Source organism: Diceros bicornis, chromosome 3 (assembly GCF_020826845.1).
Source record: "Diceros bicornis minor isolate mBicDic1 chromosome 3, mDicBic1.mat.cur, whole genome shotgun sequence".
NCBI lineage: Eukaryota > Metazoa > Chordata > Mammalia > Perissodactyla > Rhinocerotidae > Diceros > Diceros bicornis.
Window position 1 is genome coordinate 69,002,395 of NC_080742.1, and position 72,089 is coordinate 69,074,483.

The window sequence follows — 72,089 nt, forward strand, 5'->3', positions numbered from 1 at the left end:
TGTCTTGGAAAATGGAAACTAATTTCTATACTTGGATATTGATACCTGGATGCATTTGAATGAACCTTCCCTGGGAGACTTAGGCCCTTTAGATTCAGAGAATCCTGTTGAACCATGAAAATTATGGCAGCTTCTCCTAAAACTGAAGTGGAGACATAAATTTCATTGGAGATTTTCATTATTTTGTCAAATTCATGACTTAAGTAGCTGATCTTGGTAGTGGAAATCGAAGGTAAATAGTCCCCCACTGCTCCGGGAAAAGATGACATAAGAACTTTCATAGCCTGACACAGGCAGCTCAGTAGGACATAGGTCTCGGGAGACCATCTGGGAACAAAGAAAGGAGACTGATCCCTTCTTGAAATACTATTTCAGTCTGATGGCTTAAACTGGTTCCTATTAGCACTTCTTGGATTTGTACCCTAAGTGTCCCACCCTAGTTCCAGCCCTGATTTCCTGGCAAGAACAACAACGGGATCAAAAGGGAATCTAACATAAAGGTCTCGGTGATGATTTGGGCCCCACACAAAGTTCTGACTGAATTGGGAGAATGCTTTGGAAACAATGGCTTAGCTCTTCAGTGTGAACTAAAAGAGCTCTACTCTCAGAGTTCAAGTGTGGTTCACTACTAAAGATCAGCACTTATGAATAATTTAGCCTTTGGCTATTAATTTGAATTGTCATAATGATCAAGTCCTAATTTTCATACATATGTGGGTATGTTTCTAGACTTTGTATTCTATTCTATTCATTTGTCTGTTTTGCTGTCAGTAAAACAACATTTAATTAGCTGAAATTTATAAATCTCTCAATCTTTTTTCAAAATTTTTCTTAATATCATCATAACAATATACCAGAATAGCAACACAAATAATTCTAATTTTTAAAATCTTGATATTTTGATTTGGTTTATAGGAAATTGCTAGAATAGTAAGAGAAAAGTTCACATATTTTAGATGTATTTTTTTTTTAATTTTATTTATTTTTATTTTTTCCCCAAAGCCCCAGTAGATAGTTGTATGTCATAGCTGCACATCCTTCTAGTTGCTATATGTGGGACGCGGCCTCAGCATGGCTGGAGAAGCGGTGTGTTGGTGCGTGCCCAGGATCCGAACCAGGCTGCCAGTAGCGGAGCACGCGCACTTAACCGCTAAGCCACGGGGCCAGCCCTAGATAAGTCTTCTTGTTCAAGAACATGGAGCACCTCTCCACTCCAAAGATTTTTCTAAGATTCCTTAGTAAAGCACATATCTATCTATCTATCCATCTATCTATCTATCTACCTACCTACCTAAAGTGTGTTGATTAAAACGAGATCTACACACCTATTAGAACAGCCAAAATCCAGAACACTAACACCAAATGCTGGTGAGGATGTGGAGCAATTGAACTCTCATTCGTTGCTGGTGGGAATGCAAAAACGGTATAGCCACTTTGGAAGATAGTTTGGCAGCTTCTCACAAAACTAATCATAAGCTTACCATCCTAGCCAGCAGTCACACTGCTTGCTATGTACCCAAAACAATTGGAAATTTATGTTCACACAAAAAACCTGCACGTGGATGTGTTTAGCAGCTTTATTCATGATTGCCAAAACTTGGAAGCAACCAAGATGTCCTTCAGTAGGTGAATGGATAAACTGTGGTACATCCAGACAATAGAATACTATTCAGCACCAAAAAGAAATGCATTGTCAAGCCATGACAAGACATGGAGGAACCTTAAATGCATATTACTAAGTGAAAGAAGCCAATCTAAAAAGGCTACATACCGTATGATTCCAGCTACACAATATTCTGGAAAAGGCCAAACTATGGAGATAGTAAAAAGATCAGTGGTTGAGGGGAGGGTGGCATGAATAGGCAGGACACAGAGGACTTTTAGTGCAATAAAACTATTCTATATGATACTGTAATGGTGGACACACGTCATTATACATTTGTCCAAACCCACAAAATGTACAAGAACAAGAGTGAACCATAAGGTAAACTATGTACCTTGGGTGATTATGATGTGTCAATGTAGGTTCATCCTTAGTAACAAATGTACCATTTTGGCTAGGGATGTTGATAATAGGGGAGGCTATGCATGTGTCGGGACAGGAGTATATGGGACATCTCTGTACTTTCTGCTCAATTTAGCTGTTAACCCAAAACTGCTCTAAAACATAAGGTTTATTTTAAAAAGTATGATCTTATCAAAAGTATTTTTAGTTCAAAAGTTGGTATATTATGGGAGTTTTTTCTCTCATTACAAACTTTTCTATAATATGCTAATATTTGATAATTAAAAATGTGTATACTAAAAAAGGAAATAATGGTGGATATACTTTCTATTACTATTTGAATTTAGTTAAATCACTTTAAAATTGTCAATAAAGTGCCCTATAATGGAGAATTATGAAAGGATCAGGATCCAGCTAAAAGGGATATTTTTTTTTTCTTTTTGCTGTTAAAAATTTGATTTATGAAAAACTGACAGGCACACTGGCATTGGATCCTATGTGAACCCACTATTTTAAGCGCTACCATGTCCCAGATAGTAAGGAGCCTTAGAAGGGAAAAAAATGCCTCCTAGGGTATACAAAGTCCAGCTCCACGCCTCTCCCAGAATCTGTCCCCACCTCTTTCCAGCCGCCATCCGCGGCCTCCTGCCAGGCTGTCCCTATGACGCGTTCTTACTGACCCTGGTGAGGCTGTGGCTCCCCATGAAACGCCTGCAGTGCGCTTTCGCCACGTTCCCCACGCCGCACGCCCAGGGAGTCCTCGAGCCGCAGCCAAGGCCCGCACTACTCTCACGCCCCCGCCCCCGCGCCCGCCCCTTCTCCTCTGGCCGGAGGCGGACCCGGAGCGCCACTCGCCCTTCCCTCCACGGAAGAACATAGCCTATTTCATGCCCTGGGGAGGGGGCTGAGAATCGCCAGGAGGAGTCCAGATGCTCCCCAACTTTGCTCCCTGTGTTTCTCTGCCACCTGATCCCCCACGAGCGCTAGGTCACAGGAGCAGGTCTCACAGTGGCCACAATCCCCCAAAGCTCTGCTGCGTGTAAACTCGCCTTTCCAGGAAGGCAACGGAGCTAGACCCTGGGACGCTAAACCCCACACCCAGGCGGCAGCTCTGGTCACGCGCACACATCCATTAGCCACAGGGACCCAGTGCTCATGCGCAGAGTCGGGCGCCTGCTGCAGCCTCGAGAAATCTCTGAGCGGCTTCGACTTCTGCGAGGTTCGCAGGGAGTTGGGCAGCTGTTGGGTTGGTGTTCCAGGGGAGACTTGGTGCGCGCGGACAAGCTGCCTTGCGCAATACCAAGGCTGTGCAACCTGGGCCTCCAGGACCGGGAAAGCCTCGTCCCCCAGGAAAATTCCCCAGGAATCTTGCACTTTGCAAAAAAAAAATAAGAATTGCCCTTATCCGACTTTAGCAGTAGAAACTTCTTTCCTGGAATTTACTACCCTCCCACAGAAGCTAGTGGAGAATATAATTCAGCAGCCCATGCAGCAACCCGTGTGCCTGCCATGGTTTCAGAGTGTGGCAGCACGTCTCCCCAAGGGGAAACCTAGGAGAAGGAAGGGAAGTACCCTGTCCAGATGAAAAGAAAAAAGGCAGTTCGCAGATTCCCTCCTCCTCTCGTCTTCCGACTCTGTCTCACGCGATAAAACCATACTGTTAGACTTGATTCCTAATGCCCAAGGAGTTGAATGAAGTCAGTCACAGAGATAACGCTGACAAGATTTGAAGAAATTGCTCCTCATACAACTTGAGAGAGTTGTTAACATTATCAATCCTCTACTTTTGTCAGCAGCTTAATTACATGCAAAATGGTTTTGTGTTAAGGGCTTCCATTTTAAAATTTATATTCAAAATAAATCTATGTAAATTTATTTCATATGTTTCTCCCTTCCACCCCCTCCCCCCCATTAAAAAATGTATGTAATGAGACGCTGGAAATTAGCTTCAGTTACTTATGGTTTCTGGTCTTTAATGGTTTTCAATGCAGTCGCCTTTTTTTTTTCTTTTTTCTTTTTTTTGCAGTCTACTTTTGATTTAAGGGGCTCTTTAAAACATAAAAGACTGGAAAAATATTTAGTAGTGTATTTTAAGAAACGTAAATATTTTCGTACATTGTAAACTAGTAATCTCAGTCCTAGCACTGTCTCCAATGGAAATAATTCCAAAGAAGGGAACATGGATAGGAAGATAAGCTTTAATAGTGGAAAAATGAAAACAACATGGTACCCCAAAGTAGAGAATGTCTGAGTGAATTAGAGTATCATGTAGCCAATCAATACAATTGATATCCAAGATACATGACTCTAAGGACGCGGAAGCAGCATAAGCCCAGGGTAAAGGAGAAAAGGGTCTGCCTCCTGAGGCCAATCCTGGGAAGTGATTAGTGTATCCTTTATATTCCATCGAAGGAACTGGGGCTATGGTTAAGCAGTGTGAACATTCTTCTGCTTCTAAGTGGCTGGGTACGAATTGGAGTCTACTACTTCTTTTCCGCTCTGCTACTAAGACATCAATGGAAATAGTAAATATATTCAGGCAGAAGTTGGCAAATATTTCTCTTTATTGTTTGTAGAGGGCAGAATAATAACTTAAAAACCTTAGTAATAACTTTCATTGATTAAGTACTCACATTTTCTCAAGATTTGAAACTCAGAAGTCAGAAGGAGGTAAGGACGTGAATATTAGAATATGTGTGAGAGAGTGAATATGCAAATAGACAATAGCCAGACCATATATGAAAACAGAACTCTGACCGAAAATCTCTGCAGCAGTTGGCCCAGAATGGTCAAAATCTGGTCAATGACTGCCAATTTCCCAATATTTCACCCCTCCCTCCTACTGTTTCAAACTCAGCACCAACCAGAGAAGGCCAAATATGCTCTTCAAACTAGTCATGTAAGTCTCACCACTTCTAATTAGCCAATCTCCAGGTTGCACATGCCAACAACCTCCAATCAGAGCATACATGAGTCTTCCCTCTTTTTTTAATCAGAGCATACCTGAGTCTTCCCTTTTTTTAAACTATTAAAGCTTTCCTACTTTCCTGCTTGTCTTTGAGTCTCTGTCAAATATAAGTGATGATGGCTGAGTCCCTTGCTATAGAATCTCTGCGTGAATAGCCTCTGTTTAGTCTCATTTGGGTTATCTTTAGTTCAACGGTTCTTAGACAACCAGCAAGATTTGATTACATTGCCTATAACTGCAGACCCCAATTTCAACCAGGTGTGGTTCCCACAGAGACTTCTTGTGCCTTGCTTTTAGGGGCTGGTTGAGTTCTTGCTGACACAGTAAATCATCGCTGGGTCTGAACTCTCCTATCTTTGTGTTGAGCTCCTAGGTTATTTATTCTTAGTTTGGAATCTGGGTTTTGTCACTGATTCCCATTTGTTTGGCATCCTTGGTGGAATCAGGCCATTCTTTGTCATCCATTCTTCCTCTCTTTTGTACCTTCATTTTGTGTTGCACTATCAAAAAGTGTTGTTTGTCGTAGAAGGAGAATCACAAAGTAGAACACAGGCACAGGTCCTATAAGCCTGTTGTTCAAGCTGGCAACATTGACTAGTGAATTCACCAGATTGGTATCCATTTGGACAAACTTTGCTGAGGGTCACCAGTAAAACTGATTGAGGTCTCAATTTTTTGTCCTGAAAGCTTGGCTTTGAGTGTTCTCTCTGGTTTTCCACCTGGCAGAGGACTGAGAGAGGGGTGCGGATTGTAGGATCTGTATTTGGAGGTAGTCAACCATCAGGTGGGGGCCCAGCACACGAACTGCCCAAGCATCACTTTCAACTGACTGTTGGCAGCTCTCATGGGGTCATCTAAATCCAAGTCTTCTCCTTCTCCAGGAAAAACTACTGCTTCTTATATGTACTCTTTTACACACTAGTGAAAAAAAGCACTCATGGTACAAAAATGAAGCTAAATGCCTTCCAGGCAGAGAGAACACCATGTGTGAGAGCCCTGAGGTTACAAATGGTTTGGCTCGTTTGAGGAACTGAAAGCCATTTAGTGTGGCAGAAGCACAGTGAGTGGGGGCAGAATGCCTTAAAGATATACTTAGAACATAGATCATGGAGAAGCTTAAAGGACTTGCTAAGGATTTTCAATTTTGCTCCATGAGGAAACAATGTGGAGTTTTAAGCAAGGAGAGTGACACAACTTGATTTATGTTTTGAAAGAAATATCTACGTAAGAATTGTTTGAAAGGTTTCTTCTCTCAGATAGCCAGAGCCTGGTTCTATAAGATGAGCAGACATCAAGAGCTCAATGACTTATTTGAAAACTACCCCAATCTAGCTCTATCTCCTCTGTCTTCTCTTGGGGACATGTATTACATGGCTTGGGGTAGCTGGTCCATGTCACAACAGGCTAAGCATTAAGACTTTGACTTGTAGGCTGTGTAGATCTATTGGCGAGTGTTCATCAGTTTTTACAAAGTTAACGCTGGCAGCAGTGTGGAGGATGGATGAGAGTGAGTGGTGAAAGTTGAGGCTCAGTGATCATTTAGAAACCTGTTGTAATCATTTAAGGAAGAAACAAAAGCCTGAACTAAGGCAATAGAAGTGGCAGACAAGGATATAAACAGAAGAGATGGCGGCAACTCATTAGAGGTGGAAGGTAATAACCTTTCTATATGTTTGTATACCTCTCAGACAAATGTAGAACTCCTAGGCTCTGATGAGTGGTCCCACAGGACAGAGGTCATCTCTCCAAAGAGGAGGGGACAGAATCCTGATGGAAGTGAGTTCAAGGTAGAATGTGAGAAGAAACACTGGAGACAATCATTCTGCACAACTCTGTCAAGCAATTTTGTGCTAAGAGAAAGGGAGATGTAGGCAGTAGCTGCAGGTTTCGTTTGTTGTTTTTAGCATTGGAAAATTACAGTTCATATTGAGTAAAGGAAAAAAAAAGATTGTGTTGGAGTCAGAGAGGGGAGACTTGATGGAGCAATATCCTTAAGAAGTCTAGAGGTAATGATCTGTTTCTTAAGTGGAGAGACTGACCTACTCAGGAGCAGGGACATTTCATCCACAGTAACAGGAAAGAAGGAAAATGATGGGCAAGGTGCAGGGAAGTGGGTCAGTGTGGTCCTCAAGCCTGTGCAAGTTCCTTCCTGGTTGCCTTTCTCTTCAGTGAAATACAACGCAAGGTCATCAGAGTAGGAGTCAGGTAAATAGAGAAGTTCCTTCCTGGTTGCCTTTCTCTTCAGTGAAATACAACGCAAGGTCATCAGAGTAGGAGTCAGGTAAATAGAGAAGGTAGGAAATAGTGATCCACAGGGGGAGGAGTGTAAATGGACCGGTGAACTATCATTATAACCAAATATCATTTAAGCTCAGCAGAGGAAATTTTTCATGAAATGCATGTACATCAGGCATTTCCAGTGACTAAACTAGCACTTACTAATCATTATTGTAAATGAAACTTTGAAAGATCATCTAGTACACAATTGCCATTATTCAGAAATGCTTTACTTTAAAGAGAAAGAGGGAAACCTTTAAATGGCATTTAGTACTAATATTTTAATTTTACTTTTTTCAACCTACACAGACCAGAAGTATCCAGGAAGTGTCCTGAGAGATGAAAGTGAATGTCCCAATAGAGTTCAAGTCACTTCTGATGGATGGATGGATGAATGAAAGAATTAATAGATAAATGCACTTGGAGAAGTCACTATTTTAAAAGGAAACTTATAAAGAAAAGTAATAATTTTGATGTTGGAATATCATCTTGTAATTTTGCTATTATTAGTTTTTAATGTTCACAATTAGGACCTAATTCTAGTCTTTTTAAAATTTATAGGACATAGTAAAATATATTCCTTAATTTGGAAAAGGAATGATCTATTTTCAATTAATTCAAAGAAACTATTCTAACAAGAGAGATATGATCTTTAGGTTAGTGAGATTTCTATTCCTGTACTTCCCAAGGATAGTTTCCTTATACTAAACTTTTATGAGAATTTTGCATACAAATATTAATGTTAATTGAAGAAAGAGGAAAACTGATGAGGAAAGAGGAAAGGAAAATATTCACCATAAACAAATGTGAAAATTTAACCACTTATAACTTTAAGCACACAAACTTTCCTGTCACATTCAGAGGGGTTTTTTTTCCTTCGTAAATTTTGCTTGTATACTCTCACAGTTGATGTTAATTTCTATTTATAAATTTCTATTTTCTGTTTTCATTTCTGAGAATAGGAATATTATGAAGAGTATTGAAAACAAGCCCTGATTTGTAGTTCTTGCCAATTTCCGTCATGAAAATACTCCCATTTCTGATTTCAAGCCTCCAACAGTTTCAGAATATCTAGTAACGGGTCCCTAGGTATGACATGAGTCAAGTCCAGCCTACTGCTATTTTAATGGTGTTTAAAGTGAAGGCACAGTGACTATTTAGAAAGCCATAGTAGTAATCTAGGCAAGAGATAGACTAAATTAAGGTAGTAGAAAGAGGAGAGACAGGTTCCAAACAGAAGAGATAGGAGGGAGCTCATGAGTAAATAACCCTTTCACATGTCTTTATATCCCTCATATGGATGTTGGATTACTGTGTTCTGTTGGCTTGTTCTGTTGGGTAAAAGGGATACTTCCCTAAATGGAGTGGATATTTCCTTTCTCAGTCATCCAAATGAAGAATACATCTTGGAATACAAAATGGAGAATTGAGTTGCGGGTCTTTATTAAGAGGTAGAGGCAATTCAGTGGTCTCTTGGACTTGGACTCAGGAGCCTTCAGACATGCACTAGGGAAATATTCTCTCAATTAAGTTGTTGAGATTGGCAAAACAAAATAAAACAAAACATCTCTATATGTGTATTTTATTAATTGACATACTAAATATACGTGTGCATGTGTCAGTATACTAATATATGATGTCTATTATAGAATATACAGACATATACAATCTTTTTCAAAGGAAGATATACTAATAGGTGCAAAGAAGTTCTGATACTTTCTTTCCCATCCAGTGGATTATTTTTTGTATGCCTTGAGTGTTATGCACTGTTCTTTGGAGATCTCTGTTCTTAGGAACACTCTGAAGGTAGACTAGGGATTGGCAATGCCACATGGTGACCTCCTCATGGCCAGGAAGCTGCCTTGTGAAGGCATCTATGGAGATGGACTGAGGTCTGTGATTTTGGAAAACAGTCACATTTGGTGGGCGAATTTCCTGCTAAATTTTGTATTATCATTCCCATCTGCCACCCTCAAGTTTCTCATTAAACATTACAGCCTAGTTTTTTACTTCTGGTCCATGGAATTAAGGAAAAGTTCTGTGTTCAAAATTGCATTTAAGTATTCAAAATGTAGATAGAAGCAGAGGTTATTACTCGTATATTTATCCATTAATTTGACAAACATTTACTGAGCACTTAACATGCCAAGTCCTGTTCTGGGAATTGAGAATTAGCCTAGAACAAAGCATTGAAAAATGGCTGCCTTCTCAGAGCTTACATTATGGTGAGAGGAAGAGCACTCCAGAAAAGGGAATCAACAAGGTCAGAGGCTATGAGACAGGAACGTGCTGGGGAACAACAAAGAAACCACTCTAGCTGGAGCAATGTGAGTTTGAGTGAGAGGAAGGACTTGAGGTCAGAGAAGTAAAGGGTGAGGGTGTGGGGGAGTGGGTCACAGATTGTATAGGGCCATATGGTCATTATAAGAAATTTAGCTTTTACTTTGAGGGACTTAGGAAATCATTGGAGAATTTTTAGCAGACAAGTGACGTCATCTGAAGGCACTTTGACTGGATCAGTCAGGCTGCTGGGTTCAGAATAGATTGGAGCAAGGGTGGTGTACAAGCGCAGAAGCATGAAGACCAGTCAGGATTCTACTATAATATGTTAAAGTAAAATAATGCAAATAAGAGAGATGATGTGTGCCTGGACTACACTTATAGCAGTGGTCAAATTCTGTATGTATTTTGGAAGTAGTGCACTTGGGTTTTGCTAACTAATTAGATGGGCTTTTGAGAAAGAGGGAAATCAAGGATGCTGCTCAGACTTTTGACCTGAGCAACATGAAGAATGGAGTTACCTGTTCTTAAGTGAAAAAGACAGTGACAGAGTGGAATATCAGGAGGTCACTTTAGACACGTTAAGGGTGAGATGCCTGTAAAGTGTATAGGCAACTGGATATACCAGTCTGGACTTCAGGACAAGGGACCAGACTGGAACTCCCAATTTTGGAATTGATAGCAGATAGATGGTATTTCAAGTCATAGGACTGAATGAGATCACCCATAAGGGAATATGGATAGGGAAGAAATCAAATAGTGTCTGGATATATTTTATAGTTAGAGTTGACAGGATTTGTTGGCAGTTTAAATGTAAGTGTAAAAGATAAGATTGAAGGATGACTACAAGGATTTTGGGGAAAAAAAATGAAGCTATTGTTGGACTGATCCTGGGGCTCTCCAGTCTTGGAGATACACAGGAATCAGCAAACTAGACTGAGAAGGAATGGTTAGAAAAGAAGGAATCAAACCAGGGAAGTGTACTGTCTTAGAAGCCAAGTGAAGACAGTGTTCCAAGGAGCAAGCAATGGTCCTTGAAACCTGTGTCAAATGCTATTGGACTAATATGAAAACTAAAAAATGACAATTGGATTTCACATGATGGAGATCATGGTCAATTGTACTTAAAGTTGTGACAACTGCGAGACATGGGAACGAAAGGGTAATGATGGGAATTGCTTTAAGTGAGAACAGAAGAAGAAAAATTGTACAGAGAGATTATAAGATCACAGACAATTCTAAGGAGTTTTGCTGTAAAGGAGAGAAATGAGGCAATGGTGGCAGGGCGAAATGTGGTCAATTTTTTTTTGTTATTTGTTTTTAGGATGGACAAATACTGGCATGTATTTATGCTAACGAGAATTAGTCAACAGAGAGGGAAATTTTAAAGACACATGAGAGAGCAGGGGAGAGGGAAGTGCTGAAGCAATGTCCATGGGTAGGCTACAGAGGATGGGTTCTAGTACACAAGAGAAGTGCTGGCCTTTGATACAACATGGATATATCGATATGAACTGCAGAGAAGGTAAAATATTTTTTGTCAAGGTAGGTAGGTGGGTAAATGTTCTGGGAGCCTGTAGAATTTCTTTTCTTATTAATTCTCTTTTCTCAATGGATCAGGAAACCAGGTCATTGGCCAAAAATGAGTTTGAAGAGAGAGAAAATACAAATGGGCAAGGAAAGGGTGAGTGTGAATGGATGAGGGAAATATCTAAGGATTACTGGGAAGTATACCAATCCACTTCCAGTGGGTTTTCATGAACTGAAAGTGACGCAGGATAGCATGTCTTTGTTTTTTCCGTTAGTCACATACAGTGGCTCAGGGCAGACAAGTTTAGATGGGAGTTTTAGATTTAACTAGGGCTGTGGTTTAGGCAGACAAGTAAGAAAAGGAGTGGGGGCAAATGTATTGAAGGTGTCTGCATGAGAATGATGATAGTGATTAACCGTGGAATTCAATCTAGTGAAGTGGGGGAGTGACGACACAGAGTGAGGGGGTCAAGGTCAGTGAAACATGGCAGACCTAATGGACTGTAGGAGCCATGAGGTGGAAGGAGTTTTGGAGTTTTGTGATGAGAGAAAGTGAGCTGGAATACGAGAGGTGGTATTCAAAAGTATGTTTGAAATTGAGATTATGGCGTGACCTCAGTTATTGTTAAAGATGGGGTGTATCGTGTGAACCAGATTGGTGAGAGGCTGAGGGTAGGCTGGAGGGCAAGATCACTGGAGGAGATCCATCCCCACCACGAGGAAGGTAAATCTCAGTGTGCAAGAGTTTAAGCCATTAGGTCTATCTCTGAAGGAGAAGGGGTTATTTGTAAGAAAGTTGGTAGGTTTATACCCCAAGGCTCTGATCTGGTAGGAAGACTGAGAGTGTGGCTGTCAGTCTAAGATCTTAAGTGAGACTCTAGGTCTGGGCGCCCCCAGGTCTGGGTCCCAGTGCAGCTACAGGAGGCCTTGGGCGTTGCCACGCAACCCAAGTCGGTGTGTAGCTCCAGGCAAGAGGCCAAGTTTCTGGTCTTTGGCCCACTTCCTGTCTCTGACCCACTTCCTGTCTCTGGCCGGCTTTGACTCCAGGACTGGGGTGAGGACCTGGCCAGAGGGGCTTATGAACCAGGGGACCAGGACTGAGGAATAGGTGGGGTGCTTAGGAGCCCCAGGGACATCCTAGTCTGAGGGAAGGATTGCCTTCTGTGTCATCATGAAAAAGCTCTGCACCTTCTATAGAAGGAAGGATGAGTCCCACAGCCCCTTCTCAAAGCGTCGGTCAGCCGGGCCGGTACTGTCCGCCCACCGGGCTGGGCTACGACCTTCGAGATAATGATTTAAAGAAACTTCACAAAGCTGCCTCAGTTGGGGATTTAGAGAAGGTGAAGGAGTACCTTCAGCTCAAGAAACATGATGTGAATGTGCAAGACAGAGAATACAGGTGACCAGAGTGAGGAAGGGCAGTGTGGAGGGGAAGCTGGGACCATTGGATCCTCTAACCAGAAACAGGACTTGTTTGGGCTGCCCTGCTGGTTGTCACTCAGGGTTCCCATAGCAGAGGGGTCTGGTAACCATTGGCCTTTATTTTTAAAAATAGGCACAAGGATACTTGAGGGCATTTGTGTCCTCCCTGATCCCCTCTCCTCCTCCCACTGCCTTCATCACTGGACACTCCACCCTTTCCCCATCTTGCTGTTTTTTTTCTTTGATATATATTGTCCCCAGCCACCTAAGATGTGCCATATTACTAATGTACTAATAGGAAAAGAGTAAAAGCGACCTCCCAGAGCAGTGGTTATTCAGATCTTAAAACTTTGACATAGCAAAACAATTAACTTTTTACTGTGGATCTCCTATGAAAATTTGTTTCAATTGCAGAGTATTTTCAAAAAGCCCATCAGCAACCACTTACTGCAAAAACATTAATTTTATATATTAAGAAATAAAGAAGCTATGTATTTGGCATTAATAACAGAAAATATGTACTATGTGTGCCTACCTTAAAATCTTTGGGGGTGTCATAGGGTACAAAAAGCATCATCTTTCATCATAATTGGGTAACTGGAAACTATGGTTAGAAAGACTGTTTGTGTCAGCTTGCTAATAGTTTTACCTCCTCTTTTAACGAAAACAAAGTTGTCATATCTGACTTTTATCCTACACCACGCCATTGAATTACAGACAACCTCAGCATGATGTTGTTCACTGGGTCAATTCTCAGTGTCACCTGGCTGGTGGCATCTTAGCCAAGTGTCTTACTTGTCCTAATGGTAGTATTTGAAATATTGTCTTGTCTTTCAGGACACTTGGTTCACCTGGCATTTCTCCTACTTCTGTGGACACTTCTTTTCAGACTCCTTTGCTGATTTCTCCTCTTCTTCCTGACTGGTAAATATTTGAGGGTTCAGACCTTGAATGATTCTCTCTTTTAATCTTCACTCCCCTGGTGAAGAGAGATGGATTTAAATATCCAAATTCCAATGCCTTCCAGCTTTTTATCTCCAGCTAGACCTGTCTCCTGACCTCTAGACTCATATAGATATAAATGACTTACACTTCCACTTGAATATCTAATAGGCTGTGCTGTGCTGGTAAATGTTTAATAACAGGCTCTTGGACAGGGGGAGAGGAGGAAAGCAAAGGGAGAAGCTCTGCTTTCAAGCTACCAATGTGATGTCAGTGGGCTTGAATAATTCTTAAACACTTAACAATTGTCTTGTGAGAGCCACTGGCTCCATCACGTCGCTGCTTAGGCACCTCAGACATCCCCAAACTGCGGTCCTGTTATTCCTCCTCTCTGCTCTTTCTGTAAATGCCGCATCCCTTAAGTGTTTAGACCAGAAACCCTAAAGTTATTCTTGACTCCTCTAATTCTTTCACATCCTCCATCTGATTTGACAGAAATATTGTTGGCTCTACTGTCAAAATATTTCTAAAATCCAACCATTTCTTGACACTCTCACAGTTACCACCCTAGTCAAAGCCACCATCATGTCTTAACTAGAATTACTGCAGTGGGCTCCTGAGTAGTTTTCCATCTTTTAACCTTTTCGGTTTATTCTCAATAAATCATCTAAAATGTGTCTCAAATGATGTCATTCCTTGCCTTAATAACTTCCACTGGCTTTTCATCTCTTTAGGGGTAAAAGGCAAAGTCCTTCCAGTAGCTCATACAGCCCTACATGACCTTCACTGCCTCTGTGTTATCTCTGTGATCTTACCTCCTGCAGCTCTCCCTTTCATTCATCTCCAGCCACCCTGGCCTCCTTAGTGTTCCACAGAAATGCCAGAAATGTATTTAGGGCCTTTGGACTTGCTGTTCTCTTTGCCTGGAGTGCTTTTCCCCCAAATATCCACATGGTTTGCTCTCTCACTTCCTTCAGGTGTTTATTTAATTGTCACCTCATCAGCGAGAGCTTCCCTGGCTACTCTACCTACAATTGTACCCCTTCTCCTTGCTGACATTTCCTATCCTTCTTCCCTGTCTGATTTTTCTCTTTAGCACTTCACTGTCTGGCGTACTTTGTATTTTAAGGTTTTTGTTTACCTCTTTCGCTAGCATGTATGATCCATAAAAGCAAGTATTTTTGTCTATTTTGTTTGCTGCTATATCCTCATCACCTAGAACTCTGCCTAGCCATAGTAAGTGCTTAATAAATATTTTTTGATAAATGAATGCATACATACATAACTAACTATGATAATTTAAAGATACTATTCAGCAATAAAAGGATATCTTTTATTAATGGAAGGAATGAATTACTGATAGATGCAACAACATAGATGAATCTCGAAGCATCATGGTAAGTGAAAGAAGCCAGATACAAAAGGCTATCTATTGAATGACTCCATTTATATGAAATTCTAGAAAAAGCAAAAGTATGGCAATAGAAAACAAAGTAGTTACCAGGAGGTTCAGATAGGGAGGGAGAAAAGGGGATTGATTGTAAAGGGGCATGAGGAAACATTTGGGAAAATGTTCTTTATCATGATTATAGTGGTTATGTGATTGTATATTGGTCAAAACTCCTAAAATTGTACACTTAAATTTTTTGTATATAAATTATACTTCAATAAAGTTGAATAAGAAATCTCAAACTGCGTATTTGAGTATCTGTGTGTGTGTAGAGAAAGAGAGAGATAAATCTGAAAGGATACATACTAAACCTAAAATCACTATTTCTGAGAACATGAGATTTGGGCAGGGGGCAAAGGTGGAGTGAGAATAGTCATGGGAGACTTCTGCTTTGTGTTGTTTGAATTTTTTAAAAGGTGAATTATAATGTATAGAATGTTCAATAAACTCATTTTAGAAGCATTGTATTAAAGGTCTCTGATACCTCATGTAAATACATGTACATATTAATAATGGCTTTATGGAAATAATATTCTAAATATGTTTTCTAGTGAAAAAATGATACTGAACGTGGAAATTTCTGGTTAGGAGAGAATGAGGGAAACACCATGACAGTTAATGAGCAGGTTGTTCTGGAGGCCATAGTGGCCCAGTAGGAAGAACATTGTTTTGGGAATAAAGATCTAAATTTGAGGTCTGCTCTGCATTTGTATGACGTTGACCCTAACTCTCCTCATCTGTCAAATCAGAGCTATTACTAGATTAGTGTTTTTTACACCAAGATCTGCAAAGCCCTATTGCAGGCTACTTTTTATTAAACAGAGTAGCTCCCTGTTAATGTGCTTTGCTTATTTGGCTTCTATTTATGTTTTTATTTCAAGAGCACTGTGACTAATAAGTTTGAAAATGAATAGGAGATGTTTAATATTTCTTCCAGCTATAAAATTAAATTAGTTCTATGGTTTTTAATAAAAAGTCCTTCAGATCTATATATAGCCTGGTAGGTGAAGGCTCAATTCCAAACTACTACTTTTAGCCACACTACTCAAACCTAGATTAGATCTAAAGTGCCCAGCCTAGAGGTGAGAATAATTAATGATCTAGGGTGAGATAGCTTCGTTGGTGACTTCTTCACCAACCCTGAATTCTGAGTTATCAAGACCCCAACAAAATCGGTTAATACAAAGGGTATTCTCATGATGAGACGTAATGGAAGATTGCAGCTGTGTTCTGGTCCCTGTCTAGCAGAGGACACTTTTCATCTCAGCTTCCATAGTAATGACCAACTCTTGCATCCATCCAAGTCATGCCTTTTGCTAAAGTTCAGTTAGAGATTTCTGGAATCTGACAGTCCTTCACCTGTCCACAATCTATGCTGACAATTCTTTGGTATATGAGAGACTGAGAGACTGGGAGAAATCAGAACTTGAATGAAATAAAATGACACCAGCACTAGGCCTCACAGAGATTTAGAGTTCTTATAAGATAAGTACTATGAGTTAAAAAGTAACAATATAAACTAAAGTCTTAGACTGGGAATATAATACATTGATAAAATAAATGTTATGGATTTTTGAGAAATGGAGTAATATTCTTGGTTTTAAAGTGTTTCTCTAAGATATTTGTAAAGTACATTTTGCATTCAACAGTTCAAAAAATAGAATGGTTTTTGTTTTTGACATTAGGTGAAAAGACATTCATATTGGCCTTGAAGCATTTAAATTATACATGTAAACATTTGCTAAATGGCCATAACAAAGACATCATTCGCTACATACTCCAATTGTGAGTTCCGGAGTTTAAGAACAGTTAAATCTAAAACTTAAAATGAAATCAAGGCAAACGTAAAATCTGTATGTTCTTAAGACATTTTGTCTTTTTAAACTAGAGTTTTTAAATCATTTAAAAGGATGCCAAAAATATTCCAAGTAAAATCTTTATAAGACTGTCTTGAAGGTTTGAGTGATATTGTAAACTTTGTAATGCTTCATGCCTGCTGAAGATAGTTTAGTCCTGTTTTCAGATTTTGTGTAGAAGAACACAGAATCATATTGCTCAATACTTTCTTAGAAAGCTGAAGCTTTCATAGCTATTTTATTTTATTGAATTTGTGACTGATTTCCCATGTTCCTTGGGACATACATACAGATGGGTTCTGAGATTTTTATAAAATATTTCATTGTCACAGTGGGGTTTAGACTTCAACTGTAACAGTGAAATTATCCAGCAGGCATGTAGCAGCCACTTTTGGAAGACCTACTGGGAATTACCCAAATGCCATTTACTTTCCTCAGAGAGAGCAGGGTTTTCTTTGAGGAAGATTTGCCCTGTGCTAACATCTGTTGCCAATCTTCCTCTTTTTCTTTTTTCTTCCCAAAGCCCCAGTATACAGTTGTGTATCATAGTTGTAGAGTTGTAGCTCTTCTATGTGGGATGCCACCTCAGCATGGCTTGATGAGTAGGTCTGCGCCCAGGATCCGAACTGGCGAACCCCAGGCTGGCCGTCAAAGTGGCTTGTGTGAACTTAACCGCTATGCCACTGGGCTGGCCCCCCACTTTTTTTTAATAAATGAAAAAAGAGAACTGGAGTTGAAGGAGAGGTGAATCTAAAGATTGAGTAAAAGCCACTTAAATTCCTTGGATCTAGATTCTTGAGATATGTATAATAATGGATGAAGGAGATAGATCAAAATGTTTGCCAGGATTTGCTAAGCTACTGCAAGCAGTTATTTTAGGTAAGCTTAAAGCCATTTGGCGCTGTGTGTTGGCTTGAGGACTGGAGAAACTTCCTATTACATAAGGAAGTTTATCCTTAAGCCAAATTAATAGATATTAATAAAAAGGCTAATCAGCGCTTTTCCTGTATAAGGATCTCTGAGAAACAAAATTAATTACCAGAAGTTCGCTTGGTAAGGACGGAATCACAGCAAAATAAGGTAGATAATTTTGAGAGATATTTTATCTAGACCATGATGCTTGATGAATCATTTTTGTTCTACAACAAAGTATTCCTTTCCAATGACTGGGAAGTATAGGTTCTTTAAATTGAGGTTTTCTTTTTGATGCAGGATGTTAATTCATCACGGATAACTTTTGGTTCCATTCTATCACCCAAGCTGACCATCATCTTTCTGATTCTAGTCTTTCTTCAGACAGAGAATAATGTAATTGGCTAGGTTTCTGCTTTTTGTATTGTCTTCATATTACAGTCTTGCCTTCCAGAGATTACGTTCAGGAAACCAGATTAGAATTTTCATATTTCCAAATTGTTCAAAACTATTTTTATATTTTCTTGATGTACTCCCATAAATGGTAAGTTATATCATTGTGTATGGATTTTGTTAGTCTAGCTCTTTGAAAGTTAGCTTATTTTCAAGTCCTTGTCGGCCACATTTTTGCTGCTCTTAGTGTCAATAACAGATCTGTTTACATACCCATAAAGTACTTCCAAGGACCTAAAATGAGGTGAGGAAATGGCATCTAAAGTCTCTTGTTTGGGACCTGGACTATCTATACACTCTGTACTGTAAAATTATCTAAAAACAAGGATATAATGATATCATCTTAATAAATAAATACAAGTTTATTGAGGGCCAGTCCAGGCTAAAAACTACAAAGTTTAAATGGAGCTAATTAGTACCTGTCATATTTCATGAATGTGTGCTTAGTTTCTGGGAGGCTACATGGAGTAGAGCTCTTTGAGAAGTGGACATCATTTTAATAACTTAAAATTAAGTTGAGATCTACAACTTAGAGAGTCCTTAGGCTTTCACCTTTGTGTTCATTTCTTTTTTGTTTTTTTTGGTGAAGAAGATTAGCTCTGAGCTAGCATCCGTTGCCAATCCTCCTCTTTTTGCTGAGGAAGACTGGCCCTGGGCTAACATCCATGCCCATCTTCCTCTACTTTATATGGGACGCCGCCACAGCATGACTTGACAAGCGGTGCCTCGGTCCTCCCCCAGGATCCGAAACTGTGAACCCTGGGCCGCCCAAGCAGAGTGCACAAACTTAACCACTATGCCACTGGGCCAGCCCCTGTGTTCATTTCTTAGATGCAAATGCCAACTTTAATAGCCTAGCAAAGAGAGAAACACACAAGTAAGGGTAGCATGCCATGGAATAGGGGCTCCAAATGTAGGCAATATCCCTTCCTCCTGTTAACTGTCATGTATATGTCAGGTTTGGGAGATCATTTCTAAATTTCATTGGATGTCTAATTTTGTCATCCTTTCCAAGGCTCAGACATGATTTTGGTGTTTGAAAAAACCTATTTTTTAACTCATAAATTTTCCTTGAAGTGAAACCAGTTAAATGTTTAATCGTCAAGGCATTTGTGCAGCCTTTTTAATTCAGTAAAAAGCAATCATAATTAATGTAAATTTTGTGTAAATATAAATAAGTACCTGAAGCAAATACCTTAACAATGTACGATCTGGCATGTTCTTGGGTATAGAAAGTAACTTTTCAAACTAAGACTTATCTCTAACTTTGTGTTTTGTTATGTTGATATAGAACACCTTTGCACCCTGCCTGTGCTAATGGATATTCAAATATTGTATCTCTCTTAATTGAGAAACAATGCAAATAAATGTCTGGGATAGTGAAAACAGATCTCCATTGACTAAGGTATGCTAATTTTTCCTTTTCAATTAGAATGTGTTTGAGGCCTTCTCCTAGTTATCTTTTGTTGGATTTCATCTTTTAAAACATGGTATTAGGGGCCGGCCCGGTGGCGCAAGCGGTTGGGTGTGCGCGCTCCGCTGCGGCGGCCCGGGGTTCGCTGGTTCAGATCCCGGGCGCGCACCGACGCACTGCTTGGCAAGCCATGCTGTGGCGGCGTCCCATATAAAGTGGAGGAAGATGGGCACAGATGTTAGCCCAGGGCCGTCTTCCTCAGCAAAAAAAGAGGAGGATTGGCGGATGTTAGCACAGGGCTGATCTCCTCACAAAAAAAACCCCCAAAAAACAAAAAAAAAACCATGGTATTAAACGTTAGTTTAATATATCATATCCTGAGTAGTAAATTGGTTGCATATCTATTCTTGTTGTATCCACAGGCAGTACAGTGTGAAAGGGAGAATTGTGCTACTATTCTTCTAGACCATGGTGCAGACCCAAATCTGGTGGATTTAGATGGCAGTACTGCTCTTCATTATGCTGTCTGTGGTCAAAGTGTCTCATTAGTCAAAAAATTGAACACAGAGCTAATCTTAAAGCTCAAAATAAGGTAGTCTTTTATTAAAAACAATACATTATATTTTAGAAAGCAATGGAAGAAGGTATTCATTGCAGCTAATTCATATCTATTGATATACGTTACATAAAGCATGAATTCCAAAATGAAATTGGGGAGAAAGAGAATGAGATTATCAAATACTGATGAAGTTTTCGTTTTTTAAAAGTCTTTCTGCATTTCATCTCAGATTATAATCCTGAGCTCCAAAGCAACATCATACTTAACGATGATAACTGTTCAAATGTCTATATCAAATGAGAAATATTTGATTTCCCTATAAATGGATATTGATTAAAAATTGTAAAGTTTACATCTTTTACTTTTTTCTATTTTATTTGTATACTCATGAATGATAAGAATAGGGTTGAATTAGAAAATCATTTGTTATACTAAAAGTAATCCAACTCTCCTATTGAGACATTATTGATAACTGATCAGTATTATTTTATTAAGCTTCTTGACACTTCTTAACACTTTAGTTCACTGATATTTTGTCTATTTTGACAGCCCAAAATAAGAGCTAGCCTTGGAGTTTAAATGAAATCTTATGAAACCCAATTGTAACAACATTTTGAAATGTGAACTGATAGTTTGCAATATTTATATTAAATGCTAGGCGCTCATCACTTAAATACTCCAGGGTGCTCTTGCCTACAATTTGAATTAAGCCTAATGTAGAAACTTTAATTTTATTTTTTGACTGACCCAAATCCAATTTATTTTCTTGATCTTTGAAATCATAATTATTTATGCATCAAAACCTTTTAAAAATTAAAGTGCATATTCAGAAGTTTCTTATAAGCACACTTATGTTTTAAATTAAACTTAAATCTAAAAGGCGTGTAATGTTGATAGAGGTTTTTAAATAATCATTTTGAAATAATTTTTTCAGGATGTGTGTACTCCACTTTTACTTGCCATTACTGAAAATAATGCAGAAATGGTAGAATTTCTTCTGAAGAGAGGGGTAGATGTGAATGCTTCAGATAAGAATCAAAAGTATAATTAATGCTAAATAGGAGTATATAACTACAGCTACCTAACAGAATGATAGATATATATTCGATATTGGGAAAAGATTTGGCTATATGATTTTGGACAAATTACCTAGATTCCCTAGGTGTGTTTTTCTATCTATAAAATCAAACAATTGGGCCAGGTTGGTAGGTTATTATAATAATTATTATTGTATTTATATATTATATTATTAACATATTATTATATTAATATATTATATTTATATATTTATATATTATATATATTAATAATAATTATTATTATTTTTGAGGGAGATTGGCTCTGTGCTAACATCTGTTGCCAATCTTCCTCTTTTTCTTCTTTTTTCTCCCCAAAACCCCAGTACACAGTTGTGTATCATAGTTGTAGACTTGTAGCTCTTCTATATGGGATGCCACCTCAGCATGGCTTGATGAGCGGTGAGCAGGTCCGTGCCCCGGACCTGAACCAGCGGACCTCGGGCCGCTGAAGTGGAAGGCGTGAACTTAACCGCTATGCCACTGGCCCAGCCCCCCTATTATTATTTTATAACATTAGAATCTTACACAGAAACTCAATCTCTAAATCCCAAATGCCATAGTTAAATGAAGATAGGGGTCCCAGAGCCCCAGACACACCCCTCCATAGAATTTTTGAGATATCTGGAAAACACTAGAGTTCCAGAAAATAGATATTAAAAAACACTGAGCTAGCTGCTTCCTGGAGACTCTTTATCTTTGGACTCCATGATATGCTCTGTGATTGGCACATCTTTTTGAGTAGATCTGCCCCACTTTTTACATTCTTGCCCTCTTTTACTGATAGAGATCCTACATTTGAACAGTAAATTTAGAAGAGCAACTTTTTGAAAAAATATAAGACATGTTTAAGATTCATAAATAGACATTTATTTTTCTTGCTCCAGAACAGCCCTTATGATTGCTCTCGGTGATGGACTAACAAGTTTAGTCAGTCTTCTTCTGCAAGAAGCAGACCTGTCTTGCCAAGATATTTATGGATTCACTGCTGAGGAATATGCTTCCTTAAATGGTTTTACTATGTAAGTGATGCTGCATGTGTTTTAACAATTGTCTGGGATTTGAGCATAAGGAAAGAAACATGAACCCCAAAATACAGAGCTGGAATAGGCTCACCAGTAGGGGTAACCACATTATGAACTCTGGACCCATGGATCCAGGGATACTTGATTTCCTCCATTTGTAGGGTCCAATTAATATAAGAACTGCAGGTAGGCCAAGTCTAGAGATTAACTCCCAGTGGCATGGGAATTTGAAATATGCCAGGATAGGGCTCCCAGTAACTAGTGACATGGCCATTAATAAAACATATGGGCAATAGGTGAGGCAAAAGATGATGAATTCACACACAAGCCTCTTTCATTGTTTTTACACATTAGTAATGTAAATATTTTATTGAAGTTTTGAATATTATTGTTAATGTTTCCTTAGCTAACTTTAGTTTGATAAGTTTTCAGGATTCTTAAGCATATTTTCATTACACCCCAAAGGCAAAACTTTTCATGTTTGAACATGCATTTCTGATTTTAATAGTCAATGAGAAAATAAGTTGCAATGAACAGAAATTTACTTTATAGCTAATGAAGTTAAACAACATACAGGATATTTTCTATATAATTTTAAAGGCAATTTTTAATTATGCAAAGGTATTTTTTTCTAGTTTATTGTTTTCTTATTCTTCTTCCACATACTTTCTTCACGTTTTAGTAACGCTTTTTAATCATTAATTCCATATGAAAATCACAGGTGAGAAGGATGGAAGGAATGAAATAATTTTCATATATATATTCAGATGTTTATTTTTTTTATTTTTGGCGAGGAAGATTGGCCCTGAGCTAATGTCTGTTGCCAATCTTCCTCTTTTTGCTTGCAGAATATTGTCGCTGAGCTAACATCTGTGCCAATCTTCCTCTATTTTTTGTATGTGGGATGCTGCCACAGCATGGCTTGATGAGTGGTGTGTAGGTCTGCACCCGGGATCTGAACCTGTGAAACCAGGGATGCCGAGGTGGAGCGCATGAACTTAACCACTACACCACCAGTGCAGCCCCTACATTCAGATGTTTATTTTTAAAGTCTTAATTGAACTTTAGAAACCAAGGAATTCATAACCTATTATGAATATATGAATATATGAACCATAATTGAAGACAATATTTCCTTCTTGGCAATATCAGACATGCGTACTTTGTTTTACCTTGTTTTAAGCAAGCCACATGTATAAAAATTTAAATGAAATAAAGAGATAAATTATTGGTGAATATCTATACTATAAAATGATTCTTCACTTTATATAAGCGAGGCCTAACTGTTCATTTTAAATACGGAATTTTCCTCATTTCATCACTTAAAGAGTTTGGATATATGAAGCTGGGAGACACAGATATCTGTTTAGCAATATATCCATTGGTTTGAAAACAGTACTTGTATATCTGAAACAACTCATTTACGTCTATAAATCTTGTGAAGCTATTATTGGGTAGTTAGATGGGAAGGAAATCTCACAGTCTTCTTTCATCTCCCCCAAGTGCTTTTTGGAACATTCTTTTTCGTAGGTTGCTCCATCATTAATTCAAGAATAAATAGAAGCATGTTGACCATGGAATTTTATCCTCTCAATATAACTTTAATATTTTAAATGTTGAAAATTCTAAGAGCATAACGTTACATTACTTCTTTTATTCAAAGAGGTAAAAAGGAAGAGAAGTAACTTCCTAATGACTAAGCAATTACCTTTAGGATATGAGAACTATCAGCATTTAATAAAAATTGCAAATAACTCTAAGCTGCAATCTAATTCCAGGTCTTCTTTTCTGTTTTTGCCTCTCTTTTGCAATGGGAACTAAGCTTCCTGAAATTGTGAGTTTTGCTGCTTGAGTAACTGTTGCCCATCTACCGTATTTAGCGCACGGCCTCTGCTTATTAGTACCATTCATTAGCTCTCTTCCTTGGTACATAGGTTCTGTGGCTTAGTAAGAGTGGAAGCATAGAAAATGTTTCTCATTGTAGTTTTTAAAAAATAAGTGAAACTGTCTCACATGAGGGAATTATATTCACATATTTATTTTACAGTGAGCTTTAACCTATACGTGGCCTCATTCCTTTCACTGAAATTCTGAAACAATATGCCTGTTAGTGAGTGACTAGAGTGGGATCTTTCTGGGCATGGAGAAAAGATTTATTCTTTGCTGGCTATGATTCAGTCCCAGACTGAGTTAATTGCCTTTACTTTGTCAATTTACTCTTAAGCCCAAGTGTAATAAGCTGAACTGTTGGCTTATCGTTTCCCCAATATTCATATGTTAAAGCCCTAACCTCCAGTACCTCAGAATTTGGATGACTGTATTTGGAGAGAGGGCCTTTAAAGAGGTGTTACGTTAAAATAACTGCGCATTAGTGTGGGCCCTAATCCAATCTGACTGGTGTCCTTATAAGAAGAGGAGATTAGAACATACAGAGACACACAAAAGGTGCTTGTGCACAGAGGGACAATTTATGTGAAAAGAAAGCAAGAGGACAGTCTTCTACTAGCCAAGGAGAGAGGCCTGGGACAGAAACAGATAGATCCTTTTTTTTTTTTTTTGGTGAGAAAGATTAGCCCTGAGCTAACATCCATTGCCAATCCTCCTATTTTTCCTGAGGAAGATTGGCCCTGAGCTAACACCTGTGCCCATCTTCCTCCACTTTTATATGTGGGGTGCCTGCCACAGCACGGCTTGATGAGTGGTGCATAGGTCTGCACCTGATCCGAACCAGTGAACCCTAGGCTGCCGAAGTGGAGTGCGCGAACTTAACCACTGCACCACCGGCTGGCCCCTATAGATAGATCCTTCCTGTATGGCCCTGAGAGGAAACCAACCCTGCTGACATCTAGATTGCAGACTTCCAGCCTCCAGAATTGTGAGAAAATAAATTTCTGTTGTTTAAGCCACCCAGTTGTGGTATTTTGTTATGGCAGCTCTAGCAAACTACTTCACCAAGTAAAACCTAAAGCCATTTTTTCTATCTTGCTAGTGGCTTGTGATAGCAGGAAGAAAAGAAGTGCCAGAGAATGGGAGTACGTGAAGTAACAATGGTGTCTGTTGATGGAGTTGGCTTGAGGTGAGTAGCGATTGTATGACATACATGGGAAGGCATTTGCGAATGTCTAAGATTTTGATTTGATGATTATGTATTATGGCTTGAATGTTTATGAATGCTGAAATTCATATATATTTTCTCTTAATGAATAGCTATCATCAATTATTTGCTAATTATGGAAAGGAAAAGAAAGTTAAACAGATGTCTAACTCTGAGGATACAACTTTGGGCACTACATTTGATACAGAAGAACCAAAGGAAGGTAAGAAGATACAAACTGAACAAGCAGTTTTTCTTATTGGTTTTTATTTCTTTGTTTTTTAGAAAGGGACAGAGCTTTTTCAAGTAATATTTAAATTTGCAATTGAACTTTTTCTCTTATTTTGACATGCTAAATATTTTTAAAAACTGGTCTTAAGAATATTTGTTATTAAAATATTCTGACTCTGTGTTGACTGAAAATGTAATGTAAAGATGTACTGAATGATTAAGGTCAGTTTTTTCCATAGTCTCTTGACTAGTTATAAAAAACAAAATAATTTTTTGCATGTGTATAGAGATTTTCATAGATATAAAACTACTAGTAAATTTTTCATTTTATTCTAAAAACACTTCAGATAAGTCCATTTGGTAATAGTCAATATAATATATACCTAATCATTACATAAGACTTAAAATTAAGTAACAGTATTTGTGAAGAATTCAAAATATCATGCATCTATTAAAACAATTTTTGGTGCTTATTTTAAAAAATATGTACAGTTACTTAGGTCTATAAAATACAGCTTTTTTATTGTTGAATATGTCTTACACTGGCATTTTTTTGTTGTTGGATGAAATAAAAATTTGTACAATTCTTCTCTGTTTTAATCAGCAACCACACTCCTACCCTACCATTCACCTATAGTGTAAACACGAAAAAAAAAAAATAGGACAGAGAGGGAACCTGATGGCAATAGGAGATCATATAAACGTCACAACTATTCAAACACTCTCTACCCCCTCAATTTTGTAGTCATGATACTTAGAACGATGCTCGGCCCTCTTGATTCTAGGTGATTAAATTTAAGAGAGAATAACCTAAGTGCCCATCAAGGGACGAATGGATAAAGAAGATGTGGTATATATACACAATGGAATACTACTCAGCCATAAGAAACGATGAAATCCAGCCATTTGTGACAACATGGATGGACATTGAGGGTATTATGCAAAGTGAAATAAGTCAGAGGGAGAAGGTCAAATACCGGATGATTTCCTTCATTAAGTAGTAGATAATAACAACAATAAACAAACACATAGAGACAGAGATTGGATTGGTGGTTACCAGAGGGGAAGGGGGGAGGGAGGAGGGCAAAAGGGATAATTCGGCACATGTGTGTGGTGATGGGTTGTAATTAGTATTTGGGTGGTGAACATGATGTAATCTATGTAGAAATAGAAGTATAATGATGTACACCTAAAATTTATACAATGTTATAAACCAATGTTACTGCAATAAACAAAAAATTAAAAAAAAAAAAGAGAGAGAATTTCCCTAAATACCCCTTTTATAACTTAATCTCACACACTCTTTCAAGAAATTTGGGTTTTTTGGACTCTTGAGCTACATCCTTATATCCTTCTCTCCTACCATCTCTGTCTCTCTCTCTCTCTTTGTTTTTTGCTTGAGGAAGATTAGCCCTGAGCTAACATCTGTGCCAATCTTCCTCTACTTTATATGTGGGTCGCTGCCACAGTGTGGCTGACGAGTGGTGTAGGTCCACTCCCAGCATCCAAACCTATGAACCCAGGCCAGCGAAGTGGAGTGTGCCGTACTTAACCACTATGCCATGGGGCTGCCCGCCCCCACTTTTTATTGTCCACACAGCTATAAGAAGTAAAGAATTTCCAGGATTCATACTTCATATTTTTAGGGAAATAAAGCAATAGAAACTACAAAAAACACCATTTGTACATTTTGAGTATCTCTTTGAGGGTAAACAATTAAAACCAGCCCCAATCCTTTTACCCTAGTAATACACATTTCCAGTTTCTAGTGAAATGTTAATCTTTGTATGTGTTAAAGTGTAATAGAAATATTAGGCCAAGAAAATTACCAAAAGACACTGTACAAGATGGCGAACTTAAAAAGCTGCACTTCTGTTAGATTCGAGAGGGATAACTTAATTATTCATTTTTAAAAATGACTATAAAATACAGAAGTATCAGTGCTAAATTATAATTGTGTTGTAGCTGAGGCATAGAATTTAAGAAATATACTTAGGAGTGAAAATATTTGAACATAAATGAAGACTTTACAAATATCACTTGTTTTCCAGATGTGTAACCTCATTTCTACAAATCCTTTGCTGCTGCCTTGAATTATGAAAAGTCTATTCTGAAAGAGCAGTTGAATGAACTATCACGGCATTTTCACCGACTACTCATTTGAAGAAAAGTTCATTAAATGGAGAGCAGCTTTCACCTTAGAAGATGTGAAAAACTTTCAAAAGGCAAACATCTATCTCTTGATCCAGCAGTTGAAAAGATACAATTTGTGTTTGTATATAGGCAGAGAAAACCCTTTTAGTAAAAATAACATTAGTAAGTGTAACCTTTGCAACATATTGTGTTAGGCATGTATTATAATATTTAAATAAAGTAAAAATATTAACATTTCAGCTCCAAAATAGAGGAAAAAATTATAATCCTGTGTAAATGAAAATTCTCTTTCATTTACAAGTACTTTCATTGATAAAGCCTTTTTGATTTTTTAGAAATACTAAAGTAATACATACTCAGAAAATTTGGGTGTTACAGAAAAAAAAATGTATCACCCATAGTCTCATCACCCAAACAAAACATTTGTTAAAATTTTGGCATGTTTTTGTAGTCTTTTAAAGTTTGCTTAGGTTTTTTTTTTTTGTCAAAGGTAAACAATTTTGCATTTTTCTTTTTAGAAACGTGATACATAGTATGCAGTTTTCACTGTGCTCCTTGCCATACCTTAAACACATCCTGCATGGTCTGGCTTCAGGACTATTCATTCCCCGGAAGACTCTTCCTTTAGCTGTCTCCTGGGACGCCTTTCTGGTCTCATATGGGACCTCAGTGCAGCCTTCCTGGCTGTCCTGCCATTCTGTCACTGAGTGCTTTATTATCTATTCCTCTCCTCCTTGCCTTTTGGAGTGCAAGTTACACAAGAGCTTGAACTTTTTTTTTTTTTTTTTTTTTTTCATAGTTTAATCCCCATCACTTGTAAGATGCCTGGTGTACAGTAGGTATTCAACTTGTTGAATACATAATAATAACTGACACTTGTCAGGCACTGTTCCAAGCGCTTTACGTATCTTAACTCATGTAATCTTCAGACAATAGTCTTGTGGAGGTAAGTACTGTTCGGATCCTTATTTTATGATGAGAATATTGAGGTGCAGCCAGGTTTAATGTATTGCTCAAGGTAACTGAGCTAGGAAGCTGAGAGCTGGGATATAAACCTGTACACTCCGGATTTGAACCTACTCAGTCTGACTCCAGAATTTGCCCCGTTAACTAATATACGACACCATCTCTCTCATGAACACATGAATATATATCATCCCTGTAGACTCGGTTTTTAAGGGCCCAGAGGAAAGACTTTAGTATTATTTGCAACTTATTTAAACCACCCATTCATTTAAATATATTTGTTGGACTCCCCTCTGGTGCCAGGTGATGTGGAAGACCTAAAGTGGAGGAAAAAAACATGACAATTTCTAACAGCAAGTCAATTTAATTTCCACTGTGGTTTAGATCAGTGGTTATCAACTGGGTGCAATTTTGTCCCCCCAGGAATATTTAGCAATGTCTGGAGAGATTTTTGGTTGTCAAGACTGAGGAGGAATATTGCTAAATAGCCCACAATGCACAGGACAGCCCCCTGCAACAAGTACTTATCTGGCCCCAAATGGCAACAGTGTCCAGGCTGAGAAACTCTGATCTAGACTTTATATTATATCCTGCGGAGCAAAGATGAAAACGATATCTTACATCCTCAATGAGCTCACAGATGTTTAGTTCCCTCCCCACCTCGATCTTTCTCAACTATGTAAGTTAATGAGGGTCAGACTATGTGTACTCTACCTGCACCATTAGCATAGAGAGAGGGAGTTATAAACTACATAGAGTAGGTTAGGGAAGGTCGGGTGATTTCAAATAAAAGAGAACTTTTTGGTTGGGCTTGAAGGACAGGTAGGGTTTTCTGGGTCTTCCAATCAAATCCATCATAATAAAAGCTAATTTGTAATAGAGGCACAAGCAAAACGCCCAAGAATCAGAGGAGAGAGAGATCATGTGTGGAACCTTGGCTAAGGTTAACCTTGGTGGGGAAGAAGGGATTTGAATCAGATCCTGAAGGCTGGGTGAAATTTTAACATGGAACATCTAATAAAAAACTACAGAGAAAGTTAGAGACAGAACTTCGTATATTTTATAATTGAATTTGTGCTGACTACTCATTTGGGGAAAATGCATACTCGAAAACAGTACATTGTAGTGCAGGTATAGGGCAACGATATTTGACTTGAATTTAATTGCCAGCTCATTGTGTGACTTCTCCCAAGTATTTCAAATCTTAGAATATTGTCAAATTGTGAATTACTTTTTAGTGTGCCTGGTAGTATCTAAAATAGAGCACATTTACTCTTCCTTTAAGGAGTTTATCAACAGAAAGCAATTATTTAATATGTATCCAACTTTAGGAGGATATTTATTATCCTAAATGCATTTTGGAGGGAGCAAGTGGGACTGGGCAAACCATGTGCCCTAACACAGGTCTGTGCCAAAGGAAGAAAGGGCACATTTCTCTAATTTTCAAAGGCACTTCTGTGGGCTAGTGGTGGCCCTGTCTCAGCTCCATCACAGACCCTTCTGAATTTGTTCCCTTGGTTATCTCTCTGAAACTGCAGCCTCTGTGGGTACCAGCCAGTCTCCTGGGTGCTGGTGCTGCATTGCTGTCCAGAAACCCATGGACCATGCCTTTGCCTGAGCTACTCATTTCCATGTAAAACAAGTCCTTCCCGGTTTTGATGGGGGGGTGCCATCTTTTTGTGTTTTTCTAGTCTTCTGTTGTTAGAGTCACGTTCTATGTCCACTGGTTCCACTCAGAGCCCCTCTGCTCCTTAGTTCTTCCACTTTCCTTAATGATACAGCCCTGAATTGCCATCACGGACACAAACTACAGGAACCTGGGCAAGAATCTTAACCTTTCTGAACTTGTTTCTTTATCTGAAAAACTTGTTGTGAGAGTAAAGGAGAATGAAATTATTCAGCACCATACCTGATAAAGAGAAGTTGTTTATCAAAATGTTAGTTTACTTTCCTTTTACTTTGGGTTAAAGGAATAAAACCATAACCCAGTTTTTTGTTTCGCTGTTTTCCTGTTCCCTTGGGCTTAGTGTTTCAGTCTGTGTTGACCTTAGTGCAAAACTCACCACACACTCTGGCTTTCATCAAATTCCACGTGACACCAAGTATATCATTATTTTCCTAGTTTGACTGAAGTGTTATGGGATTATAGTAGATTGGAATATTGTTCAGCAAATATTCACTCTCCTCTCCCTGACCTTTTTCCCTTTCCTGCTGACTTGGCTTGCCCATGTGACTTCCATGGGTGGAAGTGACAGGTTGCCTTCCTCTAGCAGATGCCCATCACCTCTTGCACTCTCACCATCCTCCATGAGAAGAGCATACTTAGGCAGCAGCTGCATCTTCAGTCTGGGTCCCAGCATGAGACACGGATAGTGCAGATCTGAACTCTAGCCTAGCTAATACCAGGGACCTAGACCCATGAGTGAGAAATAATTGTTTATTATTTAAGCCACGGAAACATTGGGATTATTTACTGTCCCAGCAAAAAGCTGGCTAATACATAAATCATGGGGAGAGGGTCAGAGTATGTAGCTCCTGGCATTTCATTCCCAGAGTCCCCAGGACATATACTGTGTCCCATTCCTGGATTCCACATCCCTCCCCTCCTCTAGTTGTCCCATAGCAGCTCAGTCCTGCACCCCTTCATTGGTCTCTTATTATGCAGAATTATTTTCCTCTTGCCAGTGAAACTTGGAAGAGACTTGTCACCTCCAGAGTGTGTATCTGACTTGCAATGTGCTTATCCGAGTACATTCTCAAGAAATCAGGCCTTTTTCCACAATTATTTTACCAGCTGTGAGGAAAAATATTTTCATGATGTGTTACATAAGATGGATGCTTTTATCCTGTAGTCTTTTCTGAGACGTAAGTGAATCCTCCTCAGGTTTAGGTAATCACTTTCTTGCTTTAAAAGAAATACCTAATATTTCTTTCCTAAGGAGTAGTATTAGTTTCTTATTGTTGCTGTAACTAATTACCACACACACAGTGGCATAAAACAACACACATTTATTATCTTATAGTTCTGGAGGTTAGAAGTCCAAAATGGGTCTCACAGGGCTAAAATGAAGATGTTGGCAGAATGCATCCCTTTCTGCAGGCTCTAGTGGGGGGGAATCTATTTCCTTGCCTTTTCTAGCTTCTAGTTGCTGCCCACTTTCCTTGGCTTTTGGCTCCCAGAAATCGAATTACTCTCACCTCTGCTTCTATCCTCACATCTCTTTCTCTGAGTCTCCTGCCTCCCTTTTTCATATGTAAAGACCTTTGTATTTATATTGGGTCTACCCAGAAAATCCAAGATAATCTCCCATCTCAAGATCCTTTGCCTAATCATACCTATTTTCCCTTTGTAATAATATGTATCTTGGGGAGAGGTACTTTTTAATGATAGCCATTTGAACAGGTGTGAGGTGATATTATGGTTTTGATTTGCATTTTTCTGATGCTTAGTGATGTCAAGCACCTTTTCATGTACCTGTTGGCCATTTGTACATCTTCTTTGGAAAACTGTCTATTCAGTTCCTCTGCCATTCTTTAATCAGGTTGTTAGCTTTCTGCTCTTGAGTTGTATGAATTTTTATATATTTTGGATATTAACCCCTTATCAGATATATGATTTGCAAATATATTGTCCCATTCAATAGGTTTTCTTTTCATTTTGTTGATTGTTTCTTTTGCTGTGCAGAAGCTTTTTAATTTGATGTAGTCCAACTTGTTTATTGATTTGCATAAATATTTGAAATATCAAAGCTACTGACCTATTATTTGTCATTTTTATTGCACATGACAGAGTTTGTGGAGATGATTTTAATTTGGTTCAACAGATTTTAAGTAGGCGATTCCTTGTAGTAATCAACTCCACCCCCAATAATATATTTATCTTCACTGAACTTTTATGTTATTTGAATATGTCTTCTTTATATGATCATTAATATTTTTCTTCTAGACATAGTTATTACTTATAAATGATTACAGTGTTTTAAAATCTAGACCATTTTACTCACAGGGCTGCTCATGGTACATTTTCATCATATTTATACCTATTTCAATGATGAATAATTGTGAACCTTTTGTTTAGTCCCTATAGCTGAAAAACCTTTCCTCTACATGACTTTTCTTCTATTTATTTACTTTTACTTCATTTCTGATTCATAAGTAATTATAAGGTAATAGGAATTTGGAAGGATTTTGTTTTAGATAAAGATTTAAGTTACTTTCAGGGTATTTTATTTGGCACTTGCTTCATTTGGAAAAAAAATCTGTCTTTATAACAAAATTTTTAATTCTATACAATGTTTTTTCTATTGTCAGTCTCCTCGTGTAATTGTTTGCCATCTAGTGGACAATCTAAGTACTGCTCAGCTTTGTAAAATAGAGTTCTATGTAGGATATATAGAGACAGAGATTGAAACTGATCAGAGATATTCTGGGGCAATGTGTGTTTTCCATTAGTGTGTACCAGTTCAGATTATATAGGATAAAAATACTTAACCTTTCTTTTGTTTTTTCCTTACAGGCTGATATTAGAGATATGTATCCTTATCACAGATAAAACATATTTTTCTTTTTACAAACTTAGTATTCAGGAACTGAAGATGAAAAACGAATTTATATAAAAGTATGTATTTATATACATGGAGAGAAGGGATGGATGAGGATCAGTCCAGAGATGGGGGATACTTGAATAGGCAGAAAGAAGAAATAGCAAAGAAGAAACAGAAGGAGCTAGGCAAAGAGGCAACTAGACAAAGTTGAAATGAGAAAGAGTGTTAAAAATGTGTCTAAGTGAAAGAAAACCGGGATTAAAACTGAGATGAGAGAGAATAAAAATGGTGTTTTATTTTGCCATGTGTGTCAGCTATCTAGAAGCACCACCTCTCTGATTTTCTCTGCAAGATTCCAAGAAAGTGCCCCATAGATCTTACTTCTTGATTACTATGACCAATTAATAGACCTAGATTACACACACATGTATATTGACTGATTTTTTCCTTTTATATTTTTCATATTTAGAGTTTTCATAATGCAGGGAAATAGTGAGTGAAGTTGTGCTTCTTTTACCAGGAGCTATTATTTCACTTGGGATTTTGTTAGAGTATTCAACCAGCAGGGACCTATAAATGGAATCTAGGACACTTGATTGCCTTGAGCTGGAGTGCTGGAGAATAAGGTTGATCACTACACTTTAGAAGTCTGTTATTCATATAGAGAAGTCAAGTGTTTCATTCAAAAAATTCTTATTGAGTTCCCATTATATGGCAGGCATGTACTAGACATGGCAGTATATGATGAAAAACATCTTACAGTCCTGTAGGATTTTTTAGTTAACTAGAGAAGTTACAGATTGAAAATCTCTTATCCTTCTTTAAGAAATTATGTTTTAGCTTATTTGAGTCTCTGTGCCTTGTGTGATAGGTAGAATTATAAGATGACCCCCAGTGAACAATCCCTTGAGTGTGGATGGACCCTGTGAATACGATGAGGTATAATTCCTGTGATTATGTTACCTTAAATGGCAAAAGGGAGATTATTCTGTTTGGGCCTGATCTAATCACATGAGTTCTTTAAATCTAAATCTAGAGGTCAGATACAGAAGAAGTCAGAGATGTAAGTATGAGAGAGATTTGAAGATAGAGAAATTCTCCTACTGGCTTTGAAGATGAAGGGGGCCTTGTGGCAAGAACATGAGAGTGGCCTCTAGGAGCTGAGATCATCCCCTAACCAAGAGCCAGCAAGAAAAAGGAGAACTTAGTCTTGCAGACACAATACTCTGAATTTTTCCACCAGCTGTATGAGCTTGCAAGAGACCCCTAAGTACCAGATAAGAATGCGGCTTGTGGATATCTTGATTTGAGACCCAGAGTAGAGAGGATATAGAAGTACACTATTGTGAGGCTCTTATGCTACATGTGAAGGGGTATAATATTATTGGAAGATAGACTGTGATAAGGTGGGTATGTGTGTGTGTTAAATCCAAGAGCAACCACAAAATAAAAAAAATAGATATAACTAATAAGTCAATAGAGGAGATGAAATGGAGCCATTAAAAATACATACACAATTATTCTAAAAGAAGGTAGAGAAAGAGGAAAAAGGCCAAAAAAGTGGGGATCAATAGAAAACAAGTAACACATGGCAGATTCAAGTTCAAACATATCAATAACTCATTAAATGTAAATGATCCAAACACCCCAATTAAAAGGAAGAGAACGTCAATCTCAGATAAAAAAGCAAGACCCAATTCTATACTATCCATAAAACAACGACTTTAAAACAAGGATAAAGAGGGATTAAAAATAAAACAAGAAAATGATATGTCATATAAACACTAATAAATAGAAAATTAGACTAGCTAGACTAGATGAAGTAGATTCAGAACAAGAAATATTACCAGGGATAAAGAAGGACATTACATAATAACATAGGGTTCATTTAATGAAGAAGACATCCAATCCTAAATGTGTATGTATATTGTAACAGAGCTTCAAAATACTTTAAGTAAAACTGATACAACTAAAAGGAGAGAGAGACAAATCTACAATTACAGTGTCAAACTTCAACACTCTTCTTTCAGTAATTTATAGAACAAGTGACAAAAATATCAGCAAGGATACAGAAATACCATCACCCAATTTGACATAATTGACATTTATAGAACACTCCATATGCAACAGCAGAATAGACTTTTTTTTTTCAAGTGCACATAGAACATTCACCAAGATAGACCATATTCTGGGCCAAAAGGCAAATCTTAACTGATTTACAAAGATTAAAATATTACAAGTACATTTGATGACAATAACGAAACTTGAAATTAACAAAAATATATCTGGAAAATCCCTCAATATTTTGAAATTAAACAACATACTTCTAATTAACCATATGCCAAAGAAATCACGTGGTAATTTATAAAATATATTGAATTAAAAGAAAATGAAATAAGAACCCATCAAAATTTGTGGGATGCTTCTGAAGCAGATTTAGCAGGACAGCTAAAATAGAGGGAAAGTTATAGCTACCAATGCTTATATTAAAAGAAGAAGAATTTATCTCGAATGATTTAAGATTCCATCTTAACAAACTAGCAAAAAAGAAACACAAGGAAAGCATGAAGAAAGGAAGAAATGAAGAGCAGAAATCAATGAAATAGCAACAAAAAGCAGTGAAACTAAAATTACTAAATGTATAGCCAGAATGATCAAGAAAATAGAAGATGCAAATTACAAATATAAAAAATGAATAAGGAGTCATCATTATAGATCATAGACATTGATGGATTATAAGGGAATAAATATCAACTTTGTACCAATAAATTTAATTGCATAGATGAAATGTACAAACTCCTTAAAAGATGTAAACTATTACAGCTCACTCAAGAAGAAATATATAACATGAATAGATGTCTATATATTAAAGATATATAGCTAAATACCTTTCCACAAAGAAAATTCTAGATTCAGATGACTTCACTTATTCAACATAGTGCTGGAAGTTCTAGCCAGTGCACTGAAGCAAGAAAAGGAAATAAAAGACATACCAATTGGAAAGGAAAAAATAAAATTATCCCTATTTGCAGATGACATGATTGTCTACATATAAAATCTGAAGAAATCTATGAAAAACTACTAGAACTAATAAGTGAGTTTACAACATACAAGATAAAAAGACAAAAATTAATAATATTTCTATATACTAGCAATGAATATGTGGACATCAACACTGAAAGTACTATTTCTTAAATGAAATACTCAACAAAGGTATACAGAAATTGTATACTGAAATCTACAAAATGCTAATGAGGTAAATCAAAGAAAATCTCAATAAATTGAGAGACATGTTTGTAGATTAGAAGACACAACATAGTAAAGATGACAGTTCTCTTGAAGTAGATGCAGGTGTAGAGGAGGAAGACATATCCTCTACCTTCTCCGGGTCCTTCTGGCTGGGCTATGAATTAAAGTGACATGAGGGCCGGCCCCGTGGCTTAGCGGTTAAGTGCTCGCGCTCTGCTGCTGGCGGCCCGGGTTCGGATCCCGGGCACGCACCGACGCACTGCTTGTCCGGCCATGCTGAGGCCACGTCCCACATGCGGCAACTAGAAGGATGTGCAGCTATGACATACAACTATCTACTGGGGCTTTGGGGGAAAAATAAATAAATAAAATTATAAAAAAAAAGTGACATGAGACAGAATAATAATAGAAAATCAAACAAAGCTTTATAACATGTATACATGGGAGAGACCCAGGAAACTGGGTAACTTGGTCATCTGGCTGAGGTTGTCATCTTAAATACCATGTTCAGGTAAAGACAAAGGAGGATGTTGGGGGTAATGGTTTGGGACTTTAAAGGGGAGGAAGGCAATGGAGATGGAAAAACAAATGTTTGTTGGACAACTGTTTTTGCTGGGCCACCCATAGAGAAGTTCAATAAGATGGGCTTGTTGGTGCCTTTCTTATCACACCTATTTTATATTACACTATAGTTATCTCGTGGTATTAACTCCCTCCTGGAACAGGCCTTCTATCTTAAATTCTTTTAGGTAGCTAGGGAGAGGGCCAAAGTTTCTTTCATATTCTTTTATTCTTAAAAATAATCAAGTCTAAGAGACACATTTTGGGGTGGCCAATTCTGATCCCCCACAGTCCTGCCTTTGAAACTAATAAGTTTCACAGTGCTTTGAAACTTTAAGAAATTTCTTACTCCAGAAGCTGAGTGGTAGATAGTTCCATCTCACTGAACACATTTCCTAGTCTTGATAATAGATTGGTCCAGTTAAATTCATTTTAGGAGGTGGTGATGCAGCTGGGCTCCCAAAGTTAGCCCTATATTGTGGAAGCAAGCAATCAGGTATTTAATAAGTATTTCTATGGAAACAAAAGAAAAATAATGTTAATGGTTGGAGTAAATTACAAACCAGTTTCTGAGTCCAGGGAACAGCCAGTCAAGAAGATTTCTTGATGTCAGTGTCGAAGCAGGTTTTGTAGCTTAAAATGTCTCTGATGATGTCATCGAGTGTTCAAGTATCGTTTTGAGTGGCTTACATAGCAACAGGCCTGCTATGGTGGTGATCTCTCTTAAGTTTATCTCAAATTGTTCAGCTTCAACTTGCAGCTCTTCAGGAAAAAGGGTGGTTTCAGTTCTCAATGATTTCAAATAAAAATGATGGAAAAAATTGAAAACATTTGTTTGGAGATTTGTAGCCAGATATTTCAGGAGACTAGAAGAATTCAGCATCCAGTCCAGTTTACAGGTAGAAAACAAAAACCTCAAAGACGATTAACAGAACTAGGATCTAATATCTACAAATGTGTACTATAGTTTTTCCTGGAATAATTTTTCTCTCTAAAATCACCCTCGTTTGTACCAAAGATAGCCAACCTAAGACTAATTGGTTTGTAAAATAAGTCTCATTTCAATAAATTTGGCCCAATTATTTACGTAAGTACAGCAAGAATAGCAACTGATCATATAGGCTCTTTTAAATCTGTTTTGCTGGAATGTTTTATAAGGAACCTCAGATTGAACTTTAAAGGCCTCTCAAGGCCAGGAAAGCCAAGCCAAGGACTTGTCATCAGACTTGCCTGTAATACCTACAGATTTGGGTGAATTCCTCTTTTTTTGAGGTCCCCTAAAATATTTCAAGGTTCCTTGCACCTGCCAGATATGTTACATTCCTTACTTACCCAGTATGGTTGCTGGGAATGTTGTACATAAGGTACCAGGCCAATATTTCCAAGGGGCTTTATTCCATAAAGTCCAGTCTTTGTCTCTCAAAAGCTGTCTGGTCATATCTGAGTCTACATTTCTCTCAAATATGATATTCCAGTCTAAGCTTTGGTAACATAACCAATGTTTCCAATTCTGTCCTGTTAAAAGGAGAACAGATTCTTATTGAACTTATGCAAATAACTATATTGCCATGAAATAAGAATATTCACTTACTAGGAGTTTCCAAATTCTGGAGAGATCAGGTAGAGAGAAAAAGATAAATGTTTTAATTCTGTTTACAAAAGTATAATTTACCAAATTGCTATAAGTCATAGTTAGCTTAAGAGAAAAGAGGAAAAGTTTTCCTTCAGTCTCAAAAAATAAAACATTTTTAAAAATCAGCAATATTTCAAACAAAAGTCATAAAAATCATAATCAACCTCATCAGTTCCTTCAGTCCTGTGTAACTGATTTTTGATCTTAACCTTCTGTTAGCAGTTTCATGGGACCATCAGTTTCTCCATTAGAGTTCTGTAATTTCTTACCCAGTTCAGTTTTATAATCTGAAAGTTTGTCAGAAACCTGTCTTCCAGAGTAAATGTCAGAATCCTTTCCATGAATCTCTCTGAAGGTGAAAACATTTGCAAAAGCAACAGAGTAAAACAATAACTGTCTGTAAATGCCAAAAGACTTAAAAATGACAATTGACAAAGAAACTTGGTTATTTCATGACATATAACACAAGATAATAAATAGAATTATGATTGATAACCAAGACAGATCAGAAATTTAGGAATGTTATATAATTTTTATAACACTTACATCAATAACATTTCCCCATATAATATCATAGGTCCCTATGAAGCAATGCTTAGTTATCCATTTAACCATGGTGATAGTTAAAGATTTTCAGGCAAATGCAGAAAATTAAATGGCAATATGAAAAACCTTAGCACATGTGATTAAAGGTCTGATAAAAACAATATAGGAAATTTATTTGGTAAAATACAAAATCTCTACTCAAAGAAAAAACTTTTCATAATATCTTTACCAAGAGCAGACTAAAAGTTCAAGAAAATTATCCTTTTAAGAGAGAGGGGAAAAAAAACAAATTCCAATTTTGCACAAGCTTACTTTTGACATTAAAACTTATTTACATAATTTATTTTAATCTTAGCCAACTTGACCATGTACAAAACTCTCTGATTTTCAGAATTTCTCTTTCACAAACCTTCTATAACTTTCTTTTTACATTCAGAATTTGTCCCATGCCTCCTCTTTTTCCTCCTAGTACTTTAGGACAAATTTATCTTTCTTAACCAAACAAAAATATTTCCATTATTTATACCTTCTTTACTGAAAACATATCTCCTTTTTCTTGAATAAAAACATATTTTCCTTAATTTTTAGTAGGTTTAATCACATATTATAACTTTTAACCCTTATAAACTTTAATTTTTAAGTAAAAATTAAGTAAGCAATTATAAACTTTCTTTTACATTAGCATTCTGTGGCTTGACAAATATATAAATACCTTTTATAATTTCTAAAAACATGTTACTCCATAGTAAAATCTTTCAATAAAACACAAGACATGTTTACCAATAGACACAAAACACCTTTTAGTTTCTCTGTAATAAGAAGCCAAAACTAGATAAACTTATATTTAGTAATTAATGTCTAATATCTTATTTTATTTGAAAATGATCTAAATACTCGATGAATTTTCATCATTTAAATTAACCTAGTAAAACTTCAAAGTTTTAAGTTACCAAAGAGATTTTGAAAGTTATTAAATACATGTCATAAAATACACTTATTGCTAAAATTTTAAACTCTTATCTCATTTACATCTAAATTATTTGTTCCCAACAATTATATTTAGATTACCCAAGAAAAACTTATGAGACATTAGACAAAATTAGCAATCATTTAAGTTATTATGCTGACAAATCTGTAACAGCGATAACATGAGCTTATTTAAGAGTAAACCCAGGCTGTGTTTTTGGATCATATCCAATGCTGATAACTCAGAGGACATGCCTATTTTAAGCAAACAAACAAACTTAAACAAGCTTTCATTCGCTAAATATTATTTCATATCAGGTTAACTTGAAAGACACGTAAGTGCTTACTTTAAGTCAATTAAACAGAGCTCTTAATTTTGGTTACACCATAGGAAGTAAAATATCACACATGCATAACATATGTATAGACAGACATAAACACAGGTAGACACAGACAGAGATGTTAAATTTTTGTTATGAATCAGGTGCAATACTAAACTCACTAGTTTCTGAGAAACATTTGCATTTCAAAGAAGGGCTCTGAGGTCCTAGAAAAGAGGGGAGCAGGAAATCTACATCACAGAGGCACAGAGAAATCATTCAAGTTTTCTTTCAGATGGAGTTTCTGGGGCATATTTGCCTTATCAGTTTCTAATGTCATAATCTTTTGTCTCAATCAGTATCTCTGAGAGGAACAGGGGAGACTTGGGGGTTGGCAAAAGACAGGAGAACTTTGAACTGCTTTCTAGAGCCATACTCCCATCCTTGAAGAGATTTGCAAGACAAAGACGGTTGCTTCCAGTTCCCCAAAACAATGGATTACATTTGACAAAAAAGGCAAATTCATCCCTTCAGTTAAGTCCTTCCAATTGTTTCTTTTATCAGGGAAATTTTTAATTTAAGAGGTGAATCAGAGATTTGTATGTTCTAAAACTTCAGGACAACGTATCACACCTTTAAAAGTCTGCACAAAGCATTTAACAAAGGTTCTTTTTCTAAGTGTACAATTTAAACTTAGACCAATTTACCTGGGGGGAGGTGCTTTATTATCTTTTTTATTAGTACCTGATATTAGCCTCTAGTTTTTGTCTCATACAGTGTGGGCTCAGGCAACCCTACTGACTTCCCTTTGTAAGTTTAATTAACACTGTCTGAAGGACAGATTTATATGCTATCTTACAATCAGGCAGGGGAAACTTCCCCAGAGAGACACAATGTCTATCCCCACAATACAATCTACAATACAATCAGGCAAAAAAGAGATACAATCACTTCACACAAAGTCCATAAATATACCAGTTTTTCTACCAAATTTCATCTGAATTTCATCAACTCTTATACCTCTAATCATAGCTTTCATTAGGACTTTATCAATAGGTCTTGGCCTTATAATTTTGGGCAGGGGAAGCATCCCCAGTCAGACATTTTAAAATCCACTCAGGCAAATTTGATATTACCTCATTATATAAAATTAGCTGAAACATTCCAACTGTTACCAGACACATACACAGGTTCTTTACCCACCACACAAGAGGGGCCAAATAAAAACTGGAATGCCAGGCTTATGGCAAGGAAAGTGTTTTTATTTTGGGTGACATCAGGCAGGAGAGGAGAGTGAGCCCTCAAATTTGTCTCATCTCCCCAAAAGACAGGAGGCAAGGGTATTTAAAGGTTGCGAGGAATGTGACTGCTTGTAGGGAGGGGGAACATGTGGCCTTGCTGCTTGGTGCTTTCCCACCAGCCTGCATTTGGCCTTGTGAGGCTGCTTGCAGGGAGGGGGATGGTGAGATAAGGGAGTCCACAGGTGAGTGTCCTTTGTTGTCTGTCTCTGTGATGGAGGGTGGCTTCTGGTGCCAGGAAGCCAAGGAGTTTGTGTCTGGGAAGCTTCAGCTTCTTGATATTCTCTGAACATCAGTTTCCCTATAATAAACTTCAACAACTGGTAATTAGCCAAAACTTTAGTGTGAGCCCAGAGTGAGGCCACCTGGGCTTTTAACAATTTGTAACTTCTATCTGCCTTGTGAAGTTCAGAGATATAAAGGTCTAAAAAACCAATATTTACATATAAATGTAACTTAGAGAATCAGGGAAAGGGGATGAGTGCTTTTGGTTTTAACCCCATATATGCTGGGTTTAATGTAGTGAAACTGATATCAGCGCCAGCATCACAATGTTCATAATATCATCACTTACACTTTTACATTTTCTCAATTTAATTGTTACCTGAGTTAGAGTCTTAAGGCACGTCATTATTTTTTTTATTATTTTTTAATTTGGCCTTTTTATAGGTACCAATAAAACAATTACGATGACAGCTTTCACAAATTTTTTCCCCCAATTTAGAAGTTTTTTCAATTTAAATGATCCATTGTCTGGCCACATTGATGAGTAGGATCTTAAAGTGACACATACCAATAAGCTTAACCATTGATGCAAGAGGTGTCCCCAAAAGAGATCCAGAGAATTCACTCCCAAAAATAGCCTCACAATAAGCAACGAAGGTTGAGACGACAAAGGCCCCTTAGGAAAGCAATTGGGACCCCTTATGACAAACTCCTCTGACAGCAGACACAGCCATACAAAGAGAGCATCTCCCAGAACCCCAGTCTACTTGACTGGCCACCAAGATGTGTGCCGGTACATGCATCCTCTGGATGGTGGAGACCAGATGTCTTGTTCAAGACATAGAACAAAACAAAAGAAAAAACCTCATCTGATATGCACATTAACAGCTTTAGCCAAGCCTTGGGTCTCTTGGAGCCAGAATAATACCTAAGAGGGAGGTGCCACAGGGTTGGGGGTTGTGTGTGCTTTTACAGAGCACCTTATCATTGCACAGACATTTTCTTGAAGTTGTCAGGGGACCAGTATCACCTACTCCATTCTGTGACCCAACTGATCCTTTCACAGGAAACTTCTTGAGGTGGCGAGCACCCTAGTGTCTCTTAACTACTTGACTTGCGCCCACCAAGTTTGCAGCCTTTTTGGCTTCCAAGATGCCCTGAGCAACAGCTTTTACCTCATGCACATATTCCCAGACAACAGGCTCATAGAGATGCCTGTGTCGTATGACAAATGACAAAAAAAGATAGAAAAATACTGTCTCTGGGAGGAAAAGGATCTAGAACCAATGAGTACTCAACCAAATTCTAGAATTGCTGAGTCCAAGAAGCTGGCTTCACTAATATTTTCTCCTGGTAATCTAAATTTAGAAAAGGAAAAAAAATCTCACCACTCTCACTTCCACTGGACCCTGAAGGCAGAGATCTGGGAGACCTATGTGGTAAGAACTCTTAACTCCTGTCGGCTCTTGTCAGGGGTCCAGGATCTCTCAGCTGCAGCAGTCCAGGAGTGAGCAGTGTCCAGCCAGTGAAATTTTATCCTATCTAAGTTGCCAAACTGTGGGGGAGGAAGACACATCCTCTATCGTCTTTGGGTCCTTCTGGCTGGGCGATGAAATAAAATGACATGAAACAGAATAATAGGAGAAAATCAAACAAAGCTTTATAACATGTATACATAGGAGAGACCCAGGAAACTGGGTAATTTGGCCCTCTGCCCAAGGTTATCATCTTAAACAGATCCTCAGGTAAAGACAAAGGAGGGTGTTGGAGGTAGTGGTTTGGGACTTCAAAGGGGAGGAAAGCAATTCACATGGAGATAGAAAAGCAAATGTTAGACAACTGTTTTTACTGAGTCACCTACAGAGAATATGGCCCAAGAGACAGAATTTTGATATGATGGGTTTGTTGGTGCCTTTCTTATCACACATTTTTAAAATTTTATTTTATATTTTATTATTTTATTTTATTTTTGGTGAGGAAGATTAGCCCTGAGTTAACATCTGTTGCCAATCCTCCTCTTTTTGCTGAGGAAGATTGGCCCTGGGCTAATATCCGTGCCCATCTTCCTCTACTTTATATGTGGGATGCCTGCCACAGTATGGTTTGATAAGCAGTGCGTAGGTCTGCGCCCAGGATCCAGACCTGCAAACTCTGAGCCACTAAAGTGGATCGTGTAAACTTAACCACTATGCCACCAGGCTGGCCCCTTATCACAGCTATTTTATATTACACTACAGTTTTCTCTTGGTATTAGCTCCTTCTTGAAACAGGCCTTCTATCTTCAATTCTTTTAGGCAGTTAGGGGGAAGGTCAAAGTTTCTTTCAGAGTCTTTTTTTCTTAAAAATAATCAAGCCAAAGAGACACATTTTGGGGTGGCCAATTCTGATCCCCCACACCAGTTTAATGCAATCTTATAAACATCCCAGCAAGATTTTTTGTAGATACAGACAAGATTCTAAAATTTATATGGAAAGGCAAAGGAACCAGAATAGCTAAAACAATTTTGAAAAAGAATAAAGCAGAAAGAATCATTCTACCTGATTTAAAGACTTACTATGTAGCTACAGAAACCAAGACTGTGTGGAATTGGTGGAGGAATAGACATATAGATCAATGGAATAAAAGACAGAACATAGAAATAGACCCACACAAGTATGCCTGACTTTTGACAAAAGTATAAAAGCAATTCAGTGGAGGAAAGATAAGCTTTTCAAAAAATGGTACTGGAGCAACTGGACATCCATAGGCAAAAAATGAACCTTGACCTAAATTTCACACCTCATATGAAAATGAACTCAAAATGGATCATGGATTTAAATATAAGATATAAAACTATAAAACTTTTAGAAAAAGAAAAACAGGAGAAAATTTTCAGGCTCTAGGGCTAGGCAAAGAGTTCTTAGATCTGACACCAAAAGCATGGGCTATAAAAGAAAAAATTGACAAATTAGACTTCATAAAAATTTAAAACTTTTGCTCTGTGAAAGACTGCTTTATCCCTTGTTAAGGGGTAAAAATACAAGCTACAATCTGGAAGAAAATATTTGCAAATTAGAAATCTGACAAAACACTAGTAGTATCTAGAGTATATACAGAACTCTCAAAACTCAACAGCAAAAAAGAAAAAAAGCAATTCAGTTAGAAAAAGCACAAAATACCTGAAAAGACATTTCACCAAAGAGGATATACAGATGGCAAACATGCACCTGAAAAGATTTTCAACATCACTAGGGAAATGCAAATTAAAACTACAATGAGATGCCGCTATAATCTGATACCACTATCAGAATGGCTAAAATAAAAAACAGAGTCAATGTCAAATGCTGGTTAGGATACAGAGAAACTGGATCACTCATACATTGCTGATAGGAATGTGAAATGGTACAGCCACTCTGGAAAATAATTTGGCAGTTTCTTTAAATACTATACATGTAACTACCATACAAACCAGCAATTGCACTCATGGGCATTTGTCTCAGAGAAGTGAAAACTTATGTTCACATGAAAACCTTTACACAAATGTTCATAGCAGCTTTATTTCTAATAGCCCCAAACTGGAAACAACCTAGATGTCCCTCAAGGGGTGAATGGTTAAACAAATTGTGGTACATCCATGCTACGGAATACTACTCAACAGCGAAACAGAAGGAGCTATCGATACACACCACAATCTGGGTGAATTTCCAGAGAACTATGCTGAGTGAAAAAGCCAGTCCCAAAGTTTATATACTGTATGATTCCATTTATATAACATTTTTAAAATGCAAATTTATAGAAACAAAGGACAGATTAGTGGTTGCAAGGGGTTAAGGATGTGGTGGGAGATGGGAAGCAAGTGGGTATGGCTATAAAAAGGCCACACAAGGTATCCTTGTGATGATAAACATGTTATAAATCTTGACCCTATCAATGTCAATATCTTGGTTATTGAAGTAAAGTTTTGCATGGGGGAAACCAAGGTAAAGAGTAAATAAGATTTCTCTATTATTTCTTACAACTGCTTGTGAAATGGCAATGATCTAAAAATAAAAAGTTTAATTAAAAATTATATACATATAAAAATAATTACTAGGGCAAAATGCACTCCTGTGAACATATGGGTACTTAAGGATAGTTTACTTCTTTCCACCTAATATAAATTTCAGAGAGCTTCACTTAATATTTTTATGTCCTCGAAACCTCTAACCATTCTATACAGTTGGAGAGCCAGGCTCTGTTCTATACGTACAATGTTCATAGGTTCTCTAGAGCCACGCAAACTGTTAGTGAAAATAGAATTCTAACAAAGACGGTGCATTTATTTTTCTAAACAACAGGTGGCATCTGAGTTTCACAAATAAAATTGATGATTCATGCTCTTATATCAGGAAATGTAATTGTATTTTTCAAATTAATTTCAATTTAATTTACATACATAGTACTCATAGTTTATAATACATTTATAAGCATTGGTTAACTGACTGAAAGAATATACATTTTTTTCTAAAGTTAATACTGAGAATTTCACTACTTTTTTGGGAAAAAAATGAAAATAACCTGTAGATTTCATAATGCAATTTTATGTCCCTTTGAATATATTATAATTTATACATTGTATGAGAATACTCTTTTATTCTGAAAATCATACTGGAAGTTTTAACTAAATTCTAGTAAAATCTAATGCATACCAAATGGTAACTTTTCTAGTTTTAGTTAATATTCAGATGTTAGAAAAATCTAACATGGGTATTAATATATGAATAATACATTAACTTTATCTTCTAATAAAATTTACATTATTTGGAAATATTAGCCTTCCAACTTTATGAACTTTGACCACTGTTTATATCTTAGGCACCAAATGTTCTCTCGTTCCCTTCCCTTAGGATTTGAAACTTACTCTGGGGCAATTTTAAGCCTGAGGGTCCCTAAGTGAGACTAGTCACTTCCTACTGCTGCGAGGTGTTCAGTATGTGTTGGCTACCTCTACCGCAGTTCAAACAAAACAAAAGCCTAAAGCCTTCTGTCTTATTTCTCTAAACTCACACGCATGTTTAGAGCTGTTGACTGTATTCTTTCCTAAGAACCGCTAGGCTATATTGCTCTGAATATATTTTACGTTGTCAATCTTTCACGGCGCCTGCCAGCACATAATCCTCAGGAGACGCCATGAAGAAAGCCACCTTCCAGCCTTGCCAGGACTCTCTGGGTCCTGGCCTTCAGCGTCTAGCCCCCAGCCTAATAGGATAAAAGCCTAAACCCTGATTCAATGAGTGGTGGAAACAATCCCCGGCGTTCCACTGAGACTTTGGATTTGAATCTGTGCGCCGCCATGTTTGAGCTCTGAAACCGCGGTTGAGTTTTCAAACCTACGTTAAGACTCAATTTCATCTACAACATGATCTGTTATGAGAATTAATTTAAGTTAAATAATAAATGTGTAAGCTGTTGTATAACAGGGGCCTTATTCATTTTTTTGATGTTCATGAGAAAACAAAATTTTAAAAAATGAATTCAATTTATAAATCCAAGCTATTGTTAGAAGAGTATTACATATAAATTTCCATAATACCTAGCTAGCAGTTGTCAGCTACAGGAAGTTTTTTAAAAAAGGAACAAAAAGGTGGAAGAAAAATGTTTCTCTTTCCACTTTGGAAGTTAGTGCTCAGGGTAGAAATGTTCTGTATTGTTACAGTCTCACCCTGCTTGATCAAAATATTGTTATAAGATCTTTGAGCTGGGAGTTTGGAGAAGCAGAAGGTGGCATGAAGAGGGCTTATTTTCACCAGAGAAGGTGAGGACAGACTTTAGGGGAGATGAGCAGTGCCGGAGGGGCTTTCACACCCTGGGAAGTGTGTTGAGGGAGAGGGGGCATCGGTACTCAATCGAGGATGTATACTCATGGCTTAAAAACCGAAACTAAGACATCATCTCACAGCAATATACTATCATATCATAGTCATATACCATATGATAACCATCAGATATATGGTTAGAGTGTCTAGCGCTATGATATGTAATCTGATTATATAATAGATAATAAATAATGACTTAAGTTGGCCTTTCCATCTGTAAAAATAAATTCTTAAATTATGCATCTAGATTATAAACGGTTTTTATTTAACTCTGAAGTTATATTTTATTTCAGCTTTTACTTTTACGATCTTCAAGGATTTACTGTAACTAAATCTCATTAATCAAGAGTTATTTATTTTCTATAAATTCAATGCATGGTAATAGAAAGATAAGGAGGGCTCTAACTATATTTTCTACTTGAAATGGCTGATATCTTTAAAATATATTTCAGGATTCCAGGTCTAGGTACTGAGGCAAATGTTTTGCCTAAAACCTTGCATATAATTAGCAAATAAGTGAAAAAAAAAAAAATCCTTACAGAAGTGGAGGTAACATAATCATTTATTCAAGCAGTCTCACGGAATTTACTATGAATTTGACTTATGTAGGATACACAGGATAAATTTTAGGTAACTTAAGGAATCATATCTCAACAACATTTTTCCTTTTACTCCTAAGTTTATGCTGTCTACAAATTATCAAAGGCGTTTACAAAATGATTTAATAATGTATCCAGATTCTTTTAAAAGTAAGCTACATTAACTTATTTTCAATTTGGATTCCATACCAAAGGGGTCATGTAACTCTTCTGGTGGAACAAACCCCACACTGGGGAGAACGTGGTTGAAAAATAAAGTTACATGGATTTCTTGTAGTGTGGTTATTTTTTTACTTGATTTACTTTTGCAAGCACTACATTTATAATTAACTGGCCAAATCAAATTAAGCTTACCAAATTTAGAGTGAACATGACCTTTGTGTTCTGTGCTGAAACATTCATCCACAAAACTGACTGTCAGCAAATTCTATCGATATTCGCTTCCCCTGCCCAGTGCAAAGCAGAACCTTCCCCCACCACACATACACTCACGGGAAGAGGAGTTAAAGAAGAGGGCAATGACATGGTCTGTCGCTTTTTATTTATGAAAACATGGTTCCCATCTTGTCTGCGCTGGGTAGGAATGCAGTAGCACATTGCAAACACATTTACTGTTCACTTATCTGTGGAAAATGGTTTCCATGAGCATATTTAAATAAGGGAGAAATGCTTAGATTTTTTTGTATAGAACAAATGCTGCCCTCATATAATATTTCTTTTGGCTTGGCGACATTGCTGAGCTCAGCATAACCTGTTGGTGCTGTAAACTGTCTAATAAATCTCCAGCGCTGCTCGCTATTGAAAATAACAGTGATACGACAGACACATCAGCAGTGGAAATGACTGTTCATACAAAATGATCTAGTGCGAAGATCAGTTTAATTTTATTGGCATTAGTGAACATTCTATATTGTAGAAGGTCTTAAGGAGGTCTTGTTATTCATGTTCCCTATCAATTTTAGTAATATGGAAGCTAATTCTTTAACTGCTAAATTGTAGCTACTATAATGTCTTTGGTGGTGGGTGGCAGTGAGTTATTGCTCTAATTGGTCCTCTTCTGATAAGTGCTGTTTATGGAGAGTTTCATCTACTATTGCAGCTTGAGAAGACTAAATTATAACATGAATGGAGTGATAAAAAACACATGTAATGTGTGTAACATGTAGAACATCCATTGTAACAATCAGAGTCCCAGAAAGAACTAGATCAAACTCAGATGATGTAAGAGACTTTAATGAATATAGAATTTAAGGAATTATGGCAAGATTAAGGAAATCAACAAAGAAGTTGAAGATGTTAGAGGCTAGCAATATAGAGATGCCATTACCAGCCCAATGAGAGCTGGAGTCTATAGACAAGGAGTGTAGGACAGAAACTGTAGCAGGGGAGGGATGTGAAATACTGCCAAGAAACATGTCTTCAGTAAGATAGGGAACGGGTAATACACAAAACTCTTTCTCCTCGCACCCTCTATTTTACTGATGTCTGGGCTGAATACAAGTGGGAACCAGTTGGCAAGATGCAGTCCATAGGGTCCAGCATCTTGGAATATGGAGCAGGGCACAAAGAAGAGCTAAGAATGAATCTGAGGCAAGGTAGGTGGACAAAACGTGAGCAACCAGCAAACTGGGACAAAAATAAACTTTATTGAAGTCGCCTGTAACGGCTACTTCCTATATGAATTTTTCTAATTTTGGCACCAATTAGAGCCTTAATTGTAAGGCATTTTGATTTAACAATACTTGAAGAGGTTCTTTAAATCAGGACTTAATGTACTGTGGCTCAGTGGCTTCTGATGGTGCCCCAATCCCAAATACCCATTTGCATCTCCTAAAGTACATAGAGGTCATGAAGCTCAGGAAGAAAAAGTCTTGACCTCTGTTCATCAATGGAATTCAGACAGTTTGATGGTTAAGGGGGCAAAGTAGCAGAGAAAAAGGGAAAATGGAGTCTGATGAGCTAGCAATAGAGCTTCAGTTAGCAGGGAAGTATAGGTTCTACGTACAACTGCGTGATTTTGGGTACTTTTACTACTTCTAACCTCATTACCTGGGAAATCTTTGCTGAAACACTGATGTAGTGTTGTTGGTAGCACTGGAACCAGAGGAAGTAGTCTGTCATGCAGGGGCAGTGCCTCTCCACAGGATCGTCCTGTCCTGAGCTTTGAAATATCAGCTTGGTTTGCTATGGTGACCAATGGAAAAGTTGTATCACTAGCCACCAGAATATTTTATATCTCAAACAACAGAATGTCTTCCCTACCTCTACTGAATGTAACACAGAAGATTCATTTTCTCATCTCTCAAAAACAATAATATAGATTTCCTAATTATTAGCCACAGTCACAGTGATCCCAAAGGTAGCACTACTTTTGTCAACTCGGACGTAGTACATTTCCAGCTTCACTTGGCAAGAGTTTCTGTAGTGTGGCAGCAAAGAAGATGACAGTGGAATTCCATATTCTGCTGTGGAGCTCAGTTATCACCACTGTGGGACAGTGAAATCAGTTCTGAGTTGTTTAGCACAGGCACACACGTGATTGGAGTTCTATGACAAAGACTGAACTTCCCATAGTCTAGCAGGTGGGTAATTGGAACACAGAGATTTGAATATCGATGTGACTATATCTGCATTTACCACCTGGTGGAGCTCACATTCTGAAGTTATAGCTCATATACTGAAGTTATAAATAAATAAACTGTGTGTAAAAGGACAATCTACTAAAATATTAATTTGAGTATGTTTTCTCCCTATAGTTTTCTTTTCTCCTCAGTTTGAGTAGGTTGCTAGGCTGGTGATGTCTTGCCTCAGGAATTGGGGAAGATGGAAGACAGAAGGGCCTGAACTCAAGGGCTCTGCTCTTTGACAAAAGCAAAGAAGGATAGTCTCTTCAATAAACAGTGTAGGGAAAACTGGATATCCACACGCAAAAGAACCAAATTGGACCCCCAAAGGGCTAAGCCTTTTGAAGAGGAGATGCTAGAGGAAGAAGAATATTGAGCACAGAGAGATAGGAAAACTTCCCAGAGATTGGAAAGGGGCAGATGTCTGTGAGTTTGGGAATGGTTCATTTTTCCATACCAGCATCGTAGAGAGGCCCTTACAACCAGGGTTCCCATCGTCCTTGAAGGTTCCCGCATCCCAAGTGTGGTGTGGATGCAACAGCGGCCAGAGGAGCAAGCTGACTGGGAGAATGATTGTCAGTACAGATTGGTTGCTAATGATCAAGGGCCTACCCGGACCTTTGCATAACTGGAGTGATGAAGGAGCCCGAAGTGTAATTGGGATGGATTTCCTATCAACATGGACAACAAGTGTCCAGAGTTGTAATTAAATTAATTTACATAAAATTTTGATATATTTCTTACATTGTTGAGTGTGTGGTCTGAAACTCCTTGACCTTACTAATGATTCCTATTACAAAAGGGTTTTTCTACCAATTTCCTAGAAGTCTTTTTGATTAGAACCTGGTTAAAAGTGTTAGCCAGTGTGGCCAGGGGAGTTAATCATCTATGTTCTTGTCCAAGTTAGATTCCTCTTTTTTTCCTACCTCAAGTCACAAGACCCCCATATCATTGTTTGGGATCTTTGTTCTCAGTTTCTATACATGCACCTCCTCAAAGATATCTCTAAGCAAAGCCTTTATCTAGTGTTTCCTATGAAATCTTGCCTACTAAATGTGCTCTAGAAAAGTGCTAGGTGTTTGCCCTACTTGTTTACTTGGTGTCCAGTCCCAGTTTATATCCTAAAGTTCTCAAAAGATGTCTCCTCCTCCTGCAGAACGATGTAAAAAGTCATTAAAGCCAATTTTTCTTGGGCTCAGGGGACTCCTCTTTCCACCTTGCACTCTACACCTCTTCTCCCATTGCTATTCTATCCTCACCCGTGACTCTTGACTATGTTTGCTTTGCATCTTGTTTGGATTTTCTCAACATTTACTTATTTGCCTCCAGAAACCCAGTAGTAGATTTGTTTATCCAAGGTGTAAGATGCAATAGGACCTAATTTAAAACTATATTACAAAGCTATAGTAATCAAAATAGTGTAGTATTGGCATAAAAACAGACACTTAGATCAATGGAGCAGAATAGAGAGCCTAGAAACAAATCCACACATATACAGTCAATTAATTTTCAACAAATGCACCAAGAATACACAATGGGGAAAGGATAGTATCTTCAATAAGTGGTGCTGGGAAAACTGGATATTCACATGTAAAAGAACGAAATTGGACCCTATCCTATACCATACACAAAAACCAATTCAAAATGGATTAAAGACTTGAACATCAGAGCTGAAACTGTAAAACTCCTAGAAGAAAACATAGGGGATAATCTCCTTGACATTGGTCTTTGCAATGATATTTTATATTTGGCACCAAAAGCACAAGCAACAAAAGCAAAAATAAACAAGTGGGGCCACATCAAACTAAAAATCTTCTGCACAGCAAAGGAAACCATCAATATAATGAAAAGGCAACCTATGGAATGCGTGAAAATAATTGCAAATCATATATCCGATAAGAGGATAGTATCCAAAATATATAAGGAACTCATACAACTCAATAGCAAAAAATCAAATAACCCAATTAAAAAATGGGCAAAGGAACTGAATAGACTTATTTTGAAAGAAGATATACAAATAGCCAATAGGGACATGAAAAGATGCTCAACATTACAAATCATCAGGGAAATGCAAATCAAAACCACCATGAGGTAGCACCTCATCCCTGTTAGAATGTCTATTATCAAAAAGAAAACAGATAACTGATGCTGGAAAGGATGAGGAGAAAAGGGAACCTTTGCACACCGTTGGTGGGCACGTAAACTGGAACTGGTACAATTTGATTCTGCGGATTCTTATGTATGTTAGCACCTTCATCAATTGTTTCATTGTCTCTATATAATGGATTACATGGGCTTTGAAATTTGATTTATTTTCTTTCTCTAGAATAGAGTTTCTCAACTGTGACACTATTGACACTTTGGGACAGATAATTCTTGGTTTTGGGAGACTGTCCTGGGCCTTGTAGGATGTCTAGCAGCATCCTGGGCCTGACCCACTGTATGACAGTAAGCATCCCTTTCCTCCCATCACAAGAATAAAAAATGTTTCTAGACGTTGCCAAATGTCCCATGGGGGCAAAAGCACCTCCAGGTGAGAACTATTGTTCTAGAAGAAGTTGGTATGATAACTCATAGTTAAATTTCCTTTTGGATATGTCGTTAATATGCACAACACATATTGAAAGTTTTGTATTCCCTTTTTTCTTTCTTTTATTTGTCTGAAGAGTCATTTAGCATTGGAAAAATGCATTGAGGGTGATCTATATTACAGCAATTTCTCTTAGCTCTACAGATATAAACCTTGGGGGAGGCGCTCTTGAGAGGGCAACCTTTAGACTAAATAGAAATGCATACAAATGTAGCTTATTCTTGTATATTTTTTATGTGAATATGTTCATATATAAATTTATTGTTGTATTATATCTGAGAACAGAGATTCAAATGCATAGTGGATAAATGGTGTTTGTTTTTCAGCAAAGGAAAAAAGGAGAGAGAAAAAGTGTAGTAAAATTCAAAATGTCAGCATTTTGAAATAGTTTTATTTGCAGAGAAATCAGATTTCCTCAAAAGGGAGTATTTTAAAAGATATACCCAAACAGAATTTTCCTGTTTTAAGACAATAAACTTTATAGTCAACACATTTAATTTGCTAATAAAAACTATTCATTCTTAAGACATTCCTAAAAGGCATACTATAAAAAAGTGCTCAGTTATTTCTCCAACGTCTTCATTTCAAAAGATAAGCAAGCTCAAATTTAAACATTCTTTATGACTGTGTTAACTATATCTATTACACTAGGTTTTGCTATAAAATCTCTTCTGATAGAAAGCAGCAAAAATTTAATCTGTGTTCTGCATGCCAGATCTTCACAGTATTTCCCAGCTGTGTTGGCACTTCAAGGCAAGCTCTTTCTCTTTGGAGCAAGCATAATGAGCTATAATTGATGGCAGCAATGATGATGACAAAGCATGAAGAGAGCATTTCTCATGTAAGCTCATTCAAGGAGTTTTATGCAATCACTTCTGTGTCAGAGTCTTTTAAGCTTTAGTAGTGAATGAACAAAATCATAAAAAAATCTCCTTCATTTGGAACTTCATAGTTTTTTTTTTTTTTTTTGCTGGGCCATAAATCTCAAAGTTCTTTTCTGTTTTGGAGGTTTAAAAGTGTATTATTTTCTAGAGCTTAGTTTCCTCTATTCTATCAATGATTTCTTCTTCAAAGTGCTTATGATAGCTTAAATAATCTTGAGAAGAAAATTTATAAAGTAAGTATAAGATTAGGAAATATACTTCCTATGTTCTTTTGGGGGCTGCTACAATTTTGCTGTGAATTTTCAAAGTAGTGTGTGGCGTGTTATATTATTGTGACTGAAAGAGGTACATAGCATTATGTTTAATAATGTACTGATGAATAAATTGTGCACACATATAAAGAAAAATAAATGTGGAGGCCTTTTATAAAAAATATTAAAAATTTGGTTAGGATCTCTGACTTGTTCCAATATGAAATCCTCGAGTTGAAAGAGACCAGTAGAGGAACCCAAGTCCAAATACTATAATTCACTGCAAAAAATCTTTTCCAAAAGCCTGGTGATCCCTCAAACGATAATTGATGAGGAACTTCAAGGAATGGTGAGGAATTTGAAGCTATCTAAGGGCTAGTATCCTCTCCCGGTTAAACATCTTTACAACCCTGTTGTCTAAGTGTTAGTGTCTTCATTTTATAGAATAGAAAACCACAGTCGAGAAAGATAAAGTAACTTGCTCATGAATTCACAGATGGAAAGTAACTGAGTTGGCATTTAAATCCCAGTTCTTCTGAATTTAAAACCAAAGCTCCGTCTGCTTAATCACATTTCTGTAATTCCCTTTTTTTTACCCCAACATTGTTGAAAGAAATTTTCAAACATTAAGAAAATTTGAAAGACTTTATATGTACCGTCTACCTAGATGCTTATGTTTTATACTTACATTATCACATATCCATCTATCTAGCCTTCTATCCATCCATCAATCCATTTTTTAATTGATTCATTTCAAAGTAAGTCACAGACATCATCAGCACACTTCCCTTCAAATACTTGAGCATGCATATTGGTAACCAGAGTTTAATACTTATTTATATTTTAAGATAATATTTATATAGAATGAAATACTCTCAAGCCTCAAGTATGCCAAAAGATGAGTACCCACAAATATATATATCTGTGCAACGCAAACTTTTATCAAGATATAGAACATTACTCTGGAAGATTCCCTCATGTATCTTCCCAGTAAATCCCCTGCCTTCATCAAAATTATTTTGATATTTTCTACCCTAGATTAGTTTTTCTTATTCTAGAACTTTATGTAAATAGAGTCATACAGTACATATTCTTTTGGGTAAAGCTTCTTTCACTCAGCATACTATTTTGAGATTCATCAATGTTATTGCTTACATTATCACTTTCCTTTCCTTGTTGAATAGTATTCCATTATAAAATATGCCACATTTTGTTTATCCATTTTCCTATTAATTGACACCTGAACAGTTTCTAGTTTGTTGGGTGTCAAGAATAAACTGCTGACTTCCAGTGCCTAGTTTGGCATGTTAGGAGCTTGGAAGTCACCACTCTGTCATAACAAGTAAAAAGCTGAACAGATGGGAAAATCATCAACTCTTCTTAGGTCCTTAAGAGAGGGGAGGATACAGGGGCCAACTTCTGCCCCCAAGATTAGAGGGATAGACAGGTGAATTCGGGGAGTCACGACTTATAGAGCAGAGACTCAAAAACAGAAACTGCCACCGGAACCAGCACCTAGGTAGGGAAATCGGAATTGTAATTGAGGGATTGCTGGAAGCTCAGTGTCAACAAGTCTGAGAGTTAAAAACTCCAGGGGGACGCAGCCATAGGAGGACCCCACAAAACTCTGAGATTTACCTTTAGGAGCTTGACCAGATTCCCACAGTAAATAATGGAGAAAAATTTCCTTGTGCTTCTCACAGAGGAAGGGGAAAAGGAACCATTTTGAAATATGCCGGAGCACTCTGTTCTTCTCAACAAGGCCTGCTCTCAGGGTAAAGTAATTAACCTGAGCCTAACCTGCTGGAGTATTTTCAGAGCCTAACAGACCTGGGGGAAGGGAAATGCCCAACTCCAGCCCACTCTAGCCAACCTGTCCCACCTAAGGAAGGAGGGAAAACAAACTAAGAAATACTTGTGAAGTCTAGTGGCCAGGGGCATAGGCTCATGGAAAGAGGGAGATCTATTCATAGGATTACAGACTGCTTCCGCTTCCCCCCTTACCCCTCATTACTGAAGGCCTATTTATAGCAGTTCCTTTTATCTGGTACATCATGTCCAGCTATCAAGAAAAAATTACAAGCCGTACCAAAAGGCAAAAAACGCAATTTGAAGACAAAGCAAGCATCAGAACAACATCGCAGGGATGTTCGAGTTATCAGATTGGAAATTTAAAATAACTATGATTAATATGCTAAGGACTCTAATGGATAAAGTAGACAGCATACAAGAACAGATGGGCAATGGTAAGCAGAAAGATGGAAATTCTAAGAAAGAACCAAAAATAAATGCTATACTTTTTGATATAAAGATAGTTCCTCATAGTTGACAGAAGTCATGGATGTCAAATAAATAACATAGGCAATAAGCCTGATGAAACTATGCTGTTTGAGAAACAATTTACTATAGAGAAGATAAACAGAGTTATCTAAAGTTATCAGCATCCATTTTCTAACTTTGAAATCACATTAATTGTTTTTTCTTACGTGTGTAATATCAACATCCAGCACTCATTTTCAAAATCATATCCTAAAACTTTGATCTCTTTGGCTTTAATCATCATTCTGGACAGGAAAAGTATAGCTATGTCAAGACCCAAATTTGGGGGGAAAAAATCATTTCAAAGTAGCCACTAGTTTTCTGTGAACTCTGAAGCTTGCCATATCTGGACAAAATTACTTTATATTTTTCATTAAGATAATATACTAGATTCTCCCAATTATGGTCAGTTGCCTTAATATTTATCCTGCTTTTGTGTACTACTACCGTAAAAACTCATTATTTTGGGGTGTGGCTGGAAAAATTCATTTTTCAGAATGAAGTCAAACATGTAAACTAAGGAATCATATAAGAAAGAACATTTTCAGGAGCCGGCCGGGTGGCGCAAGCAGTTAAGTGTGCACGCTCTGCTGCGGCAGCCCGGGGTTTGCCGGTTCGGATCCTGGGCACACACCAACGTGCTGCTTGGCAGGCCATGCTGTGGCGGCATCCCATATAAAGTGGAGGAGAGTGGACACGGGTGTTAGCCCAGGGCCATTCTTCCTCAGCAAAAAGAGGAGGATTGGCAGATGTTAGCTCAGGACCGATCTTCCTCACACACACACAGAAAAGAACATTTTCAGTTTCAAACACACGCAGTAACTTTTAATTGCTCACATGACTCTAGGTGGAAATTGCAATGGATTTGCTTTAATAAACAGATGGATGAACTACATTTATAAATAGTTGCATCCATTTTAGTTTAAGCATTTTCTTCTAAAAGTCCATAAAATTTATTTTACTTAAAAAGGCTGAGCTAGATTTAGAATTTTAGTACTAAAAATGACTTTGGAGATCATTTGTCAGTTGGGGAAATCAATTTGTTTAGCAAACCCATTCTTTATAGAGAGCACAATGCTACATTTCAGTCCAGCTCCATTTGAATGATAAAATATCCAAGATCATGCTACGTTACTCAAGATTCAAATATAGCAAATGTCTGATTTTGCCAAGGACTTATGTATATATGTTCATATTTAATTCCTGACATGGAAAATTCACTATATCAACAAAGAAGAATTTAACTTACAGTTAAAGACAATTTCAGAATAGCAAAGTATTATTGTTATTATTATTATTATTATTTTGCTGAGGAAGATTCACCCTGAGCTAACATCTGTGCCAATCTTCCTCTGTTTTGTATGTGGGTCGACACTACAGCATGGCAGCCAGCAAGTGGTGTAGGCCCAGGCCCGGGAACTGAACCCCCACCACTGAAGCAGAGTGTGCCAAACTTAACCACTAGGCCATGGGGCCGGCCCTGCAAACTACTGTTTTTAACTGAAATAAAAATGTAGGGCTCCTCTTGTGACTCTTAAGTATCCTTATTTACAGTGAATAAAGGCATTTTTATGTAATTTAAAAAAATTTACATTTTTTTATATCAGTAAAAAGTCTTAGAAGTCTTGGAAACTTTTGAGTTTTTAATATTTTTCCTTGAAAATATTTCAATCATAAGATGCTCAATGTATGCTTAGGGACTATAAAGGTTAATTTTGGTTTTAGTACTTCTGTACAATTTTTAGTATAATTATTATTCAGTTAACCAAAATTTACTTGAGAACTCCAAATTTAAGCAATTTTAAGCTTACTTTTTAAGTTAAGTTACAGATTTACTCTAAAGAACAATATCTCTTCATTTATGCATTCTCATGCCCACCATCTACTTGTGCTGCAGAACTTTTGCAGTGAGGAAAATGTTCTATATCTGTGTTTTCCAATATGGCAGCCACTAGTCACATGTGGCTATTGAGTGCTTGATATGTGGCTAGTGTGAACGGGGAACTGGATTTTTAAATTATGTTTCATTTTAATTAATTTAAATTTAAATAGTTGCATATTGTTTGTCGCTACTATATTAGCACTAATTCCAGAATTTTATGTTCCTAGCTGGAAATTCTCCTTTTTCTATGCCATGAAGTTCAGCTGAAATATAGCTGTTGTCTAATTCTTGACTTTTCCAAGACATTTTCAAGTTCAACAGCAACTATTTTAATGTTCCAGTATCCCTTCATCAAGACACTACCATTTGTTAAATGAACATATAGGTTAGAAACTGAATGGTCAACACAAAACAATTTACTAACCATTGTTAGGTGTCCATCAATACTTAGATACCTAAATGTTCCAATATTCATTTGACAAAAATCATTGTTTATAAACGAGGACTGACCATTACTCTGTTCATTAATTTGATGTGCTGTTTCTTCCTCTCATACAAGAAAGAATAAATAAATAAAAGCTTTATTTATTCTAAAAAAAAAAAAGCCCTCTCACCTACGTTTTGAGAAGAACCAGGATTCAGTCCGGGACAGGGTCCAGAAGTGCCCTGGGTCATCTGGTGACAGAAGAAATATACAATAAAAAATCAAATATCAAGTATTTACTGAGCTCTTTCAGTGTGCCCAGCACTGAATTAGGTAATGTGGTAGAAACAAAAGGAATTTTAAGATATCATTTATTCGCTGAATGAGTTTGCAATTTAGTGGAAATAAATAAATAAAAATGATTGAATTTGGAATATGCACATGAGAAATAACAATAAATCCTAGTTGAAACAGGCTGAGTAAGAGAAGTTAGTAAAAGATACGCAGCTGTAAGTCTGCAGGTAGAGGCCAAAGACTTTAGGAAATAAAAGGATGATTCATGAGGATAACATCCTAAATTAGTCGAACAGTCATATTGCTTCTGATCTGAATATTATGTGATTATTATATGATTATGATAATGATTATGAGCATTTGTTTTTCAATTGGAATGACTTCTGGTAATTAATTTAAGCATAATTGCAATTGTCAGCATAAATTATTTAGCTGATATAGAGGGCAATGCATCTTTCCTTGGGGTTTATTATCATGTGGAGGAAACTCGGAAGTGTGACTGATTGGATGCTTGTGAGTAGAGTCAAAGTTGATTTTCTTTCAGGTTTTAGTATCTTACTCTTTGAAAAATAGTTTTTACATACAGTAGTATTCACGGTTTATGGCATAGAGCCTTATGAATTTTAACACATGCATAGATTTTTATAATTACCATCTCACCTGGTTAAAGCACAATTACAACATGCCAGATAACTCCCTATTGTTGACTCTTTTAATCAGACCCTGTCTCCTACCTTTAACCTCTGGCAACCACTGACTTGTTCTCGTTCCAATATTTTTTTCCAGAATGTCATATTAATGGGATCATATGGTACGTAACCCCTTGAGACTTACTTTTTTCAGTCAGCAAAATGCCTTCGAGGTTCGAGTTGTAGTGTATAGCAGTAGTTCATTCATTTTTACTGATGAATAGAACTGCTTTGTATGGATGTACCACAGTTTGTTTATTCATTCGCTCATTGAAGTATGTTTGGTTTCTTTCCAATTTTGGGCAATTGTAAATAGTACAGGTATAAACATTTGTGTTCATGTTGAAATTAAAACATTTGCTCTGAAAAGAACAGTTAAGAGAATGAAAGGACAAGCCATAGACTAGGAGAAAATATTTGAAAATCACATTACATCTAGAATATGGAAAGTTGATTCTTGAATTATATTGCAAAGGGTTTTCCCTGAAACAAGGAAGACAATTTCAGAGAAATTGAATGGTAATGTTGTTAAGCCAGCCAGGATTACATTTTGTTCTAAAATGAAACAATCATAGGAGCATTATAGTCTGGCTATAACAGTGATGTAAAATAATATGGAAACTGGAATGATGCCTAAATGTGGGGAGGCTAGATTTTGGATGATGTATATCTACGAATAAATGAAAAAGGAGTAAGATATTTAATGCAAAATTTTAACAGGGGAAGAAAGAGGTCATTGCATTTATAGGGCTGCTGCACATATTTAAAATATGAGAACATCTGAGCATGAGCCCTGGCATTTGGAGAGCTTTAGACGTGAGAAGCCAGGTCACAGAAGTGATCAACCAAAATGCCATTATTCACAAAATATGTGGGAAGGAGGGACACGTGATTTCCTGGTTGTCTTAGGGCTGAATGTATTAATGGAGACTAGAGAATGGAATGGAAATTTGAGCAGAATTAAATCATAAATCACCAGGAGCTTATAAGGGCAGGTGATGTTAAAGGCTTTGGGAAACAAGCATAAAAAGGATCTGTAGAGAAGACAGTGAATGAGAAGGCATTTATGAAGAAGGTGGAAAGAAAGGACAATTGGCGGAAAAAAATGCACAAGTGACAGCTTGTGGCTGTGGGTGTTCTGGCGATGGCAGTCCCATTTCTGAGTGCTCTCCTAAGGACAAAGATATATACCTCAAGGATCGCACCAGCTGTGCATATAGAAATAAAGAAATTTACATTGCTTTCAGAAGGAACTGTCTTGGAGAAATTTAATGCTGGTTATTACATTTCTTTTCCAGATGTTTTCTGAAATTAAACTATATTCAGTCTCTGCTTTTTTTACTCTGATATACTCCTGGAAACTACAACGTGAAGCAGAGACTTCTAAAGAGAACAGCATTTCCCCCTAAGAATCTGTGTTATAATGAGTGTTATCAAATAACTTGTTTAAGACAAACAGTATATTGGAAAAAAGTAATAAGATGTGATAGACAATGAAATTTAACAAACATCTATTATATGGTGTTGTGGGGCTTTGCAAACTCCAGTTATCATTTAAAATAGTAAAATATGTCCCACTAGATGTTAGGATAGAAAGAAGCAATGGTCTGTAATCTTCTTTACTATAGGTTACAGATCACTTAATTTTTTTTTATATGAGTAGCAAATTAATTTTTATTTAAAATTTTATTTATCTATATCTATCAACACATATCTCTATCATTATATATATACATATACATATATTTTAAAGCAAAACAGAAGAAAAATACCTTGAATTAAGAGCTCTTAGGGGAAAAAGGACTGGTGGAAAAAGCATTAGCAGTTTGAAAGAGCATCAGGTAGACCTCTGTTTGAATCCAAGCTTCAACCTCTTGGACAAGTTACATACTCTTATAGAGACTCCATCTTCTCATCTGTGCAAAAAGGGTGAAAATACCTACTTTCTGACTTGCTCTGAGACATTAAATGAAATAAGAGTGTAAAAAGCCTAACAGAGTGTCTCACACAGAGCAGTTTCTTGAAAATTGCAGATGGTGCCCCCTCTCCCTGAACTGTGCAGCACCATACTTGCTATAAACGACTGAAGCATTCCTTCTTGACCTTAGAAACTAAATGTTCTAACTTTATATTTCCATTCACTGAACCACCTTATGCATCATCTGAACCCATAGTTTTAAATTTAAATTGAGGTCTTTGGCAGATGTGCTTCTTCAAATTGTCCTTCCTCCACAAATTATGGGACAATCTCTTTCAGAGGGAGTGCCCACTAAAGGCCTCCCACCCCATTGAAAATTACTTATCTGAAGACACAGAAGATCCGGATCTCAGAGAAGGGCATTAGTGTCCCGTGAAACTGCTGTGGCCACTCATACCTCTGACACTTTAGTCTCCTTGTTGAATTCACCTAGAGAGCCTCCCATCCTTCCATCTCTCCGTGTATTATTTCATTTCAGATCCTTGATCAAGGACCCTTTCTCCATGAAGCATCTCACTACCGTTGGAGGCATGTCTTGGAATTGCTACCATACAGTCAGTACAACACAATCCAGCAGATATACACATGTACATGGTTCGTTTGTGCAGCTGGATCCAACTGAAGTTTGCATAGACTTTAAAATTACCTATGTGGCTCCTCTCAAGCGAAACTGAACCAGTTCTCAAAATAAATAAAGTAACAGGGATTTATTTAATCATCATATAGTCAGGTAGCCGGATAAGGTTAAAGAAGTTATTTATTAGACAAAGTCCTTGAGACAATGCCTGAGCAGTTTCAGCTGCCAAGATTGAAGGCGGCTAGAGCACCCCAGGCCTATCTGGCTAACTTGCATTGTCTCGCCAACCTCTTTGGTCTCTAATTAGACTTCATTTCACTAATATGTTGCCATCCTGAAATGTATCCACAGTACAACTGCATTTCACTCTTTCTACTGCTGTCACCTGGTCCGACTGCCACCATCAATCTCCTGGATTGTTATAATATCCTCCCAACCAGTCCTCCTGCTTTCACTCTGGTTTTGCCTTCAGTTGATTCTCAACAGAACATCCAGAGAGATCTTTGCCAAGATAAGGGAAATCTCACTCCTCTGCTCTTGGAACTCCTATGACTTCCTACTCCACTCTGAATAAAAGCCAAAGTCTTTTATAATGACCTATAAAGCCTAGAAATTTTAAAATAAAAAAACTTTTTTTTTGCCCTTTGCTCTATGTCATCCCTTCTCGGAGGCACTGGCTAACCAAATAAGAGAATGGCCTAGGTATATAATGCAATTCAAGAAGGAAAAAAAAAGTTTCAAAAATATAATTCTACCTTACAGTTACACATGGAGTGCTCGGTATTGCATCTGCCACTGTGTCATGCTGAATACTAACTTCTTCTCCTTTTCACACTAGTACCATTTGCTGAAAGTTAATATTGTGCCAACTTACATAAAATGGAGTGAGAAAATTTCCTACTTTATAGATCTATTTATCTGTCTCCCATCCTTTTGTCATGTATTTTACCTCTACATTCACTATAAAATTCACAAGATAATTTATAACTTTTGCTTAAACCAGTTATGTATTTTGAGGAAATGCGGATCAAATATTACTTTATGTTTACTCAAATATTTACCCTTTTTGATACTCTTCAGTCTTCCTGAATATCCAGTTTTCCATCTGGAATTATTTCTCTTCAGCCTGAAGAATTTTCTTTAGCATATCTTATAATAAAGGTCTGCTGTTGGCAAATTCTCCTAGGCCTCTTTTATCTGAAAAATGTCTTTATTTTGCCTTCATTCTTAAAGAATATTTTTGCTGGATGTAGAATTCTGGGTTGACAATATTTTTCTTTCAGCACATTAAAGATTTTGTTCTTCTATATTCTGGTCTCCATAGTTTCTAATAAGAAGTGAGTAAAAATTCTAATCATTGTTCCCTTGTATGTAATGTGTTGTTTATCTCTGGAAGCTTTCAATATTTTCACTTTATCTTCGGTTTAGCAGTTTGACTGTGATGTGGCTAGTCATAGTTTTCTTCATATTTATAATGTTAAATTTCTTGAATCTATAAATGTATGTCTTTCCCTAAATTTGGGGAATTTTATCCATCATCTTTTCCTATATTTTACTGTCCCATTCTCTGTCTTCTTTTCCTGGGACTCACATTACATATATGCTAGACTTTGGTCTTCTGCCACAGGCACATGAAACTTTATTAATTTTGTTTTTCCAGTTTTTATTCTTTGCTATTCAGACTGGATAATCTTTACTGATCTATCATTAGGTTCACTGTCATTTCTATTCTGCTCTTGATACCATTCAAATAATTGCTTATTTCATACATTTTATTTTACCAGTTCTAAAATATCCATTTGGTTCTCTTTTTTACATTTTCTATTTTTCTGCTGAGATTGTCTACATTTTCTTTTATCATGAGTACATTAAACAAGTATGACATTAAGCATACTTATAATAGCTGAGTGAAAGTCCGGGTCTCTTAATTCCAACATCTTAGTCATTTCTGGGTGCTCTCTCTTGGTCAGGGCTGAAACTAGGGTAAGGCAAGCAAGGGGCCCAGAGCACAAAATTTAAGGAGTCTCTTACCCTTAGGTGCTGACTCTGCACTTGCAAGACCCTAAGAATGAGTGCTTCCTTAAATTTTCTGTTCTAGATGCTTTGCTTGCCTAAGCCTAGTCCAGGGCCTTGCTATTAGGAGTCTTATTTTCGTTTTTTTGGAAGTTAAGTAATTTTGGCAAATATTTTGGGTATTTTGAATGTTATGTCATGGAGACTCTGGGTTCTGTTATTTTCCTCCAAAGTGTGTTTCTTTTTTTTTCTTTTTTATTGTGGTAACATTGGTTTATAACATGATATAAATTTCAGTTGTACATCATTATATTTCAGTTTCTGTGTAGATTACGTCATGTTCACCACCTAAAGACTAATTATAATCCATCACCATACACAAGTGTCTAATCACTCCTTGCCCTCCTCCCTTCCCCCTTCCCCTCTGGTGACCACCAATCCAATCTCTGTCTCTATGTGTCTTTTTTTTTTAGGTAGGCAATTAATTTGGATTGACTCACACTGTACACTTGGCCTTTTGGGCATCAGCTCAAATCTCATATCAGTTCTTTTAACTTTAGCTAGGCTTCTCTGAGTTTGTCCTGCTCATATATGGCTCAGGATTCAGCAAGAGATTTTGGCAGAGTATTTACACAAACTTTGGTTTCATTCTCTGGCTTTCTCCTTTCTTGGATATTCACTCATTTTGTAGCAGTTTTGTTTGTCCCAAACTCTGCCTTTCAATTCTTTGGGCCACAAAGAATATGTTTTTGGCGAGGTGCCAATTGTTGACTGTCCTCAGGCTTAAAGTCATAAAAATGGAAAACTCACCCTGTGAAGTTCCCTTCTTCCATGTGTTGACTCTCCTCCAAAATCTGTAAATGTTCACTCTCCAGTGCCTTCAAATATTTTTTTCCCCAGTGTTTATAGTTATCTGCAGGAAGATTGATCCAACAGGAACTTAATTAGTAATACTGGAAGCAGAAATTCTACACCTGTTTCCTGAAAGGGACATTTTCTATAAATGGATGGAGGAAACTAGTAGGAGATAAAAAATTAGGATCTGTTCTTTTCCTCATTGCTTTAAAGTTCAGAAAACTTTCCTCATTGCTTTAGAGTTCACAAAAGCACTGAGGTATGCTGTAACTTGGCAAGGAGAGAAAGGATAAGTAGGACAGAGATGTAACTGGGGTTAGGGAAAGTCTTTAATCCTATAGTACAGTATAGCACAGATTGGATATAAATCATTGTATCCAAGCATGAGTTGCAATCTGCATTCAGGCTTGGCTGATGTCAGTGTCGCAGTGGAGCTGGTCCAAGGCTGTGTGGTGGTAAGACGCATCTTAGGAAAAAAGTAGTGGTTATAGTCAGCTACATGATGATGTTTTGAACTTGGAAGGTATCTAAGTTATAATTGGATTCCAGCTAGCAGAGATTGGGATGTAAGCCTGCGGAGCTGATAAGAGTGAGATAAGACACCAGTCAAATGGACTGGGGTTTAGGTAGGCCAGCAGGGTTTTTGTTTGTTTATTTTGCTTTGCTTTACAGGGGAAACTGGAAGGCAACCAAACTTGTGAAGACAAAACTATCACAAGGAAGGAGGAAACAAAACCTATTGACGTTGAAGAGGATACTGGGATACTTACCATATGTTGGGTAATTTACACATAGTGTCTTATTTTAACCTTTTGATTAAAGTTGTTCAGAGGTTTCCCCAAGGTACACCAGGCTTGGGGTTGAAAAATGTTTTAAGCCTAAGCAAAGGAATACTGCTGGATCTAGTAAGGCAGAGTCATTTTAGGCCTTGGACAGACCTGAACCTATAGATTGTTTTGGCCTTAAATGTCCACAGCTGGGTGGAATCAGGATGTCAGATTGGGCATTTCCTAAGTTCAGTGTATCTCAACTGTGTCACAGATTCACTGTGTGAAGCATATATCTGGGCCTGCCTCTTCATCACCCCGTGGACTTGGTGAAGTCAAAGGAAACTAGTACAAACACGAAGCTCATGCTGCCTGCTGTGCCATAAGTAATAAACTGTCTGAATCCGTTTGGACTAGCTGTCTCCCTAATGGCCCAATCTATGGAGGTGTGGCAAGTGGTCTGGCAGCAGCCCCTGTCTGCAGCTCAGGCACCGCCCGGACGCGTGCCAGGCCAGAGGAAAGAGTGCAAAATATCACTAACTGATATTCTGTCTGTTAGTTCAATGAAAGAGTTCTTTTCCAGATCTTGGAAAATTGAAAAGTGTAAATGTTCCAGGAAGTGCTCCTTAGGAAAACAGAGAGGGAGTATTAGTTGTCTCCAGTTACCTATATTTGGACGACATGGTTAATCCATCTAGACATAAGTTTGGCCAACTTATAATTCAATGTTTTCCTGTTCTTGGTCATCTTTCCCCACCTCCCGGGCCCACCACATTACCAAACAAAATTGGTTTCTGGTATTTAAAAGAAATCCTTAAAGTAGATATAGATTTTCCAGAGCTGAGCTTCACATATTCAGGAAAGAAAACATCTTGCCTTACATATGACAAATTTTCTAATTGCGTATGCTTGTGATTTGCTATGTTATGCCTCATTTTATTAGCTGAAGTAATATAAGGAATGAGACTGCTATATCTGACACATCTCTGAAGGAGACTACCTGGGAAATTGAAAAAAATTCTAGAGTCTAAATAACTTGTTTTATGCTGAGGGATGTTAAATGGGTTGGATTTGTCTTTGAAGTATTAGAAAAGATATGGAGCACAACTTACCGACTTTTTTAACAGGGCTTTAATAGGGACAGAAAATAGTTCCAAATTAATGCCCTTGACAAAGATTTTAACAGGGATGAAATAGAATATGTTACTATGTGGACAGAAATAATAAAATTAGTATTCAAACTCAAAGAAAGATTCACAAAAAGTAAATCAGAGTGAGTAATTCAGTTCTCTTGGATACAAGATAACTGTGATTGCATGCTTCCTTGTGGATATTTTGCCAGTTTTCAATAGAAAAATATGTAGTAAGATTTAAAAATCAAGACATAGCACAAGAGGTAAGTATGGAAAACTAATAACTGAATATAATTATATATACACTGGATAAAAAGAAAGTAGACTACTTAGGGATTCATTATAAAATAACATATGTTAGGAAAAATAGAAGGAAGGAAAATCATTACTCATGGTGAGTAGCTGCCAAAGTAATATGAATGCACATTGAGAGTAACTGTCAAAGTCAAGTGTTAACAGCTTGTAGACCCTCTCTGTACTGTTTGATAGGTAAGTGATATAACTCTACCCGTAGGAGTAAGTAAAAGTAGTATCTAATTTATTTAGGGAGGAAAGCAATTATTTTCAAATTTGAAGGAAAACTCTAGTTCGGGTGGGTTAATGATAATTTTGCTTCGTTATGTGTGTTTAATATACTGGGGCACTTAAGGGATAGTCTGGTGGCTGGAAAGACCAGGGCGATGACACAGCAGAGTCTGTATTGGATGCATTCATATCTCACAGCTATCCTGATTCCCCATTACCTTAGGATGTTAGGCTCTGGGTCCCTCTTGTCAATATCAAAAAGTGTTTATATTTGGAAACTTTAGTTGGCCTCTTTTTAATTTGAACTCCAGTAAGCATCCAGCTATGCCTTTTTAGAGACCTGGAAATCTTCAGTAGCTTTATCACTTATTCCTCAGGAGACAAACAGTTTGTATTAATAATGAGAAAATGTCCCCTTCTATTGCCAATGTATTCATTTTATAAACACATGAGTGCCCTAAAAGACTTCTGGGTAAGTCTTCCATTATTTAAACTTTACACATGAAGGTCTTTAGTGCCCTTCTTAGCCCCATTAAACAGGTCACTCTTAAGAGCCATGACATCTCTGAGAGTTGATAGACGTGGACTCACAATTGCCCAATCTAGATTTTTCCATGGAAAAAAGACTTTCTTTCTTTACAATGTTATGGAAATACAAAAATAAATATCTATTTAATAATAACAATTATGTGGCTACATTCCTTATAGATATTGACTATTTTGTGGCAACAGGAGCTTTGTTAATTTAGAGCAAATAAATTAGAGTCACTCAACTTTTTCTCCACCAGTTCTCCTTAGTGGCATAATTACAAGAAACCTTATCTCTTTTATAAAAGATAAAGCAGACATCTCTTGATATCAAGAACATTGTATTTCTATATTTAAAATATATAGCCAATTCATCATCAAAAATTAGATCTGATTCATGCCATCATATATCCAACATTGATAAGGGTTACTAGTTAGGAAATGATGGGGCATAGGGGAGGGAGCAAGAGCTAAGAAAGTATTTTTTCTAAGCCAATTTCAGTTCCCTGTGACCTACAGATGTGACTCTGCACTTAAGTTTTTATTACTATGGATTTTGAGTTTTTATTTCTGACTGATGGAATGGAAAATATGCAGCTTTGAAAATTAATCTTCTTGGCTTTTTAAAAAAAAGTCTGGGAGGTAATAACACTTGTATGATTTTTTTCTAATAATGTTTTCAATATGTAAAGTGCAGTTAGTAGCACACAATTTACTCAGTAGAGATTTTACCACCTTCTGTTACCATATTGGCTTTTACTTCCCTGGATAATAAGTTTTGTTTGATGAACATCTATGATATAATTGGAGCTCTGAAGACTTAAAAAGTCAATAGCCTTAGTTGGAAAAAGTATATCTCTAGCTAGAAAATTCATACATTTTGGATACCTACTTGTTTTTACATAATTCCTCTAATTTTATCATCACAATAGCTCTGAAGTAGGTATTATTTTCATACCTAACAGTGAACAAAACCTAGACTTAGAGAGATGAAGTGACTTTACCAAGCTAAGTGACAGAGCCTGGATTCAAGGTCACATATTCTGATTTTAAGTCCAATGTTCCTTCCATGATTCCATAATATTCCACGAGAAATTGGAGGTTTGTGGTTGTTGCAAGCTGTACATCTTTAGAGGAAAGGTAATTAAATCCTCCAGGGAGAAGAAACTTCCCTTAATTGTTTTTGAGAGAATAAAACCATAAGGGAAAATTTTCTTCCAGAACTTAATGAATATTTTATAGGAGAAAACTTTTCCAGGCTGTGGAGTTTGAATCAAGGCCAAATAGGGACAAATGAAGCTCCTGAGAGCAAGAGGCAAGAGCATGTGGTAAAATATGACAAGGTAAATTCCAGACTTTCCGATGACCATGGAGAGTGTCACTGTTTGGGAAAGTGAGAGGTTGAGTCATTGTAGCTGAACGTGCTATAAAATAAGCATCTTTTGCTAAGCCATGATGGTCACCCTGACATAACTTACTAGGGTGCCCCCAATCTTGAGAGATAATCCGTAGGCGGAAATGACAGATTTTCACCTGATGTTCCCCAAAGCTGCACCAGAACCAGGTACCAAAATCTCAGTGAATTCGAGGGGAATGTGTTTCTCTGTCAAATGAACTTTGTGACATCATGCCAGAGTATACCAGAGCAATTAAAAGAAATATCATTGTAGATGCACCTACATGTTTCTGAGCTTATGAAAAATATATTTTTTAGGACCAGTGGATGGTGTGTAAATTACACATATCAAGTTCTTCTGGTTCTCTAGGTCTAGAGACCTTCCTCTTACTTCCCAGGCCACAGTTTATTAGGCAGGATCCTACCTGAACCTTCTCTGTGGACATAGGTTTATGGCTCTAATGGACTTGTCAATTCCCTGCTGGAAATGAACTGAAAATTGTATCAGTTTCAATCTTTTAAATGGCTTTTAGGTCTATGCTAATAAATTTTGAATCCATAGTTCATAATTTTTAGTTCAAACACATAATTCTTCTTATTTTGTTTAAAGTCTCAAGAGTCTTAGCATAAAATGCTACTTTCATCATTCTAGACCTTTAAGAAAAATTACCTGACAGTTTGAATTAAAGGTAAATATTACAACAAAAATCTTGTTGTTTGGAAGTACTAAACAAACCCTAAACTTTTTGTTCAGCTACTTTTAAAATGTACACAGGAGGATAAAAAACAAACAATTGAGTTATATGTTTAAACTATTTGATACTCTAATTCTATGTTACTATATGCATAATTTTACTTGTTATAAATTATGCTATTGATAGAGATTATGGAAAACATATGGGAAGGTAGCACAGTGCAGCAAAAAGTGCAGCACACTAGATTCAGGTAATTCTAAACTCATTTCTGTTTCTTCTTGGCTGTGTGACCTTGACTGAGTCATTCAATCTCTGAGTTGCACATTTCTTATCTGTGAATGGAGATAATAACATTTGCTTCCCACACATTATTGACTGATTGAGTTATACCCCACATATTTCCAAAAATAGTATGTAGGAACCTCATGGCACTACTTACGTATCTCCTCGTCTTGATCATTACCGATGCTAGGTAATGCAGTGATTTATATTGAGAAGCAAAAGGTATTTTAGTTATAGCTGAAAATAACAGGAGTTGAATATTCAGGGTGAAGGCAAGGATACAGCTTCTAAACTCCACGCTGGGCAGACCTCACCAGAGCGCTGTGCTCTGTGCTCATTGCCAAGCCACGCACACTCTTCAACTTGGTTAAAGCATCTCCTTTAATTAAGGACCTCCTTTAATCAAATTGGGGAGTGTACATGGCTAGGCACCAAGCATGGTTTTGGGTTACTGTCTGGGGACAGATATGAAAGAACTAAAGACATCTTGCTTGGAGAATGAAAGAATTAGGGACTTGATAGCTGTCTTTGATTATTTGCAAGATGGTCATGTGTAGGGAGATTTGGACTAAGTTTATGAAGCTCTGGAGGACAGGACCATGGTGAATAGGCGGAAATTATGAGAAGGCAGTGTTTGACTTTACATAAAATAATTTCTAACTATTAGGCCAGACCTCGGAATGGATTGAGGTAATGAATTTCTCAACACTGTCAAACACTGTTGAATCAGAGTCTAAACAGATGCTTTGGGGAACTTTTGTAAAGAATTGGCTTAGATTATATCTTAACTGCTAAGGCTCCTTCTCTCATTAATATTTTATAATTTTGTCATTTTTATTACCACTTACTATTATTGGTTAATTATAAAATAATTAAAATAAAATGATTTTTACACTTGTCCACTTATTTATAAGTGCATAATTTTGTTTCTAGAAAAAAACAAGTGAAAATCAAATACATTTACATCACTGTGTTGTTCAAGTTCATCGCATT

At 37.1% G+C, this 72,089-nt stretch overlaps 1 protein-coding gene across 1 annotated transcript; it reads left to right on the top strand.

The window, feature by feature from the left end:
• The first annotated feature begins 12,231 nt into the window (after nucleotides 1-12,231).
• Nucleotides 12,232-51,642, top strand: ANKRD7 (ankyrin repeat domain 7). Its single transcript, XM_058534575.1, is given in 11 exon segments — nucleotides 12,232-12,318; nucleotides 12,320-12,459; nucleotides 19,387-19,457; nucleotides 19,460-19,500; nucleotides 19,932-20,067; nucleotides 20,070-20,101; nucleotides 21,003-21,109; nucleotides 22,032-22,166; nucleotides 25,377-25,486; nucleotides 28,578-28,594; nucleotides 51,475-51,642. Coding segments are annotated over 11 exon segments (1,044 nt in total).
• Nucleotides 51,643-72,089: the final 20,447 nt, after the last annotated feature.